General features: G+C 36.2%; 2 protein-coding genes and 2 long non-coding RNA genes across 4 annotated transcripts; 2 read left to right on the top strand and 2 right to left on the bottom strand.

The window, feature by feature from the left end:
* The first annotated feature begins 4793 nt into the window (after positions 1-4793).
* LOC114265273 (uncharacterized) lies at positions 4794-18395 on the top strand. The gene is made up of 4 exons (XR_014336556.1): positions 4794-5114; positions 5241-5391; positions 16721-16921; positions 17965-18395. It is a non-coding gene; the product is annotated as an uncharacterized LOC114265273 (long non-coding RNA).
* A 9244-nt stretch (positions 18396-27639) lies between these two features.
* LOC114265282 (putative disease resistance protein At1g50180) lies at positions 27640-28809 on the bottom strand. The gene has a single exon (XM_028206046.2). It carries the CDS (start codon positions 28807-28809, stop codon positions 27640-27642), a length of 1170 nt encoding a protein of 389 aa, XP_028061847.2.
* A 36979-nt stretch (positions 28810-65788) lies between these two features.
* LOC145795505 (uncharacterized) lies at positions 65789-66793 on the top strand. Its single transcript, XR_014336557.1, has 2 exons — positions 65789-66165; positions 66347-66793. It is a non-coding gene; the product is annotated as an uncharacterized LOC145795505 (long non-coding RNA).
* Positions 66794-69032: 2239 nt separating this feature from the next.
* On the bottom strand, positions 69033-71029 carry LOC145796374 (disease resistance protein Pik-2-like). The gene is made up of 3 exons (XM_082881465.1): positions 70958-71029; positions 70210-70868; positions 69033-69468 (listed from the first exon to the last, which is right to left on the bottom strand). Exons 1-3 carry the CDS (start codon positions 71027-71029, stop codon positions 69033-69035), a joined length of 1167 nt encoding a protein of 388 aa, XP_082737591.1.
* Between the last annotated feature and the right edge of the window lie 1060 nt (positions 71030-72089).

The following is a 72089-nucleotide window of genomic DNA, read 5'->3' on the forward strand; positions in this document are numbered from 1 at the left end:
TAATCTTGAAAATGAACCAACACCTGATGAGGAAGAACCCAATGACAATGCCATGCCACCACATGAACAACCTCATTATTGGATTGATTATTTAGCCTTGGAACAAGAACGGTACAATCAGCGCCTACAATGGGAACAACAAATGGCTAATCAGCTCAATACATTGGGTACTCGGTTCGACGAATTTGGTACTCTGTTTGATGAAATTGCCACCACTCAGAACTCACTAATTCATTAATTTGGTGAGTTTCGTGTAGACTCAGAGAGACGTGCTGAACTGACAAGGAACCGCATTAATCAGATTGACTATCGAGTCACTCAGCTATACCATCAACATTTCCCTCCACCTCCAACACCACCTGACAATGATGCTTAACTTGTTCAAAAATCAAGTAAAATGGTTCACAGATATGGTGATTATATTTTTTCCCTTTTTTTGTTTTGGTTATTTGTTTTCTTATTTTGTGCATCCATTCACATAACGTTCATTATTGTTTCTGGATGTCCATTTAATAGGCCGAAGATGTAATCATCACCTCTGAATGGATACGTTCGTTGCGGTCGGTGACTACTTGACGCGTTGATATGGTCATGCATTAAAGCAATCATCAAAAAATCCATAAAATCATCAACAACCTCATCCTCCTCTGATGAGAGCTCCATTGTATTGTTTTCTCTGTCGGATGCCATATGGTTTTGTCTACATCACAGTAAAAGGATAATTAAATAATATGTTATTCATGCTATAACAGTTAGCATTATTGGTGAAACAGTAAAATTCAGAGGAGAACAAAATTTATTTAACACATGGTGATATTATAATAACAGAACATAGTTTTAATATAACAGAAAACACTTAAAAGTTCAAAAAAAAAAAAAAACATACGAACATAGAAAAGGAAAGAGGATATGATGGAATGAAAAAAAAATAATAAAAACCAAATCAAGAATAATGAAATCATCAAACAGTTCAGCCAAGAAGATTTGCGAACACAAGCAAAACAGAACTTCTCAGTCACTGCAAAACGAGGATCATGGCTAGGCGCAAATGGGTAGGAGTGTGCATAAAAAACCTTCGCCATTCTTTATCCTTGAACAGTGTCAGTGCCCTAACGTACTGCGATGGTGGTATGTCCCCAAGCTCTAGCAATGCATCTTGACATGCATCAAGGGAATAATCATCACCACCTGCACTTACAGCCTCAGTCTCATTTTCTCATGCACGTGAATGTCCTGTTTTGGCTTGTACATAGGATGTGAAAGCTACGCACACATCATCAAACCCACTTGACTGGGACTTTTTGGAACGACCACTGTCAGTTTGGCTGGTTGCAGGGCCTCTCTTGTGACTTTTGCCCTTTGTTGGATCCATATACTCATCCCCGAATAAGTCAACAGGAATGGCCTCAGCAACATTACTCCCACCAGCGTTACTCCCACCAGCATCAGCGTTCCAAAATTTATTTAACATGTCATCTTCTTCTTCTGAGTCAAGGGGTCCTTGTGTGGATGCACGAGACAGGGCCCCTGTGGCACAACAATTTTCAACGATTTCTGCAATTTCTTGAAAATATTCAAACCCTTTTGTCCTAAACTTCTTCACATTTCTGCTAGCCTACAACAAGTACAAAACAAGAATTAAGCACTGTATATATCATGAAATATTTAAAATAAAATTAGAAAATAGTACAGATTAATGGAAAACCTTATCCCAAAATTCATCGGGTGCAACAACAGTGCCTATAATAGGATCCCATCCCAGACCAGTCTGTGCCTGGAGTCACTTAAATGTCTGGTAATCAGCTTTCAATCACTGATATTTTTGGCGCACCTTGACACCTGTATACCGAAATCCATATATGTTGTGCAACTGATTTGCATAATGATTCCAATGCCTATTTGTCCACGAAGTAGTACGACCCGTTGTTTGATTGTTTCTAACCTTATCTCTCAACATATTTATTAATTTCGTTTCAATTCTGAGCGTCCACATTTTGGTGTTCTCATTGTTGTCGGAATTATTTCCATCCATCTATAAACATACAAATTATATTTAAACTGGTTTAAAGGAGAACACAGATAAAGGAAAAAGAACAGATGATTTTATTTCGAGAAAAAAAGTACGTAGCAGATTAATTGAATTTAAATAGCAGAAATATAACCACAAAAAAAAAAACATTCAACAAATAATAAAAAAAAATCAGTTAACATTGTGTTTAAATAGTAGGAAACAAATCAGTAAAAGAAAAATTAAGGAAAAAAAATCAGTAAAAAAGTCTGGTAGGTTCAAATAGTTGAGGGGAAGACCGGTAGGTTCAAACCATTAAGGAAGAAATGGAAAACAGGAAGACAAAACCGGAAGAGGTGGGAGGACCGGGTGGAACACCGGCGGGTCGACCGGCGGGACGACCGGCCGGGTGTCCTAGGCACTCTCGCTTTAGGTTCTGATCGATGAAAGGTTCAAATAGTTCATAATTTAAAATAACAACCGATTTGAAATGGAACATACGCCTCTACAATTTCTCATAAACCATTTAGGAACTGATTTCAACTTCTCCGAAATCATTTATACATAACAGATGAATGATTTACTGACTATTCTTGAAGAACTAAAAAGTTGAAACAGTTCAGGATGAATGATGAAGAATGAAAACATTTATCGACTCGTCTGAAATCATTTTCAGATAACAGATGAATGATGAAGGATTTATTTACCAGATTAGTGGGAGTTGAATAGTTATCGCCGGTGATGGAATGTGTATACTAATTGAATGTGCCACTGTTTGCTCGTCGGATTCGACAATAAATTTGATAAATTTGACCTGAAAAAAAAAATAAAAATAAATTAGGATGAATTTCTCAAATAATTTCCCTATAAGAAAATATGTAAATAAATTTGTGAGTAATTTCACCTCGCAGTCGTCGTTGTTTGGTTGCCCGTAATAAAAATTGTCCGCAACGCACAAATCGTAACTTAGTCGATTTGTGAAATATGATACCAGTATAGAGCGGGTTGGGTGGATTCATTATTTATAAAATGAATCTGACTTCTGAAACCCACATGTGATGAATCTGAAGTAGGATGTTTGATACAGAGAAGCCACCCATGATGAATCTGAAGGACTGGTGTAGATGAGGTTCACGTGAAAGTTGCAGAGACGATGAAGAAGGCAGAAACGTTGAAAGAGAGATATAAGTTGCCAAACAGATTTTCAAAATGTAATTTGAATTAACACGTGGAATCAACTTTTGAACGTCGAATCCAAACATCATGTGCGAGCTCACGTGTTGAAAATTGATTTGAATTAACAACCAAACAGAGCCTTAGTGTCCCAAACTCTAATTATCACATCGTTCAAAAAAAAAAAAAACTCTAATTATCACCGTACAAAGTTTAAAAAAAATATAATAATCTAAATTTATTTATTTATTTTAAAAAAAATAACTCTTTGTATGGTAAATATTAGGGCAAATTACATATACCTCTCTCGAGATTTAGCTAAATTACAGATATTCCTCTGAGGTTTCGGAAATTACAGATACCTCCTGATGTTTATATTTTCATAACAAATTATCCCCTAATTTGTTATGAAAATATAACTTTCAGGAGGTATCTGTAATTTCTCAAACCTTAGGAGGTATCTGTAATTTTGCTAAACCTCAAAGGGGTATATGTAATTTGCCCTAAATATTATTATTTAAAAAATTCAGTGATGAACAAGATATGGGTTGCGTTTGGTAGAGTTTTGTAAATATGATTTGAGAGTATGAGTTGTATTTTGAGTTTGTGAGTTGTGAAATTATGATTTGAGTGTAGAAAATTTGTTTGGTTATGATTTTTGAATAGAGTGTTGAATTGAGTTTTAAATTGTATGTGAAATTGAGTTTTGAAAGTTTGATTTGACATGTGAAGTAAGAAAATTTGTTTGATTATGAGTTTTGGAAAGAATTTTCAAAACTTAATTCAAGTTGTTATAACTCATAACAAAATACATTACTTTTACACTATTAAAAATTCTGATCAACACTCATAACCAAACTCCTTTTAAAATTCAATTAAAAAAATTTATTATTAACAAAAAATAACATTAATCAAATTTTTAATTGAAAATACTACAAAGGAAATAATTTTTTTTCAAAATAAATATTCAAAAAATTTAAATCATAAATATTTAAATAATCTAAAAAATTTAATAAGTAAAAAATTAAAATAAATATTCAAAAAATTTAAATCTTAAAAATTTAAATAATTTAAATATTCAAAAAAATTAAATAATTTAAAATTTTAATATTTTAAATTTAAAAACAATTCTTTATTCAAATTGTAACCAAACACATAAAACAAAATTCAATTAAGAAATTATTTTTAAAACTCATAACTAAACACATAACTCTAAATTTCATACTACTTTCACAACTCTACACTCAAATCGTAACCAAATACATAACAAAAAAATTAAAATATTTTTATAAAATAGAGTTTGAATTTAATTTTATAAAATATTTTAAAATATAAAAAAGTAAAATCAGAATATTTAAAAATATTTAAAAAATTTAAAAATTAAAAAAATTGTAACATATTTAAATATTAAAATATTTAAAATCTTAATAAAATTAAAATATTTTAAAAATATTTAAATATTTAAAAAATTAAAATATTGATTTGAATTGAATTTTAAAAAGCGTTTTAAATTATGTGTTTGATTATAAATTTTGAAAAGTAATAATTATAATTTAAATTAAATTTTAAGAAATAAATATAAAATTATAATTTAGAAACTCAAAACAAATACACATAAAGAGACTTAGCAAACGAGCAAAATTTTTTTAAGCGAATCTCAATCCCCAAACGATGATACCTACGATACGACCCTCCATTTTCATTCGCCTCTAAAACCCTAAACCCAATGACGAAATCAAGGGAATAGTCAGAATGAAGCTTCGTCGAAATCGAAGAAAGTCTTGGGTTTTCCATTGAAGAAGAAGAAATGGCAACGATTGTTCTCGCCAGATTAATTTGGGAACTCCCTCCCTCTCTCTTAGGGATGCAATCGATACAAATTGAAGATTATAGACCAAAATGAAATCAATGATATACTTTAGGGACTATTTATGTAATTTATCTTTCATTTTACTATCACCAAAACAATCTTGAACTGTATGGGTATATAAATATGGATGTTCAACTGAAATTGATTGTTGTGTGGATGTAAAACCCATTTATCTTGTCCAAACTGCAGATAAAAGATATGCTTATTACACTCTCAAGTTCTTTGAAAACAATTCAAGCCGCCTGCCGAAGTGGTGCAATGATGCGGATACCATGAAGCACCCTTTCTGCCAAATTCGAGAGAAGTATCAAATGGATCCATACCCGCATATGAATGAAAGGTGCCCATCTCTTCCCCCAAAATACTCTAGGTGTAAGGGTTGCTAAAACGTCTTCTGATTTGGTTGTCCTGTTTTGAAGTTTTTATACCACTGCTTTGTATAATACTAGGTTTTTGTATTGTTGATTTTTCTGTATATCTTTTCTGATGCAAAGGTTTGAAAGATTCCAAAAAGATCAGTTGATGTAGATTAATGTTGTCTGTAAATTTGCTACCACGATACACATGGAGAGTAATGTAAATTTCATTGTTGTTTATAGCACAATTAAAAAGTTAGAATTTGGAAATTTCATCGTTCTTTAGGCTTTTGGAGTCCATGTCATATGTTGAAGTCGCATCCACATCTGAAATCAAGGTTTCTATTGCCTTAACACTACACTATTGTTCTTTTTGTTGTGCAGAATAAAATAGATAAATAAGTGGAGAGGAAAGAAAGCTATTGAAATTCTGATACCAGATGATGCTTAGACATTTTTTTTTTTGGAGCACTTAGTATGATGTTAGTGGGTTATTATGTTAGGGTTAGCACAACCGGGCATTCAACGTTTCTCCATAAGCTCAAATGCCAAATGTCCCTCTAGAAACCTGAAAGTACATCCACTTGAGCTATGCTCAAATTCAGATGATGCTTGAGAATTTATAGAAGATGACATTTCAAAAGGAAAACTTAGACTTGAGAGTTTATATCAGATAGATAGCAACCTAGTTGGTGCAGAGTCCTTGATACTGCAGCTGGTTTTGATTAATTCAATTCTTGTGGTTAATTTAGGAACTTTGATTTTATTGTTATCACTATATTAACTATTTTTGTATGAGAATGGAACTTGTTGGTATTATCCTTACTGGTGAATGGGACTGGTTGTAATTCCATGTCAATAGCATTAAATCATTTTTTGTTTTTCGCCTCATGATTCATTTGATTAAATTTAGTTTGAGATCGACTCGAAATGTAAACAAACCAAGTTCATTAAGTTTTTAAGTGAAACTTGCACAACTTATTTACTAAGTTCAACTTGACTCTTTACAAGGTTCTATGTGAAAGTGTTAGACATAAGAGCAATCTACATGCATGAGAAAAAAATACACACACAAACATGCACACTTAAAAATGAACAAAACACAACACCAATTCAATTTTTTATACGCTTGTGTTTATACTTTTCTGTGCACTACCATTATTGTTAGAAGAAGAATAAAGAGATCAAATAGAAGAGACATTTAAAAGATGGTCTGAAAATGAAATTTGGTACCAAGACAAAAAAGCAGTGGTACATAAAGAATGAGGTCCATCAATGAGTCATGAAAGTAGACCTCATTCATTATATACAATCTCCATCAAGGTTGGAGATAAATTGGTTTAAAAAATAGCCAAGAAGTTAACCCCAAGGTGTTGGCCTAGTAGTAAGGCCTTAGGTCTTGGAGTTGTGCTCCCTCCAAGGTTCAGGGATCGAAATCTTTTAAGTGCTAACAATTCATTGAGGCCATCAGATTGGGAGAAAACCCTTGCATTAACCTTGATGCACTTGCAAGAAACCTCTTGCTGAGTGCCTGTGCACCCCTGGGATTAGTCAAGCTTTGATCCAGATATTCTGGTGCCAATCCAAAAAAAAAAAAAGAAAAAAAAAAGGCCAAGAAGTTGTCCAATACAAACATGTCCATAACCACCTCACCAAACACAATGTAATAAAATAAAAATGTTACGATTATTATATTGATTAAATTTTTTTCACGGATAATACACATTGATGGTCTTACAAAATGAATGGTTCGAATCATTGAAATGTGCTTGTGATGGACCCCGTGGGCATGAACTTGAGAGAGATTCAACTAAAAGAAAAATCACAATTATTGGCTTGATTGAATAATGTTTGAAGAAAAATGTGATAGTTGCGATCTCATATTCAATCTAATCATTAACCAATCATCTCTTTTATATGGTACTGAATCTAGAAAATGAGTTTAGAAAATTTGTATATCATTTTCCAAAATCAAAACAAGTATAGTAAGTTACCAAATGGGGGGAGTGGTCGGAGGTGGGGCGGAGAGGTTGGCCAGAGGACGGAAGGGTGAGGAAGGTAAGAAGGAATGAAACTTGTTTTGAAAATAAGTAAAACCACATTTTTCTTATTTCCTCAATTTTTGAGAACTGTAGCCAGTTTTTTTTAAAAGTGAACAATTAGCAAACGCTTTTTTTTTTATTTCAATTTTCAAAAAATTTAAAGCTAAAGCAAAATAAATAAAATAAAATAAAAATCTCACCAAACGAACCCTAAGATTTACAATCCCAATTTAAAAACTTGTGTAGTTACCAACTCTCTAGGATCAAAATTTGGAGGTCAAATAACAAGCTCCCGATCTACTAAAAAAAATGAAAAGGAGAAGAAAAAAAAGACAAAAATTTGATATCAATATGAATACAAGAAGTCAAGTGCCAAGAGCACGTGAAAATAAATAAATACATAATATGCATTCTAAATATAGTGGTAATCCAATATGGTTAGAGCTATCTCCTCTCTCGCTATAGATAATTTCCTTGCATAGAGCCAAATATTGTGTCCCCAATCCAAACTTCTGGAATGTGTGCAATTTTTCAATAATTCCCATCTTCTAAGTTTCTGTATAGGCTTGAACTCAATCCGTAAGACATACCAATAAAATAAAGAGATTTAAGGTTGGTTAGATGATTAGTGCCAGAGGGTAACTTCTCTACCAATTTACATTCACAGATAAATAACTCTTCAAGATGAGGTATTGAGCCAGCCTTCACTTTCACCCATCTCAATCTTCTTAATCCAACAAGTCCTAATCTCACACGTCTTTGAAATCCACCAGCCTTGAAACACAATTATTTCCCTTCATATGTCTAACGAAGTTGAAGTTCAACCAAATTGGGCAAACTTTGAAGGAATTCTAGTGGATCAACATCCTTCAACTTACTCTGTGCTACTCTTACCAAGCTGTGCAATGAAGGTATCCAATGCGGTACCTTATGTAAACTTCCTACTAGGTAGAGTGTTTGAAGAAGTTGAGGAGGTGAAGAAAGAGAATCTGGATCAATGATCTCGTCTTCTCCTATTGCACAAACAACTAATGAGCGAAGGTTACTAAGCTTCTTAAGGGATGAGCATAACACCCTCCCATCTTCATTTCTCAAATTTTCAATGCGTAATTTCCTTAGTTGAGTCAACTTCCTTGCCTCTTCTAGTAAAATGGTCCCATTATCATGGTTTGTTTCAATAGAACAAAGTTTCTATAAGGATGACAAACTTCTTATTTCCGCCGGGGCTTTGAATCCACAATGGTGTTGAAAACAAATGGAAGGAACAAGATCTTGTTTGTAGCGATACAACAAGATATGGCGAAGTTGTTGGAGCTTGAGGGTATCATCAGGCCACTTAGTGACATACGTATTTTTAAGGTCCAATGTTTCCCGGTTTTGGAGCTTTCCAATCGACTTCGGAATTACTTTTACATTGGTTCCCCCAAACTTAAATACCCGAGTTGAATTAGTTTCAAAACTTCATTTGGGAATGTCTCCAACAAGGCACCTTTCAAGTCTAGCACTGTTAGCAACTGTAGACCATCATTTGACGATGCAAGCATGGAGAACTTGGACATTGAATTTGTTGCATTGAACATAAGCAAAGAACGAAGTCGAGTGAAACACTTGCTTTGTTGTGTATTTTCCAAATGATTGTGGATTGATAAGCGCCGCACCTTTTTGGGCCACACTCTTCTTTGTTCACCAGCTATTGTCACAATGTTTTGCTCGCCTGACCTGGAAACAATAATTTCATGCCAGAGGTCATTGATGCGATACGTTTTGATCCTTTCATCTGATCTCATCTCTGCCACTTGAACTAAGCTTCTATTGATTAGCTCATTCAGGTAGCCCTCAACACATTTGTACAAATCCTTCTGCCACCCATAATCGAATCAATCTCCAATGGTCAATGAAACAATTGCAAGGCTACGGTAGATCTTATTCCACTCATCCACACTGCTCTTATCCTTTGTTGATAAAAGACCACTAATTGCGACAATTGCAAGCGGCAATCCTTGCGTCTATGCAAGATGGCTTTTGAAAGTCTTTCCAAGTGTGAAGGCCAAGAATTCTCCATAAATGTTTTCCTACAAAACAATGTCCAGGATTCTTCGGGAGGCAAAGCCCGAAGATTATAGACATCACGATAATATTCCGCACTAGCGATAGAAGCTAAATCTACATTTCTGGTTGTCAGCACTACACGACTCCCACAATTGCCAATGGGAAACACACATCTTAAAGATTGCCAAGCATGAATATCCCATACATCATCGAAAACAAGCACATACCTCTTTTGTTGCAGGAAAGCATTAATTATCCCTTTGAAGCTGTTGCTGTCCATGTTGTCCATCCCTTGTGGGACTGGTTGCTTGATTTCTTCAAAAAGTTGTTTGATGATGCCTTTTAGGAGCACCTCAATCTTGAAGGTTTCAGAAACAGTGATCCAAACATGATTATGGAAATGATTCTTCACAACTGCATCATCAAAGACCTTTTTAACGAGTGTTGTTTTGCCCAATCCGCCCATTCCTGATACAGAAAACACCTTGAGTCTGGGGTCTTCATGCACCAACCACCTAATTAGTTGCGATTTGGGCTTGTCAATGCTCACAAGCTCAGATTCATGGAGTAGAAGGGCATCGCCACGATAATCATGGCATGCTATGTTAAGACCAGTGGACCTTGAGCTTGAGCCTTGCTCTAACATACCATATCTTTCATGGTATCTCTGATGTCCCTCCGAAATATCGATGACTTTGGCCTTCATTCTTTGAACTTCTGAAGCAATTTGGTGACAAGCTTTTAAAGTCTTAATATAGCAAGAAACCTTACGAAGAAAACCGCGAAATCCAGCGCCATGACAATGTCCGAGGCGAAGCATGAACAACTCAAGAACATCTCCAATGTCGTATGCAGCTTCTTGGACTTGCTTGACCCATACTTTGAGTTTGGGGTTGTTCTCTTCCATAGCATCGGCAGCTTTGAGGAAAGCTGTCATGCGCCCAAATTCATCTCTGATGTATCGGATCTCTTCTTCAACTCCAGTCAACAAATTGACCTCTTGGTAGAGGAAGGGTGCGAAGTTGGCTAGTAGATGGAACACTGCACTCTCAGCCATTTTTTTCAAAAAAAATGTGTTTTGTTGCAGAGGAGTGGCCTTGGTTGGGTTTGCAGGAGGAGTCGTCTGAACTCTGAACTGAGTTTGTGATTAAAGGTGAGTAGTGAGTTTGAAAATTGGGGATTTGTAATGCTGAAATTCAGTTGGGGGTTTCAGTGATCCAGGTGGGGGGCATTTACAAGTTTTGATGTGTGAAATCTCATTTTTCTTCCTGTTGAATTTGTTTTTGTGGTTCACATGGAGGCGTCTTGCTTGACCAAATAAAAAATAGAAAGAGACGAGTGGGGGGTGTTGTTACCGGCCCCACTTGGTACCAATCAATATTCAAGTAATATCACAACTTAATGGAAATTCAATTGTATGCAATTTTTTGTTACGATTTTTTTGTCTTTGATTATGATTTATTATATTGTTAGTTATGATATATTATGATATTAATTATGTCATTATTTTAATTATGATAAAAGCATTATTTGATTATATATAATGGGATGTTTGATTATAATTATTTTTTTTAATTATGCTATCATTTGAACAAAATATTCAGTAATTGGAAAATGCCGCAGAACCCCAGTGGGGGTTACCCCCACCACCCCCACTGTTTTTTGATTGGTCCATATTTTTTTTTTGGTCTTCCACTTCCAGCCCCCCACGTGGAGGTGGGGTGCTGGGGGTCACCCCATTGGGGGTCCCAGCATTGTTGTTAGTAATTTATGTAAAGAGTTTTCGATGCATTTGGCAGATGTAATAGTTATTGAATTTTTAATTATATTTGAATTGTGAGTTTACTCCTAATTGTTTTATTATTAGTTAATGGTGACATGGTATTGTATTGAATTTAAACTCCCACGTGTGTGGTTCTAGCTAAATATCTCTTGGTTGCCAAAAAGAAAGAAACCAAATTGTATAAAGAAAATATTATATATATTCTTATTTTTTTATCTGACGGAAAATGTCCTTTGTTTTAAATATTTTACATATTTCTTATTGTTCAGTTGAATAAATAAGGAGCAAGTAAAATATGTTTTTAAGAAAACTATTTTTGGTCATAGTCTCCAAAATAATTTGCCACTAAAGATTTGGTGAGTCAATTTTTAGAAAATTCACTTTCAACCTGGCTATTCCAACACATTAAACTTTTCAAAAGTGAAAGGGTGGAACTTTATTGGTTTCTACCCAATGCATAGAGTAATTTTTTTTTGTTTCAATTGTCAATTAAATACCGAAAAATGAAGTTTTTTTTTTTGTGTACAAAATTAATTTACATAAAGAATATTTTTAGGTGTAAAATATTTTAGGATCTAGGTGTAAAATATTTTACATTGAAACAAACGAAACTTAAATGCTTTTTGCATTTATGTTTCAAAAATGGACAATTGGTATATTGTCCACATTTCAAAAACAAATATGTAAAAATCATCTTATTATAATTATTAAATTAATTATATATACACAGGGACTCAATGCATCCTTAGGTCATGTGATAATATTGAGTCACATAAATCTTGAGGTATAATTTAATAAATGAAAATGCATTAAGACTAGTGGGAAAAGGAGACGTGCTTAAAAAGTGTTGCATATTGAGATTCTACTTTAGGCTTTATCAGGGGTTGGGCCGACCTTTGTAAGAACCGATAAGATGAACAATTTAAATCACTACAACACAGTCTATTTGATTGGAAATTATTTTCTATTTATAAAAGGCAAAAAATATTTTTCAGACTAAGGTTTTACTAAGGGAAAATTAACATTAAGTGGTAATTTAAAAAACATATTACAAATTTATGAAAAAAATTTATAATTTTAATTGTTAATATTTATAAAGTTTATCACTTAATTGTAATTATATTTTACAACTTTCACTTATATGAAATTTTCCATTTTACTAACACCACTATACTACCATCGCCACCATTATCTCCACCACTACATTGCCACTGCCATTGCTACCACCGTTGCTATTACCATTTTCGCCACCCCATGACCACACCACCCTTACTACCTTCGCTTCCACCTTCACCCTTATCATTAATACAATCATTCGTACATTTATAAAAACATTTTTTTTAATAAATATTTTTCATGAAACAAAGAGAACGTTAATATTTTACAACTCTTATATGAAGTAATCTCACATTTTTATTTGGTGTAATTTTTTTTCTAGTTAAAAGTTGATGATCAAAAATTAAAAACTAAAAGTATTATTTCCCAATTTTGAAATAAGTAAAAAAATTCAACATCTTAAATTAATTCTACACGCTATAAGTGGAAATTGAGCAAAACACTCTGACAGTAGATTATAGTGAGTAGTGGTGGCTATGGGTAGCGATTGAATGGGAAGGAGGAGGGATGGATATAGTAAAACCACTCTCTAAAAACAAGTTTGATTTTTAATTTTTTTTAAAATTATTTCTTTGAAAAAGAAGATAAATAAATAAACAAAGCAATATGTCATATAAATTTGGGTAAATTACACTTACACTCTTTGAGATTTAGATTTAATACGTATCACCCCCTGACGTTTGGAAAATTACACTAACCCTCTGTCATTGTAATTAATTAGACGGAATGAAGATATTAAACTCATGCATTCTCTATTTTCTTGCTTTACTTTACTTTTTCCTTTTTTTTTTCCCTTTATTTATTTTTTCAATGTAATTTCTTCTGTTTTTCTACTAGGAATTGTTTCCTTTTATATAAGTAGAGGGTTTGTGAAATGAGACTATTAAATTAACTATAGAAGTGTGAATGTAATTTCCAGAACGTCAAGGGGTGGGATGTAATTGGACTAAAGCTTAGGGGTGTCAATGTAATTGACCCTATAATTTTTTTTTTTCATTTTTTTTGAATAAAATAAAAATAAGGGTGATTCTATTTACACACCACCAATCCTCTCAACACACACCATTTCCTTAAAAAACTTTATAATATCTTTATCCTTTTAATCAATTACGTTTTTAACCTTTACACAAATTTCTCAATCCACACAACCCACCCCCACCAATCCTAACCCTTACCCTAGCCCCCGTTGTCACTGCTCCTTACCTGTCACCGTCGCAGCCATTATCAACTTCGGCTGCAACTCCTCTGCCATCCCTGGCTCCGGTGACCCATACCTTGCCATCCCCATCTCCCCTATCCCAACTTTAATCCTAAACCCTAACATCTCCTCATTGCCACTGCTGCTAAGCCGGTGTCGCCCCTCCAAATCCCCTTCAGTCGGCGCCTCCTCTGCAAATCCCCGCTCCACTACTATTCCTTCTTCCGTTGCAGCTCCTCTCTCTCCTTATTTCCACCCATAGCCCCTTTTTTTTTTTTTTTTTCTTCTTCTTCTCTTCAAACCCAAGATCTGGAAACCCAAATCTCTCTCTCTCTCTCGCAACTGCAGATCGAATGATGGAGTGGAGGAGTTGAGTCGCGCTGTGGAGGGGATCTAGATGATGGGTAGCGGCAGAGGGTAGCCAACGAGGCTGGAGAGGGGTGACGGGGTTGAGGGAGATACGAGTTGCAGTGTTAACGGTGAAGGAAAGGGCAACGCAAGTTGTTGATGTGGCAGGGGCACAAATGGATTGGGGATGGAAACAGAAGAGGGGAATGGTGTTGATCGGAGGGTGACAGCGGCAGAAAGAGGTAGGACGGCTGACGACAATGGTTGATGGTGGCGGCGGCGGCGGCGGGGCAATGTTAGGGTTAGGGTTATGGTTAGAGAAGATGAGGATATTTTGAAAATATTTGAAAATTGATGGTGTGTATTGAGTGAAAAATAAAAAATAAAAATTGGTTGTGGTGTGCAATGAGTAATTGGTGTGTACTAAGAGGGTTTGTTGTGTGTAAATAGAATTACCCTAAAAAGAGAAACATAAATAGAAATCTTCAACACTCTCCCATCCATTCTCTCTCTCTCTCTCTCTCTATATATATATATATCTGTATCTGTCTATGAATGAAAATCTCTTTGTTTCACACTTTCTTTGTCTCTCGCCCCTTTGTATTTTTTTGCTTCTTCTCTCTTGGAGTTGAGTGGTACTTCTCTCTAGCAACGGTAGCCAAAGAACTTCCCCGACGACGATCGTAGGTTAGTTTTTCTATCTTTATTTTATTTTTTTGTAAGTCTGCATGAATGGGTATCTGATTTAGTAAACATTGCTAGTTTATGGGAATTATAATTGCAATGGGTGTTGGATAGGAGAGAGATATATATAAGAGAATAATAATGGCTTGTTTTGGTGTCTTCTTATATCTGTTGCTTTAGGTAATTTTTATCTTCTTGGTTGGAATAGCTCGATTTTTCACACACAAACAAACCCTCTTTCTCTCTCTTAAGCGCAAGAATACTGGATATGTACATCCTGAATATCTAAAAATATGAATTCATAGATATGTTAGGGCATCTCAAGCCTTCCATCAATACCCATATCAAATTCAAATTTGAGTAAAAAAACTCCCAAAACCCTCTTCACTCCTTTACTTGAAAAGCTCATATCAAAATGAATTTCCCTCCACTCTTTTACTCAAAATTTTATCAATTTTACTCAAAACAATGGAGGCCTATATTCTTTACTCAAATTTCTATCCAGTCTAAACTTAACAATTGGGCACTTTCACCTAAACTTTCCACTAATCTCTTCTACTTCAACCCATAACTTTCACTCAAACTTGACACTTGGCAATTTTGCTCAAACTTGACATGTGGTTAATTTTTTTGTTTTCTACATAGAGAGAACATAAAATACATTTATTCTTTGTTTTTTATTCTTTGATTCCTATTTTTTTTTTTTTTTTGTAGTTGTAAAAACTATAATAAAATAAATAGCATATTTGGTATACTTAATTCTCAAAACATATAAAAACTAAAAAAAAAAAAAAAGGTTTGGTAAGTCATCAAAAGCAAGGGTGATAAACGAGCTGAACAATTAATTTCCTCATTCAAAAAAGAAAAAGAAAAAAGGAGCTGAACAGTATACTTTCAAGCTTAGTTTAATAACTTTATGAGTTTTAAAATTTGTTCAAACTTGGTTCCTTTAATTTTTGAGTCGATCTCAAACGAGCTTTTGTCGAACCGAACTCGAATAGCTTTGTATTTTTATATAGTTTTAGGTTTATCGAACTGAACTGAATGAGTAACTGCTTGTTCAAGCTTGGTTTGAAAACTTTAAAGAGCTCCAAAATGTGTTCAAAGCTTGTTTACTTATCGAACTGAGCTCAAATGAGCTTTAATGAGCCAACACGAGTCAAACTCGAGCTATTTGGTTCATTTATCACCCCTAACCAAAAGGGGGAGTGGTCGAAGATGGTCGCTGAAACAAAGAGGGTGGCCAGAGGATAGAGGGAGGCAAAAGGGAATGAAACTTAAGTAAAAACACTTTTTTTTTTGTTTACTCGAATTCTGAAATTGTAGCCATTTTTTTTAGAGTGAAAACAATTACCAAGCGTTTTTTTATTTCAAATTTTTTGAAATCTAAAACAAAAATAGTAATAATCGTAAAAATAAAAACCTCACCAAACGAACCCTAAGATTTACAATCCCAATTAAAAAATTTGTGAAGTTACCAACTCAGAGTTAGAAGGTCAAATAACAGGGCTCCCAATCTACTAAGAAAACAAAACTATAATAGAGAAAAAGAAAAAATAAATAAGAAAAATATGATCCCAATATGAATACAACAAATCAAGTACCAAGAGCACATGAAATAGATACATAACAAGCATTCTAATGTGGTGGTGATCCAATATGGTTAGTGCTCTCTCCTCTTTCACTATAGATAATTTTCTTCCACATAGCCACGTTTTGTATTCACAATCTCAACCTATGGTATGCGTGCAATTTTCCAATAATTCCTTCTAAGTCTCTGTTCGGGCTCAAACTCAATCCATTAGACATATCAACCAAATAAAGAGACTTAAGGTTGTTTTGTCATCAAAGACCACTTCGGAAATGTATTGGTACTGGCAGCTCTTGAGATTAACTAACAATCTCTTGGACCAAATCTAGACCAGATAGTTTGATCCTAACCAGCAAGCCATTGAATTTAGACATTGGTCTGGATGGAGTGATATTCAATAACTAATATCATCATTAAATTCTGGCATAATACTTAAAATAGATGAAATGTTTACTGTCTTTATTTGTTCAAATTTTTTATTTGACATTGGACTTCCGTGTAGGGCCTTGACCTTCCTGAAATTCTTGTAGAAGCTGAAAGGCGTGGGTTATCTTTTGATGAATTGTTGACAATGCCTGAGCAGGATGATTGGATATAAAGTGATGGGAAGTCCACATCATTTGTTGTTTTCATCCTGGAAATGTACAAGGAAGCAGGGTTGTTTGATCCAATTGCAAACTCCATTCAAGTTACGGAGTTTATGGTGAGTTTGTTGTGAGTATTCAATTTCATTGATTTAAATAACGAAGTCTCAAATTTGCATCCAATTAATGTTTCACGATCAATACAATTTTTTTTTTTTTTTTTTTTTTTATATTTATAATATTATTTATTGTATTGGCTTATATTAAATCCAGTATTCAGATGGTTTAAACTATGTTATTGTATTTGCACGAGGTTGGAAGATGTCACGACTGCACCCTCACATTTCACCTAAGTTTGCATTGAATGATTATCGACAAATTTTTCCTCAATAAAACTATTATTGTCTGCATGTGCACTGCTTTGTACTTATTTACGTACAAAAAATAAAAGAATGTTAGTTTATTTTAGGGTAAATTACACAAATGGTCCCTAAAGTATACCCTTGATTTCATTTTGGTCCCTAATCTTTAATTTGATTCAATTGCATCCCTATACTCCACATATTAATCCAGTGTAGTCCCTTTCTTAGTTGTTGTGGGAAAAACATACTAAAAATGCTTATGTCAGCCTCATGTCAAGCATTTGAAGGGCATAAAACGACATTTTGACACATCTATTTATACAAATACTATCATTCAAAGAGCCAAACACCCTATGTATTTGACTTTCAGTAATGAAATGAAAGTCTTGGATGCATTTTATTTTGTAAATAATGTTCATTTCACGTGTCTCGTGATTCATTTAGGTGGAAAATGAGAAATTCCTCGTAATGCTCTCCAAATGCCTTATGAGAAGCTGACAAGCATTTTTCATAATTTTTTTAGACGATAGTTAGGATAGGGGACTACATTAAATCAATGTGTAAAGTTTAGGAATGTAATTGATACAAATTAAAAACTATAGACCAAAATGAAATCAATGGTATACTTTAGGAACTATTTATGTGATTTACCCTTTATTTTTACTATCATGAAAATAAACTTGAACTGTATGGATAAATATGGATGTTCAACTTAAATTGATTGTTTTGTGGATGTAAAACCCAGGTCAGGTATTTTACATATTATTTTTCTTTGTTAATTTGTCTTGGCCAAACTACAGATAAAAGATGCTTACACTCTCAAGTTCTTTGAAAACAATTCAAGCCGCATGCCAAAGTGGTGCAATGGCGTGGACACCGTGAAGCTTCCTTACTGCCAAATTTGAGGGAAGTATCGAATGGAACTACCCGAATACAATATGATGGATCCATACCCGCATATGAATGAAAGGTGCTCATCTCTTCCCCCAAAATACTCTAGGCCTAAGGGTTTCTAAAAAGTCTAAAAAGTCTTCTGATTTGTATTGGAGTTTTTATACCACAGCTTTGTATAATACTAGGTGGTTGTATGATTTATTTTTCTGTGAACAATTTTTTTGATGCAAAGACTGGAAAGATTCCAAAAGATTAGTTGATTTAAGTTTGATATTGTTTGTAAATTTGCTACCACAATATGCACAAAGAGTAATGGTAATTTCATTGTTACTACACAGTTTTACTTTTGAAGATCCTAATTCAGAAATATAGATGATTGAATAAGGTTTGATTTTGATGGAATTGCTATTCCTTTTCAAAGATCAATAAATTTTGGAAGGCACCCTACCAAAACTTCAAATCAGATCTAATGTATGCAGTTGTTTGATAAGCCATTAGGATTGATTTCTATGGTTCCGTAAACCGGTTCCACGGTTGATATTGAGGTGTTTCTCCTTCCACTCGTCGTTCTATTGCATCATGTTGCTCAGTCGCTTGGGTAGAATAAACTCTTGTTGTGTCAATCACGTAAAGTCTACAAAGTAGAAAATCAACTAAAGAGCTCTAAACATAGGAAGCTTGCCTTCACGTCTACATCCTTAGCCAAGTCATCATTCCTCCGACTCTAACTACTACATATCTATGAACTTTGAATCATATGGTCAAGAATAAAATTTTTTAACTAATTGCAAATATTATTCTCATTCGTTTGAGGTTTATAAATAAAATATATATATATATATATTTTTGTTGTCTTTTTTTTTTTTTTTTTTTTGTGTGTGTAAAAACTACAATAAATAGCAAATTTAGCACTCGTTTGGCATAATGGTTTGGGGCTAAAATAGTCACAAAAAGACAAAATAAGTTAAAAAGTTAACAAAACAAAATATCACATCTAAATCATAATCATTTTATTTTTTCTATCACAAAAGTCAAAAAAACTAAAAAGTCCATTCCAAACAACGCTTTTTAGCCCCGGATTAAAATAGTCAAAAATCAAAAGGCCAACTCACATCTCAAACGAACCCTTAGTATACATGTTCTCAAGAACATAAAAAATCAAAGAGTAGTGCTACTTTAACCAAAAAGTTAGATTTATTTTTCAAGCCTAATGATGTAGCGCTCTATCAAAATATTAATAAATTACAAATATATTTTTTGAGGTTTGCTTAAAATACATATTGTCCTCTATGATTCTGAAAATTACATCTTGCCCTTTTAAGTTTCTAATTACATAACAAATAACTCATTTTATTAATAAATTATCAAGTTAATTAATTGTTTTTAATGATGTCATAAATATATTTTAGTTAACAATTAAAATAATTTTATTGTTATATAGGAGAATGATTAAAATTTTCATCTTTCTGCTAATTATGTTAAATAAAAAAATTTGATAATGAGGTATATGCAATTTTCAAAATTACAAAGAACAATCTATATTTTAAATAAATCTTAGGAGGTGTATTTGTAATTACCTTAGAATATTTAAGTCAACTCTCTTTTTAATATTTTCTCTAATCATTAATCATTCATTTATTTTACATTATACATCACCGGGTTTAGAAAATGAGTTTATAAAATAGATTTGTATTTCATTTTTCAAAATGAAAACAAGTATAGTAAGTTACCAAAAATGGGGAGTGGTCGAAGGTGATTGCCAAAGCGAAGACAGAAGGGTGAGGGTGGTAGGAAAGAATGAAACTTGTTTTGAAAATAAGTAAAATCACAATTTTCTGATTTCCAGAAATTCAATGAACTATAGCCAGATTTTTTTGAAAGTGAAAACAATTAGTAAACATGCTTTTTATTCTGATTTCAAAAAATCTAAAGCTAAAGAAAAATAAATAAAATAAAAATCTCACTATTCAAAAATTTGTGAAGTTAGCAAACGCGTTTTTTAAAAGTGAAAACAATTAATAAATGTGTTTTTTTATTTCAATTTCAAAAAATCTAAAGCTAAAGAACATTTAAAAAAAAAAAAAACTCACCAAAGGAACAGTAAGATCTACAATCCCGATTAAAAAATTTGGGAAGTTACCAAATCTCAAGGATCAAAATTAGGACGTCAAATAACAGGCTCTCAAACTACTAAAAAAAACAAAAAAACAACAGAGAAAAAAAAAATAGAGAAAAATTTGATCCCAATATAAATACAACAAATCAAGTACCAAGAGCACATGAAAATAAATAAATACATAATAAACATTCTAAATGTGGTGGTGATTCAATATGATTAGAGCTCTCTCCTCCCGCACTATAGATAATTTCCCTTCCAATAGCCAAGTTTTCTGTCCCCAATCCAAACTTTTGGGATGTGTGCAATTTTCCAATTATACCCACGCTCCAAGTCTCTGTTCAGACTTGAAATCAATCCATCAGACATATCATACAAATCAAGTGATTTAAGGTTGGTTAGATGTTCAATGCCAGAGGGTAACTCCTCTACCAACTCGCATTGCCGGATAAATAACTCTTCAAGATGAGGCATCGAGCCAGCCTCCACTTTCACCCATCTCATTCCTTTAAATCCAGTAAGGTATAATCTCACAAGTGTTTGAAATCCACCAGCCTTGAAACACAATTCTTCTCCTTCATATGTCTGAAGCAGATCAAGTTCAACCAAACTGGGCAAATCTTGAAGGGATTCCAGTGGATCAACATCCCTTAACTTACTCCATGCTAAAACTAGTCTTACCAAGCTGTGCAATGAAGGTATCCAATGTGGTACCTTATGTAAACTTCCTGCTAGACAGAGCGTTCGAAGAAGTTGAGGTGGTGAAGAAAGAGAATCTAGATCAATGATCTCGTCTCCTCCTGTTGCACGAACAATCAATGAGCGAAGGTTACTAAGCTTCTCAAGGGACGAGCATAACACCCTCCCATCTTCATTTCTCAGCCTTTCAATTTGTAATTTCCTCAGTTGAGTCAACTTCCCTACCTCTCCTAGCAAAATGGTCCCATTATCATGGTTTGTTTCAATAGAACAAAGTTTCTGTAAGGATGACAAACTTCCTATTTCCGTCGGGGCCTTGAATCCATAATGGTGTTGAAAATGAATGGAAGGACCAGGATATTGTATGTAGCGATACAACAAGATATGGCGAAGTCGTTGGAGCTTCAGGATATCATCAGGCAACTCAGTGACATACGTATCTTTAAGGTCCAACGTTTCCAGGTTTTGGAGCTTTCCAATCGACTTCGGTATTATTTTTACCTTAGTTCCCCTCAAACTTAAATACCTGAGTTGAAGTAGTTTCAAAACTTCATTTGGGAATGTCTCCAACAAGGCACCTCTCAAGTCTAGCACGGTTAGCAGCGATAGACCATCATTTGACGATGCTAGAATGGACAGCTTAGACAGTGAATCTGTTGCATTGAACATAAGCAAAGAACGAACTCGAGTGAAACGCTTGCTTTGTTGTGTAATTTCCAAATGATTGTTGATTGATAAGCGCCGCACCTTTTCAGGCCACGCTTGCCTTTGTTCAGCAGCTATTGTTACAATGTTTTGCTCTTCCGACTTCGAAACAATAATTTCACGCCAAAGGTCATGGACGCGATACGTTTTGACCCTTCTATCTAATCTCATCTCTGCCACTTGAACTAAGCTTCTATTGATCAGCTCATTGAGGTAGCCCTCGGCAACTTCTTCTATCGTCATTCCTGCTTTCAATTCTACAAATCCTTCTGCCACCCATAACCGAATCAATCTCCAATGGTCAATGAAACAATGCTCTGGAAAAACACTTAGATAGAGAAAGCAGAACTTCAGATAATAAGGTAAATCAATGTAACTGAGGGACAATATTTTGTTCATGCTTAGGAGTTTGTCATTTCCTTGTAGTTCTGCACCAAGGCTGCGGTAAATCTTATCCCACTCATCCACACTGCTCCTATCCTTTGTTGATAAAAGACCACTAATTGCCACAATTGCAAGCGGCAATCCCTGGCATCTATTCAAGATGGCTTTTGAAAGTCCTTCCAAATGAGAAGGGCAAGAATTCTCCATAAATGTTTTCCTGCAAAACAATGTCCAAGACTCTTTGGGAGGCAAGGGCTGGAGATTATAGACATTGCCATTATGTTTGTGAGTTTGGTAACGAGGAAGAGAACAGAGAGAATGTAAGGTTGGTAACGAGGGAGAGAAAAAGAGAGGGACTGAAAGTTGGTGTTATTATATTATATTTCAGTGTAATTACAAGAGAGCAAGCTCCCTCTCTTTATAGAGAGGAGAGGGAGACAATTAGCATCGGATGCCTGGTAATTTACATTGAGAGAAGCTAAAGCTAAAGTGAAGTTCTCTTCTTTACAGCTACACATTGTGGCCTTTACAGATGCAAGGTTACAGCTATACATGGTAGTGGGGGGTATATTATATGTATATTATATGTTAACAGCCCCCCGCAAACTCAAGGAGGGTAGGCATCGACCAAGTTGAGTTTGGAAACAAGATCACGAAAGCGCCCAGGAGAATGAGCCTTGGTGAAGATATCAGCAGGTTGATCGGCAGAAGCAATTGGGAGAAGATGAACAGTACCACGTGTAACATGTTGTCGAATGAAATGGCAATCAATCTCAATATGCTTGGTGCGATCATGGAAAACATCATTGTGAGCAATCTGAATAGCACTCTGATTGTCACAATAAAGAGCGGTAGCGCCAGAAGAGGAAATACCCATATCAGTGAGGAGCCAGCGAAGCCAGAGAAGTTCCTGAGTAGTATCGGCAAGAGCTCGGTATTCAGCTTCGGTGCTAGAACGGGCAGTGAGGGATTGTTTTTTGCTACGCCAAGTAAGAAGAGAATCCCCTAAGAAGAAACAGAAGCCCGTGGTGAAGCGTCGATCCGTAGGATCCCCAGCCCAATCAGCATCAGAGAAGGCACGCAGTTCCAGAGATGAGGAAGCAGAGTAGTGAAGGCCATGGAACAGGGTGCCTTTGATGTACCGAAGGATGTGAAGGAGAGCAGTATAGTGGGGAGTGCGAGGAGCCGACATGTACTGACTAACAATGTGAACAGCATAGGCAATGTCAGGACGAGTTACTGTGAGATAGACAAGACTGCCGACGAGCTGACGATAGAGAGTAGCATCAGGGAGGAGAGCCCCGTCGAGAGGAGTGAGACGAATCTGAGGATCAACTGGAGTAGATGTAGTTTTGCAATCAGTAAGACCAGCACGAGCCAGAAGATCGGATGCATATTTGGCCTGAGATAAGTAAGAGCCAGTAGGATCATGAGAGACTTCAAGGCCTAAAAAGTAGTTGAGAGTACCAAGGTCCTTCATCTCAAACTGACGGTGGAGAAAGCGTTTGAGGTGGAGAATACCAGCTGCATCATTACCAGTGATAATCATATCATCCACATACAAAAGGAGAAGAGTGGTACCATGAGGAGTAGTCCGGATAAAAAGAGCAGAGTCATAGGAGCTGGAGGTGAACCCAAAGTCATGAATGGTAGAACTGAACTTAGCAAACCAGGCACGGGGTGCTTGCTTGAGGCCATAGAGGGCACGCTGTAGTTTGCAAACCTTATGAGGGGGAAAAGTAGACCCAGGAGGAGGTTGCATGTAGACCTCCTCAAGAAGATTACCATTGAGGAAGGCATTTTTGACATCCATTTGAAAAAGCTCCCAGTGGCGAGCAGCAGCAACAGCCAGTAAACTGCGAACAGAGGTAAGCCGAGCAACAGGAGCGAAGGTTTCCTCATAATCAATCCCATATTCCTGGTTGAAACCCTTGGCAACAAGACGAGCTTTGTAGCGTTCAATCGAGCCATCAGAATGAGTCTTGATTTTGTAAACCCATTTGCAGCCAATCGCAGTTTTGCCAGGAGGAAGGTCAACAAGATCCCAAGTATGAGTTTTGTCCAAAGCCTGAAGTTCATCAGTCATAGCTTGCTGCCAAAGAGGATTAGTACAAGCCTCACGATAGGAGGTAGGTTCATAAGTAGAAAAGGCAGCAGACCTAACAATATAATCACGAAGGTGGATAGGAGGTTGAGTTACCCGGTGTGGTCGACCCGTAGGAGGATCGGTGGGAGGAAGAACCAGTGGAGAAGGAGGTGGTGCAGGGAGAGGTGGACCTTCAGGGAGAGCAGTCTGGTGGGGAGCAGGAGTGAGCAAGGGCGTCTCAATGACGGAGGGACCTGTATCAAAATCATCAGAGAAGAGATCGATGGAAGGATTAGTAAACAGTACATTAGTGGAAAGTGCAGGTAAGTGAAATGAGGATAGGGAGGAAAACATTTGGTGCTCCCAAAAAACTACATGGCGGGAGATACGAAGACGTTTAGAGAGAGGGTCCCAACAGCGAAAGCCTTTATGTTCAATTCCATACCCAAGAAAGCAACAAAGACGAGAACGCGGTTCAAGCTTGGTGCGTTCATGAGATTGAAGGAGAACAAAGCAGGCAGAGCCAAAAACCCGAAGATTAGCATAGGGAGGGGGAGTGCCATGCAGACGTTCAAATGGAGTTTGATTATGGATGACAGGGGAAGGAGCACAATTGATAGTGTAGACAGCAGTGAGGGCAGCTTCCCCCCAAAAGTTTTCAGGGCAGGAAGAAGAAAGAAGGAGAGCGCGAGTAGTGTCAAGAATATGCCTATGTTTCCGTTCAGCACGGCCATTTTGCTGGGACGTGCCAGCACAGGAACGATGAGGCAGTGTACCATGACTCTGAAGAAAAGAAAGGAAATCTGAATCCCGATATTCCATAGCATTGTCGGAGCGAAAAAGTTTGATGGTTTTAGAAAATTGGGTGTGGATCATTTGGGCAAATCGATAATAAAGAGTTTTGAGGTCAGACCGAGTTTTCATGAGAAAAATCCAGGTAAACCGTGAAAAATCATCAATGAAAACAACAAAATAACGAGATCCCCCCATAGTAGTGGTAGGGGAAGGGCCCCAAATATCCGAATGTATAAGATCAAAAGGTGCACAGGAAACAGAAGTACTTTTATTGAATGATAAAGCAGGTTGTTTGGCAAGTTGACAGGGTATACAATCGAAAGTATCTGGAATTACATGACCCAATTGTCCACTAGAAACCAAAGACTTTAAGCGAGTAATAGAAATATGTCCTAAGCGACAATGCCAAAGCTGAAAAGGAGATAATGAGGAAGCAGAGGCAGGAGCAGCAATCTGAGGAGAGGCAGGAACATGAAGGTGAATGAGCTCATAGAGACGTCCATGCTTACGGCCGATCCCAATAGTCTGCCTCGTCTGAGGGTCCTGCACCAAACAATGAGTAGCAGAAAATGTGACAGTTAGACCAAGGTCACATAATTGACCAATAGAGATAAGGTTTAAAGTGAGAGCAGGGATATGATAAACTTGAGGTAAAGTTAAGGAAGATGTGGAAACAGTACCAAGATGACGGACAGTCATGAGAGAACCATCAGCAGTTTGAATTGAGGGAATATGAGGAGAGGAAGAGATAGAAAAAAATATAGTTGAACTGGAGGTCATATGATTACAACAGGCAGAATCAAAATACCAAGAAGAGTTACCTGGAATTACAGACAAAGCAGTAGGAGGAGGTGTACCAGAAGGGGAGAGAAGGTGTTTGAACATGGCCTCGACATCTGTTGGAGAAAAGAGAGGGGTAGACGGAGCCGGAGACTCAGAAAAACCCTCAGCGGCAGCAGCAGCAGTGGCGGTGTGAGGAAACTGATTCCCAGGATGAGATTGGTTCCTGGAACGATGAAAGCTCCCCCGAGAAGAACCACCGCGAGAAGAGTGGTTATTGGAGGATGAGCGGGATGGATGGCGAAGACAATCCTGTTGCAGATGACCAGGACTAAGTTTGTTGCAATATCGGCAGGTTCTGACTGGGCAATTGACCAGGAGATGTGTGGAAGGAAGGCCCCGTTTCTGACAGTAGAGATAGGCAGTGGTCCGCTGGGGGAATGATGGTTGGTACGGGGGAGTGGCAAGAACAGAGTCCACATGATGAGGTTGGAGAGTACCAAGACGAGTCTCTTCTGATAGCAACTCAGAAATAGCTTGTTCCAGAGTGGGCAAGGGATGTCGATGAAGAAGAGAGGCACGTACAGGCTCAAAAGATGAAGTGAGAGCCATAAGAAAGTGCACCAACCTTTGCTGATTACGATAAGCAGTAAATAAAACAGCATCTTCTTGGTGAGGCCAAGTTGGTTCAGAAAGAGCAAGCTGGTCCCAAACAGAGTACATTTGAGAGAGGAAGTCATTGATGGACTGACTAGATTCTTGGCGCATCCGATGAAGTTGGCTCTGAAGTTGATATTGATGAGCAAGACCAGTAGTCTGGTAGCGTTCTTTCAAAAAATCCCAGATATCTTTGGCAGGAGTGGTGACAGAGTCAAGCTGAAAGCGGCCAAACTGAAGACTGATAGAGGTAACAGACGTATTACGAAACCAGGTAATGATTTGGTAATTCTTACTGTCCCATTCCTCAAGGCGATCTTCATATGTAGGAGTAGCAGGGGAAATAGTGGTTTCAGCAGTGTCTTTGACCGGTTGGGTGATGTCCCCGGTGATAATTCGCCAGAGCTTCTTTCCTTTGAGGAAGGAAGACATGGCTTGGGCCCATAGAACATAGTTGGAACCATCCAAAATAACGGAAATAGGATGGGAGGCATCAGGACGATCCATAATAATAGTGGAGGAGGGCTAAATGGATAGGGAGAGACCTGTAGGAGCAAAATTAGGTAAAACAGAGTGTACCAGTGAGTCCGGAAGGTCGAAAATAGCTAGGAAAGGTGGGCTGTGCAAGGATGATGTCAGCAGGGTGGAAAATGAGGTCAGCGGCGCACGTTAGCAGGAAGGGCGTGCGGCGCACGGTAGCAGAGGGGACTGGCAGCGTATGTTAGCAGAATGGCGCACGCGGGTGCACAATAGCGGAACGGCGCACGCGCGGCTCACGGTAGTCGAACGGCGCACGCTGGTGCACGGTAGCAGGTGCGGCGCACGACAGGGCAGGATGGAAGGCGCGTGGCAGCGCGTGTGAGAGTGGCAACGGAAGCAGAGACGCGCCGAGAGAAGAAGCGGCGCGTGAGAGCGCGTGAAGGCTTGTTTGGTGATGGGCTTGGTGCCGTTGGGATCGTAGGGAAATTCCGAGCTGTTTGGTATAGTCCACTGTGTACGGAACTAAGACCTAAAATTGAGGGATGCCAGAATTGTGTTTCTAAGCTCTGATACCATGTGAGTTTGGTAACGAGGAAGAGAACAGAGAGAATGTAAGGTTGGTAACGAGGGAGAGAAAAAGAGAGGGACTGAAAGTTGGTGTTATTATATTATATTTCAGTGTAATTACAAGAGAGCAAGCTCCCTCTCTTTATAGAGAGGAGAGGAAGACAATTAGCATCGGATGCCTGGTAATTTACATTGAGAGAAGCTAAAGCTAAAGTGAAGTTCTCTTCTTTACAGCTACACATTGTGGCCTTTACAGATGCAAGGTTACAGCTATACATGGTAGTGGGGGGTATATTATATGTATATTATATGTTAACAATGTTCTTTACTAGAGAAAGAGGCTAATTCTGCATTTCTGGTTGTCAGCACTACTCGACTGCCACAATTGCCAATAGGAAACACATATCTGAAAGATTGCCACGCATGAAAATCCCATACATCATCGAAAACAAGCACATACCTCTTTTGTTGCAGGAAAGCATTAATTATCCCTTTCAAGCTGTTGATATCCATGTTGTCCAACCCTTGTGGGACTGGTTGCTTGATTTCTTCAAAAAGTTGTTTGATGATGCCTTTTAGGAGCACCTCAATCTTGAAGGATTCAGAAACAGTGATCCAAACACGGCTCTGGAAATGATTCTTCACATCTGCATCATCAAAGACCTTTTTAACTAGTGTCGTTTTGCCCAATCCGCCCATTCCTGAAACAGAATACACCTTGAGTCTGGGGTCTTCATGCACCAACCACCTAATTAGTTGCGATTTGGGCTTGTCGATGCCCACAAGCTCAGATTCATGGAGTAGAAGGGCATCGCCGCGATAATCATGGCATGCTGTGTTAAGACCAGTGGACCTTGAGCTTGAGCCTTGCTCTAACATACCATACCTGTCATGGTACCTCTGATGTCCCTTGGAAATATCGTCCACTCTGGACTTTATTCTTTGAACTTCAGAAGCAATTTGGTGACGAGCTTTTAATGTCCTAATAAAGGAAGAAACCTTACGAAGAAAACCGCGAAATCCAGCGCCATGACGGTGTCCGAGGCGAAGCATGTACAACTCGAGAACATCTCCAATGTCGTACGCAGCTTCTCGGACTTGTTTGACCCATACTTTGAGTTCGGGGTTGTTCTCTTCCATAGCATCGGCAACTCTGAGGAAAGCTGTCATGCGCTCGAATTCATCTCTGATGTATTCGATCTCTTCTCGAACTCCGATCAACAAATTGGCCTCTTGTTGGAGAAAGGGTGCAAGGTTGGCTAGTAGATGGAACACCGCACTCTCCGCCATTTTGCTCTGTTGATGAGAAAATAATGGAGCTCTGAATTCTGAACTGAGTTTGGAATAGTAGGTGAGTTGTGAGTTTGAAAATTGAGGATTTTTAATGCTCAAATTCAACTGGGTTTCATTGATCCTTGATTGCCTTTCCGCTGTGAGTTTGAAAATTGAGGATTTGTAATGCTCAAATTCAATGGGGTTCATTTATCCTTGATTGCCTTTCCCCTGCGGATTAGGATCCTCTCCAGCCATGGTTTCCTCCAGCAGTGTCCTGCAGTTTGTACCAGATGAAAACACATGGAGAAGAGTTTGATCCAATGGACTGAAATGGACCACGTAGTGCAGATGGTGAGAACAAATTGAAACGGTACCGTTTTCAAAAAAATAGCATCGTTTTAGCTAACGGTGGCAATGGCAAACGGAGTGCAATTTTTTTTTCTTTTTTCTTTTTCTTTTACCTGGATAAACAAAAATGGCGTTCCATCTCTCTTTCAATTTCAGTCCAAAAAAGTCAAAAAAAAAAAAAAAAAAAAAGGGACCAAGAATACCCTAGAATAAGATCGGTACATTATCAACTTGGAAAGCAGCCGGCGGGCGTAGAGCAGCAGCAGCACCGACAACCGCCGGTGTACATAGACCAGCAGTAGCACCGACGGAAAGATCCCTTCAAACATCAACAGCAACACCGGCAAAAAGAACCCTTTACACCGACGGAAGGGACACTCCATTTGGTACATTATCAACACTCTCTCTCCATATCCTTGGAATAGATGCTGTGTTGATTTGCTTGGAGGTGTTGTGTTTATTTGCATTATCAACTCTCACTCTCTATATGTATATATTATCAGTAATTTTAGGCATGATGAAAAGTTTTTATGAAAATGATTATAAAAGATTTGTGACATTTGTATTACACTTAGAATAAAGGATCACACACTAATCAAGGTAGAGAAAAATTAGGGATGATGAAAATTTTTTCATGAAAATGATCATGAAAAATTTATGATCTTTGAATTACTTTGATTGGTGTATGGTGTTTTATTCTAAGTGTAATCTAAGAATCACAAAGCTTTCATGATTATTTTCATGAAAGGTTTTTCATGATACCTAACATTACTAATCAAGGTAATCTAAGGATCACAAATTTTTCATGATCATTTTCATGAAAAAATTTTCATGATTCCTACCATTTCTCATATATTATTGTTTACTTTGAAACAAAATTAACTCCTTTCTTTATGTATATATTTTTTGGTTCTTGAATCAAGTTTAGTGATTATTTTTATTTTTTGTTTTTGATTGCCATATCAAAGTAATGCTTTTTTATCCAATTATATTATAAAAATATTTTATTGCTTTTGGTGCTCTGTTGTTTTTATTTTTATTTTTTCATATTGCATTTGGTGCTCTGTTTTCTTTATTACATTTGTTGCTCTGTTTTTATTTTATTTGTTTTTTTAATTGTTCTTTATGAAAGTGCTTTTTATTCAATGATAATAACATGTTAGTGTTATATATAATTTTTGTTGAACCTAATTTGTAAATTGACTTTTTTAAAATGGTATAATAAAAAATTTAGTTTATTGGTTTTGTTGCCTAATTTCATCCGTGTCATTCATGTTTAAGAGATTTTTGCCTGAAACAAAATAAAAATCATTTTATTCTTGGTAAGAACTAGGCAGTGACACCAATTCAATTTGCGTCCGTAGCAAGCAGCTGCTGTTGCATCAATGTTGAAGGGCATGTTTCTCAAAATACATTAAAAATAATAATAATAAAATAAAATCTAACACACACATATTCATACATACATATATATAGATAGATAGAAACAATTGGTGCCCGAAAGTCATGATACAAAATAAATCTTTTGTTCATTCATCAAAATAAATTCACCATTGTCATTACAATATTGAATGGTGCACTACCATTACATTCTGTTAATCTCCATTACAGTGCTTTCAAAACAAATACTAAGTTCACATTATGTCATTCAAAGGTTTATATTTTAGCCCACAAAGCTATTAGATTCGTAAACAAGGAAGCAACCAAAGCAAACACCAGCCACTCTGCACAATACTTCTCTACTACTTCTAACCTTACAATTTTGATCCTTGCTTGCAATCCACTTGTGCATCTAGTATGCTCCCCCCCCCCCCCCCCAGTTGTTGAAACTTCGACCTTCACTAACACATTGCAAAATAAGTATATTTTGCACCGTAAAGGATCAAAATCTATGTGAAAGTCCTACAACAAAGTTAATATTTAAAGGCCAAACATTCACAGCCATCAACAACCAATAAATTTGGCTAAGGCTGATATTTGGGATTTATTTGACTTGATTAAAACCAGGGTGGCTATTTGGTTGATATCATCATCAAAAGCGTGGCAGTACACGGTTAGTGATTTTATTTATAATCTTAACCAAATTCGCGTTTGTATTAGGGCGGGTTGAGAAATCTTGTTGGCAGGATGGGTGTTTTCTGGGCTGGGCAAAGGTGATTGTGTTGTTAGGTGCTGCGGTTTTGTCTGTTTGGATCAGTGCATTTTTTTTTGTTTTGTTGTTCTTTGTTGGTACCTTACCAACTTGGCCTTGAGCCTTCAGATGATTGTGTAGTCCTCTCGGTGCCAATCTAGTTGGGATTAGGATGGGTTACTATGATGTGTGGCTCATTGGCTTTCTTTATTGATGTATTCTACTATGTTTTCATTCTAGTTTCATCAATAAAGTGTTTTTTTTTTTGCTGATCAAAAAAAAAAAAAAAAAACCAATAAATTAGGCAACAAATCCTATAAATTAATTTTTTTTCTTATACTAACTTAAGAATGCAAATTCACAATTTAGGTTAAAAAAATTTATAATAACACTAACATGTTTATTATCTTTCAATAAAATGGACATTGATGCATGAATAAAAAACATAAAAATAAAAAATAAAATAAAAAACCAGAGCCCCAAATGTAATAAAAAATATAAAAAAAAATCGGAGCCCCAATTGCAATAACATTTTTTACAATGCAATTGGATAAAAAAAAGCATTAGTCTGATACAGTAATAAAAAACAATTAAAAAAAAAACACTAAATTTGATACAAGAACAAAAAACAATATATATATATAGAGAGAGAGAGCAAGAGAAGAGTCAATTTTGTTTAAGAATAAACAAAAAAAAAAAAAAAACACAAATAGATGGAGTTGATTTGTTTCTGAATTTAAAGCAAAGTCCTAAATTTCTTGAAGTCAAAACACAAGACTTTAAGCAAATCAACACTTCTCTTCCTGGATATATGGTAAAAATAAGAGAACATGGCTGATTCATGGTCCCTTTTTTTGTGTTTTTCTTTGACTGAAATTGAAGGAGCAGAGAGAGAGAATATGGGTGCTGTTTCCGTTGTTAAAGGCACCGTTAGTCAAAACGGTGCTGTTTTTTCGAAAACGGTACTGTTCCCCTTTGTTCTCACCGTCTGCACTATGTGGCTCATTGCAGTCCATTGGATCAACTCTTCTTCACGTGTCTTCATCTGGTACAAAGTGTATGACAGTGCTGGAGGAAACCATGGTTGGAGAGGATCTTGATCCGTTCGGGATCAGCTGTAGTTGTCTCGCTTGACCGAAGTAAAAGAAAGAGACAAGAGGGATGTCCCTACTTGTACATACTTTAAACTCCCACTTGTGTTTTAAGCTCCCACTTGCACTTGTGTGGTAGTGGGTAAATTTCTCATCATTGTCAAAAAGAAAACAAATTGAATCAGGACAATATATAAGAGGTTTTGGTTAATATGTCTTAAGATGATTTGTTAAGAAAACATTAAATGAATATATTTATATTAATTTGTATAGAAAATAGTAAAATATTAAAAGTTGTCTTAATTATAGAAAATAGTACAAAATTAATTTGCGTTTATAATTATTTGTATATATGTGAATTATAATTTTTAAATATTTTTTTTTTTTGCACAAAGAAAAAGAAATATAACAAATGAAGCATATCTTCAATCAATTATTTTATGTTTATTTTTGTTCAAAATTTAAAAATAATGTATGGACAAAATTTATAACTAAATTAAGGAAAAATTTATTTCTAACAACATTTTTTTACTTCTACATAAATACTTAAAAAGACAAAGCTAAAAGAGGTAGTCAATATAAATATTATACATTAAGTAAAAAAATGTGGTTAGCAATTATGCTTGCATAAATTTACTATAATTTTAATTTCGAATTTAAAAAAAAAAAAACTATTTTAAAAGCATTTTATTTAGTTAGTACCAAATGAAATTTTCTTTGCAAAAAAGAAAGTTATAAAATTTTGTTGCAAATTTTCAAATGTCTATTGTTAAACATTCTATTTTACTTACTTGTTTGTTTGCTTGCTTATTTTGGAGTTTTGATCTTTGATTTTTACTCCACATTCATCATATTGTTTTATTTATTTTTCTTCTTCTTACTTGATTTTCGCATGACACTTCTTTCATAATGTATCTCTGAGTATATTAATGAAAATATCATACACTTAAAATGTATAAAATTACAATATATAGGGAGAAAAAAAAGTAAGTAATTGCTCAAAACTAAAACTATTTAAAGAAAAAACAAAAAAATAAAAACAAAAATGAAATTGTTGGAAATAGAAAATGATTTATTTATTAATTAATTAATTTTAAAAATAAACTTTTAAAGAAAACAAAGAAAATTATATATATATATATATATATAAGTATATAAACCAAACATAAAATATAATACAAAAAAATAAATAAATTATAGGATTTTCAAGAAGTGAGACCCACAGACAAATGTTGTAAATCATGTCTATTCATATACTTTTTGTGTATGTTTTTTTTTTTATATTTTTAATCTCGAGAATGGCATTGAAATAGTTTGCACTTCTTATATTAGGTCCATCTAATAGCTTTAGCAAGCAGAGATGTAATAAATTTTATAACACCAAACACAAATAATTGTGAGACAAAGTATCTAAAAAAATGAAAGTAATGTTTAATGATGACATAGCAGCACATCTGACAGTTTAATTGGAAGTATAACCAGATAAATCACCATATAAAAGGAAAACAATCTTTATTTTTCATCACAACAATTATATAATTCAATATATGAATTTTAATGTCTGTCACTCTTCCACACGTCCAATTGTCTATCAATATTAGAATGAATGCATGAACCAAAAAAAGGGAATATTTGAAAGGACAAAGAGATGTGGTTTGAGACTTTTCAATTACTGAATTATATTAATTAATAGTTATTAGGCTTCAACGGTCGGACTTCTAGTATTTGTTAGCCATTAAAGTTGATATCTTTGGTTTAATCTATATTCATTTAATAATTTGAGAGTTGACACATGTCAAGTCTTTACACAAATACTTGACACATTTTTTGAGCGTTATTAATGAAATGTAGAGTGTAATTTTTTTTTTCTTCTCTTTTTTGCAATTGCAATATGTTATTTTTAATAAGAATTTATATTTGTTTTAGATATTTTTTTTAATATACAAATTATTTTTTACAATGTAATTTTTGTTTCTTTGTTTTTTTTCCGCAATTGCAACCTGTTATTTTTAATAAAAAATTATATTTATTTTAGATATTTTTTTAATATAGAAATTATTTTTTTTAGATTTTAATAAACTGCACAGTGTTTTTTTTTTCCTTTCTTTTTCCGTAATCGTAACCTGTTATTTTTTAATAAAAATTTATATTTATTTTAGATATTTTTTTAATATAGAAATTAATTTTTTAGATTTTAATAAAATGCGCAGTGTAATTTTTTTTTCTTTTTTTTTTTTTTTACAATTGCAACTTGTTATTTTTTTAATAAGAATTTATATTTATTTTAGATATTTTTTCAATATACAAATTATTTTTTACAGTGTAATTTTTTTTCTCTTTTTTTTTTTCCGCAATTGCAACATGTTATCTTTTAATAAGAATTTATAATTGTTTTAGATATTTTTTTAATATACAAATTATTTTTTTTTAGATTTTTTTATAAAAATAATTTAATAATCCCATCACGAACCATAGTGTATAGAAGAAGTTGAAAATGGTGCGGTAATAGGTATGAAAGAAGTCAAAAAGGCTTGTGGGTTTGGAGAAGTTAATAAATCGTGAGTTTTTTTTTTTTTTTTTTAAATCAAAAAATTAAAAGGTTAAGATTGAGATATTGTCATGATCCAAACCTGATACCCAAAGGTTCAGCATTGCAACAAGCAATAATTGAAGTCATAACAAATTAATAGTGCAGCGGAGTAAAATAAAAGGATACCAAAATCTTTATTCAAGTTTAACAAAAATGTATATATTGGAGCTTCTATTCAACTGCAATACCAGAGTTGTACTATGACTACAAAGTGCCTTGAGCTTATCCCATGCACTGGTCTTGACACGTTACCTTAAAATTAATACATCACTCTTTCTTTCTGCTATCAAAGATCTTCTTGACTTTTTCTATTTTCTTCCCCTTTCTTAGTTTGTTTTTCCTTCTTCCATTGATAGCACCACTCCTTTTATACCAAGTTTAATACTTGCTCAACACTTTTTAGGTGACACGTAGCCTCTCTATTTTGTAGCCATCATCATGCTTTAGACTTGAAGCTTATCCCTCAAATGGATAAGTTTAGATTAGCTGCTTATTTATACTTGGGCCCAAATATTAAACTAATTATATATCCATTTTTTTCGATAATATATACTCCCTAATTTAATTACGCTTTATCTCATTGTAGACACCCCATTTTTGACCGTCCTCAAAGACTTGGACATCACCGCTTGAACACTCGGTGATCATCCATGTCCGTGTTTGTTTTGAGTTCCCGGAGGTCTTAGCTGCGCGTCTTGCCTTAGGATCTCTCGACTTGCTTGTTCTGTGCTTGGTTTTGCACCAAGGACTTGTGTGTTTTTGTACCTGAGGGTAGAGAGTAGCTTGTTAGCTACCCCTGACCCCCACTGGCCTTGGCTTGAGGCCACCGGCCGTGTCTTCTTGCTACCGGCCATTGGTGAAATACACCATTGGCCGGTCGGCATTTGGTGTGGTCGGCCGACCATCTATTTGGCCGATGGACTCATTTTCTGGCCGGTACCACCTTTTTGCCTTTTTCAGGCATGTTGCATGCCAGTTGTGCCAGCTGGAATGCACAAACCCTGTCCCCGTGCACATATCTGGCTGTTTTGTCCCTTTTACACCCTTTTAGTCTAGCTTCTTAAGGAAGCTTAGACCTTTGTCTTAGCTTCCCCAAGAAGCTTGGACACCTGCCCTAGCTTCCTGAGGAAGCCTTGGCCCCTTTGCCTTGGCTTCTTTAGGAAGACTTGACCATTTTTTAATAGCTTCCCTTGGAAGCTTAGTCTTTCCTTTGTCTATATAAGAAGCCTCCCCTCTCCTTTGTTTTGGTTCAACAAAATCAGACCTAGAACATACATATATCTGATATACACCTTCTCTCTCTATATCTCCCTCTCTCTCTTCATTTTGTGTGTGTTTAAGGGCCTAAGAGTGTGTTTTGTTCTTAGTTTTGCACTAAAACACACATCATTACACCATACTTCGACTTGGGAGGTCTTGAGGGTTTGTTCTTAAAGTTTTGGGTTGGTTTTGGACAGAAGAAGGTGGCTGACCTTGCTGTTCTTGAGGTGTTCTTCAAGGGTAACATTCTTACTTTATTTTTCCCAATCTTGCACTAGCTTTTAGCCTATCTTGCATACTGATTTAAGCTTTGTGTATAACTGAAAAAAAACTTATATTTGCATGCTTATGATACCTCATTAAGGTCACTTTGGCGTTGGGGGTCGATCTCCCCCTCTTAGGCCTTGTTTGGCCCCTTTTTTGTGCTCTCTTTGTTGAGCTTTGAATACTATTGTGTTTTGGCCTTCTCACCACTGAAATCCAGTGGATTTTCAGTGGTGATGAAGGGGTTTTGAGGTCTTGCATAGGGGAGGGACACCCCTCTCCCCTTGGTCTTTTATTTGTGCATGTTTTTTGCTCATAAGGGTAGCATATGTGCTTGATTGTTTTTGACCCATTTCCAGAGGTTTTTGGATGTTGTTTGGTCATATGTTGCCTCTGTTTTTCGGTCAGATTAAAGGTCCCTTGCATGCATAATATACTTGCTTTGTATTCCCTTATTTTGTCTAGAGGAGCATCATGCATTTAGCCCACCATGCTCTCATGTTTTGGCCTAACTTTGTGAAGTTCTTAGCCATGTCTTACCATGCTTGAGGTCTGTTGGGTGCTAATTTGATCATATTTTTCATGTTTGGTATAGCCCCTTTGTATTTTGGCTTGTGAGCCTTGAGTGTGTGAGTCATTCACATGCTTTAGTGGGGTTGTTTCAATGATTTGGAGTCATTTCACATGCCATTTCAGCCCCTAATCCATGCTTGTATGCTTATATTCATTATCACTTTCTTGCCTTGAAGGGTTGTTCTTTTGTGCCTTAAAAAAGGTCATAGTGCATGCCTTGTGCTTAAGTCATTTGGGGTTGCCATATCAGTGGGTTTTGGGGCATATTTTCATGCATTAAAACTCTGTTTTTGGTTGCATGATTCATGCCATGAGAGGTTGGGGTGGTTGTAGTAGAATACTCCTTTTTGTGGCCTTGAATGCTTCCTTTTTCACATCCATTCCCTAGCATGTTTTGGTGCCATCTTTTGCATGCTTTTCAGAGTTTAACATGAGTGTTTAATGTCCAAGTATATTGTCTTTATGTGTGCTTGGAGTTGTCCCCTTCCATGCTTAAGTGATGAACCTGGGTATGTGCATGCTTGCATACATGATTTGTGCCCTCTTGCACCACTTTTGGTCACTGTTTTGGGGTGGGTTGAAGTTTTCCCCTTTGGTTTAAGTCCACTAGGGATGGCAATTTGAAACCGGCCCGACGGGGACTCGAACCCCCGTCCCCGATAAGAGTGGTTTTTCCCTGAAAAATACTCCCGACGGGCCGGGGATGGTATTTAAAATTGAATCCCCGATCAAATTCGGGCCGGGGACGGGGATCACTTTCACAGCCCCGGACCCGGTCCGTCCCCGGCCCCGTTCCCCGCCCTGTTTCCCGTCCCGTTTCTCCCCGAAAATCTATTATATATCTATTATAATTTATATTATCTCTGATAATAAAGCCCCCCCTCTCTCTAATCTATTATATACCTATTATCTACTGTATATCCCTGAACTGTCTTCTCTCTGATCCGTTTCTTTTCTCTCATTCTCTCTCTCTTCTCTCTTCTCTCACTCACTCTCTTCTCTCCACTGACGCTACGCCTGCGCAGTCGGCTCCTCCTCTGCGAAGATCCATCGGCTCGGCTCCTCCTCTGAGAAGATCCATCGCCACCGTCAGATCTGAGAAGATGAAGATCTGAGAAGAACCATCGGCTTGGCTCCTCCCTTCCACCAGATCTGTCTATTTTTTTTTAATTTTTTTTTTGTTGATAGTGAACCCCTGTTCCATTTCCACACCCATCATCAAAACCCCTCTTCTATTCTGTCTCTTGGTTGCATCATTCATCGCATTTTTGGTTCATATTTATTTGTTTCTTTCTATCACTGTTAATTTTCTCATTTTTTGTAATTTTCTATTTGGGTTTCCGAGAAAATGTAGGAAAGGAATCTAATGTGAAAAGTGTCTATATTCTCTATAATTTTATCTTGTTGAACTCCATTTTCTTCATCTTTTTTTTTATCTTTTTTTTTTATTCACTGTTAATTTTATTTTTTTTTCCATTTTCTTGTTGAACTCTATATTCACTGTTAATTTTATCTTTTTTTTTTTTTTTATCTTGTTGAACTCCATTGAAAGGAATCGATGATGTTGTTGATGATGATAAGCTAAACAGAGACGGTGATTTTCCGGAGTCGGGGAAACCCGATCCCCGTTGGGGGCGGGGCTGGTGAGGGTGAAAGGTTCCCCGCCGGGGAACGGGGCCGGGGCCGGTGAAGTTTGTAGTTTCGGGGATTGGGGATGGGGAAGGTGATCCCCGGCCCCGGCCCCACCCCGCCCCGTTGCCATTCCTAAAGTCCACCATTGCATGATCATGTTACATTATTTTGGTTTCGTGTTTGCATTGTATCATGTTTGCACACTTGCATATTGTTTAGCTAATTGCATTTCATGTCATAACGTTGTATGATAGTTTGTATCACATTGCATGTTTGCATGCTTGGTTTGCATTACATTTGGCATGTTTGCATACTCAAGCCATCTTATATACCTGAGCCATATTTGTATACATGCATTGCATTGTTTGGTTTGGGGTGTCAAACCAAACATGAGAATTGAGGTGCGTTCGTACTCAAAGTGACGTAACGCGCCTCGATCCTCGGTCGTCGACGCCCTTGACCTTAACATGATAGGACATTGGCACTCATTTGTTTTTGTTTGCATGTATTCACATTGATTTGCAACTTGGCCTCTTAGGCCATCATGCATCGAAATGCGCAATTGATGGCCTGAGGGTCGAGGGCCACACTTCCTTGAGTCCATTACATGATTGGGAGAGTGGCCATGCACACATTTGCTTGAAAATTCCATGCCATACACTGCTTGCCCTCTGCTGCTGTCAGCTGCAGGTTTCAGCAGGAAGAATTGGCCAGCCGGCAACGTTGGGTGCCGACCGGCAAAACATGTTTGGCCGAGAGCGTAAGATTTGGCCGATAATCCCATTCCCATGGCCGGTGGCATTTTGTTCTGGCCGGTGACACTCCAGAGCACTCAGGGAGTGATTCAAAGTAGTTCTAAAAATTTATGTGATCCTTAGAGGGGCAAGGCAGTGTAAACAGAGGCAAGAGTGCTGTGGCAGCGAGTTTCCAGGCAAGACGAGTCGAGCATGCATCATTCACGCATCCCGAGGCGGGACTGTGGCCACCTTCTTTCTATATTTAATATTTTTAATTGATTAGAAATTCTGTAATAATTAATTTAATATTATTTATTCGGATTGTAATATTTAGTCGGACCCTCCGAGTGAGGGCAATTGTGTAATAAGTGTGCGTGAGTGTGTGTATGTCTCCCAACCCCACGTCTTTCTTCCATTTTATGTACTAGCTTTCGATGGTTAGTCTAGGGCATGTTTCGATTAGCATACAGCATGATAGCACGTTCGCATCCATTCATTCGTTTTGCATGCACCGAGCTCGACGCATCATCCTAACTGCATTTGTACTCTAATTCCAAATTGAAAATGTGTTAGTTGTAGCATTTCACATGTCATTGTAGATTAGCCGAGCCCATCTTAGTTGCATTTTGCATGTGTTGCATTAGCCATCTTAACATGAACTAGGATCATGTATATGATTACTAACTAGTTTCTGTTTTGGCTCGGAGTACTCGGTAAGTTCTCATGCTTTAGCATCCTTGCATGTGTGTGAGTGTTGCCATGACAGCATGCTTACTATGAGACTATTTGCTTATATGATATAACTGCTTGAGTGCCTGTGGATGGAGGTTGAATTACCTAAATTGGAATAATGCACTAAAACTGTGAGTTTTAAGCCCACTAGATAGTGGTAAAACCATCTTTTCTAAAGCCCACTTGAGGGTGGCAAAATCTGGATTTTAGCCTACTTGCGAGTAGCAAACCATTTTCAAAACAAACATGAAATGTTTTGTTCCAATTTAGGCGATTTGGTCTATACTTGTTTGCTGTGCGCATAACGTAGTAATTCTAGGCTAATAACGGGAATAGGAACACATAATGCTTTCAAAATAAGATATCACGGTTAGTAGAGGCCGATCTTTGATCGGGCGAGAGGGGGTGCTCATAGCTGACCTTCCCCAATCGTACCCAAGTTCCCGAGCCGATGCAACTTTGGTGATGACGGACATGTGGCCTTTGGCACCGAGTCAGGGTTTCCTAAATTTTCCAAAATAAAATATTTAGGTGGCGACTCTGTATCTGGCAAAGTAGTCCATGTTTGGCACTTTTTTTCTAAAAATCTGTTTTTCTCAAAACTATTTGTCGAATTTGGACTCTTTGGTTCAGATTAAGAACTGTGACAATTAGAGAGTCCGAACTGTAGTGAGCCCAATATGAACAGAACGGGACTCATCCTCCCGGGGCGTTCGGGGACGTCTACAGTTTCTGGCGACTCTGCTGGGGAGTTAGAGAGCTTGACTTGAACTCGTGATATCCTGTTTGGATTTCACTTATGTGTTTCTTTGCATTGCATGTACATTGGTGCGCCTAGGACACCGTGTTTGCCATCTGCCATTCCTGAACGGTTTGCTGGAGGCTTGCCTTGTCAAGGCATGGCCATAAGGCTGACCGATTACGGGCTCTGCCAGTATGGGAACACAAACCCCGTTTTTCACCGGGGCACCGTTTTTGACCATTCGAGCTAGTGCATATTCGGAATCCATAGTGACCATTCCAAACTAGGACAGGTTGTTTACCCGATATTAGGTTGTTTGAAACCGCTATGTGCGTAGTGAAACCCTAGCTCCTGACAAAATAGGACAGGGAAACCCTACCCCAACATAGGGGTGTTTTGGCTCTCATTTGCTTGCTATGTGCTTTTTGGAGTTGGCCTTTACAGGAATGCATATATCAGTTTGCAAGTCTGGGTATCAGACCTGCAGGCATCAGTGTTTTGAGAATCAGTTATATCTGCGGGTATCAGATTCAGATTTGGGGCAGTGATTTTGGGGAACAGTGATCAGTAGTAGAATACAGTTATTCAGTTATGCCTATGCCTGTTCTGATGAAATTGGGCTGAGATGCTGCTTGTTTTCTCTTTTGCTAGGTAGTCCTGGAACCATAGCTTTAGAAGGCTCCAATATCCCCCGAGGTTCATTGGATTTGTACTGATAGACTTTGTTAGGTCAGAGACTTAGTTCAAGGGTAATCAGGGCCAGAGAAGGCTAGTCAGGCACAGACCACCAGTACAACAGCTACCAGATCAGTGATCTTTGAGCAGTCGGGCTGAGAATTCCGAGCCTACTGCTGACACAGATATATCGGTTGGTCAGTTAGATTAGAACAATATGTCGAGTCTGGAAGAGATGGTGCGCCAACTCCAAGAGAGCATGAAAACTATACAGCAGGATGCTGCTCATCAAGTAGAATTTGCCAAACAGCAGGCTGAGATCATGGCTCAATAGGCAGACTTAATTGCCCGGCTGCAGCAGCAAACAGGAGCATCTGTTTCACACCAGGCTCCTCCCCCACTGAGAGTTCCCATACTCGGGGAGGCGACTCACGTCTAGGATGATATGAACATTCTAGTCGAGCCACCTCCCCCCCTAGTTCTACCCCAGCTATCCAAAACACCCACCAACCTACCGGACTCCCCCTTTGAGTTTGAAACGGACCCCACAGCACTAAAGGCGAGCAAACTGGAAAAGCTGTTCAAGAAGGCTCAAGGCATGAAATCCATTCCGGACATAGAGGATGGTTATACCGACTCAGTAGTGACATTACTAGATCGGTTCAAAATGCCACATATCGATCGATTCGATGGCTCTGAAGACCTAATGGTGCACCTCCAACTATTTTCTGATATCCTGAGACCAATGGGTTTGACCATAGCCTAGAAGCTGTCACTATTTGGCCGGACCATGTCTGGGATAGCCGCAATCTGGTATGCGAAATTAGAGAACTCTGTGAAACAGCTGGGGTCTTCACCGTTCAATATTCTTATAACACACAAATCGAGGTCACAACTCGTGATCTTGAAGTCACCCGCCAAGAGTCAAAGGAGGGTTTTTCAGAGTTTATGACGAGATGGAGAGCAAAGGCCTCGATGATGACTACAAGGCCTTCCGACAAAGGCCAGATAAGGATGGTTGTGCACAACCTCCAACCCAGGCTGATGCAAAAGCTGATCATCCTACCTCTTCCCACCTTCGCGGACATGCACGAGATTGGGGTGCAAATCGAGGACGCTATGAAACAGGGCCTTATTGATCAGGAGAAGGAGCAGCCTAGGAGGGTGTTTACCCGTACTTCGAATGTGACCACCAGCGGTGACGCAGCTGCTAGGACTTCAGACGTGGGCATGGTCACCACCACCACACCAAGAGCAGCCACCCCCTTTGTTGGTGCATCCACTTCAAACCCCCGAACTTCGGACTATCTATCCCGAGGCAAGAGGGTTTTCACCTCACTTTTTATGCCTTTGTCTAAAGCTCTAGGGGCTTCACTCAGGAAAGGACATCTGAAACCGTTAGAACAACGGCCTCTACTCGATCCTCTCCCTGCAAAGCATGACCCGACTAAGTACTGTGCTTTTCATCAACAAACCGGTCATGACACCGACAGTTGCATCCGTCTCCGTCACGAGATACAAAATTTGATTGACAACAGGGTCATCCCCACACCAGGTCCTGCAAAATCTATCGGCACTTGATCAGTGAACTTGTGGGGGATAATGTGATGTGATCGAGGGATGAACCACCTGCGGGCGGCGCTCAGTTTACACCGGATATGGCGTATGGCACGCACTGTTTTGAGCATTTTGTGAATGCTAGTTTTTGTGCTTTCTAACTTGGGTATTGGGTCAGTCTTGTCGTTTTGTATTGAGTCAGTCTTTTCATACTAAGTCAGTCGGGTCTGTCTTGTTGTATCGAGTCAGTCCTGTTTTGTTAAAGTCGGGTGATTTCGGGGGTGTTACCTCGGACATCACTTGCTTGTTTAGTGTTTGTCTTTTTTGCTTTCTTTTGAGTCTGTTTCTGCCTTGGAGCCAATTACGCCAACAGATCTGAATGGAACAGCAGTGATTTTCACACTCTTGTGTTTGCTTCTGCCGTGTGCCAGTTGTGTCAGAAATTCTAAATAAGATGGCAGTATTTGACTAGAAGCTGTGTCTTTTCTGTGTCTTGAATTCATTGCATCGACCTAAGTTTTCCAAAAATTTTTTCGAAACATTGTGATAAAAACGAAGAGGAAGGAATTCCTCGGGTTTTGCAAAATTTGATCAATTGAGAGAAAGAGAGGCATGCTAAGCCCTTAATGATCGAGATCATGCTTGTTAATGTGAGTACTAAGAAGGATCCTGACTTGATCCAGATTGGTTCCGCACTGTCTTCAGCGCGAGCGATTTGTTGCTTTCTTAAAAGATTTCAAAAAAAAAAATGTTTTGCGCGATCCTGCGAAGACCTGTGTGGAATCGCTCTTGAGATTGTGCAGCCTAGGATCGCTCTTAGCCTCAAGACTCGACCCCTCATTGTTAAACCTTGGACTTAAATTCAGAATGTTCAATGGTCAACTACAACGTGAGGCCTGTGTGGCTAGATTCAAAGCAGCCCTCGAACAAGAGGCAAGAAAGTCAGATCAAGAAGACCAGATGTCATCAAAAAAAAGCTTGCAAGGCTAGATCAGAAGCACCTCTGGCACTAGGGGCAAAGAATTTCAAATGTGCTCGAAGAGCCGAAGATGGATCATTCCACAAATCAAAGAAGGTCGGCAAGAATGCCAAATCCCAGAAGGGAGGAAAGAAGACAGTTTCTGCTGAAGAATAACTGAGTTCCCATCCGCAACACTAGGGGCAAATTCAGCCCCCCATTGGATGGACTCCTGCATCGTCAGCGAACAACAGCCATTCTCCTGGATTCAGATGACTTCAGGATCTCAAAACCATTTGACATGGACAAAGCTACACTTTTACCCTTGAGAGGCTCGCTGGGCCGAAATCCCGGAAGGGCGACCCAGGCAAAAGTTAGAGCAAAGAAAAGAACAAGAAAAAAAGAAAAAAGAGAAAAAATGCAAAGATAAAAAAAATGAAAATGAAAAGAGAAGAAATGAAAAAAGAAAAGAAAAACATAGCTCGCATGGTTGAAAACCCGGAAGGGCGGCCTTGGCAAAAGTTAGAGCGCAAAATGAGAGGTTAAATACACGAGTGTACCTTAATCCCGAACTACATAAGGCTTGATTCCCATGTTTGGGATACGTAGGCAACTTCATTCTGATGTCCAACCGTAAAACACTTCAAATTCGACTATGTCCATGTAATGGTTTCGATCATTTTACTTTCTCTGTGTCCGAGAATTTGGTTGTGTTCGTCACTCTGAGGACTGATTACAATGCGCTGCGGTGCCATTCAAACAAAGGGCAACTTTCCATTGCCAATGCGCTGCGGTGCTATTCAAACAAGGGGCAACTTTCCGTTGCCATGCAGCTCTCCTCAAACAAGGGGCAATTTTCCTTAGGATCTGAGGTTGTGCATCTCAAGAGTAAGTTCCGTACTCGTTGAGCAGTGGCTGTTTGCAAAAATAATTTTTGAGAATTCTTACTGAGGTTGACTGATCTCTCAAAAATTATTCCATCTTTTCCAAAACTGGACCATTTCTTGGACCCAAAAAGGGAAAATTTTCAGTGCTCATAACCTAACTTGCATGATTTTCAAATAAAAAATCGAACAAGTATGTTAATCTAACTCTTATATTGGTCAAAATTGTTTTAGTAGAAAGCAAAAACAAAAAAATGGTCAAAATGATGAAATAGGAGCACAGTTGAGTCAGGTGTTCTGTCTTTCTCTCGTTGTCAACATACTTGCCAGAAAGGGCACTCTACTTGCCGAAAGGGCACCGTATTCGCCAGAAAAAGGCACCATTGAAGCTGACCATAAAAGGGCTGAAAGCCCTCACAATTCTCCAAGTAACGAGTATCAAGCCAAGTGCGAAGCACGAACTGGAATGGGACAAGATATTCCACTCCCTTATCTGGACAGATCTGATCACGTCCAAACTCCCCAGCAGAGCATCGTCAACCGACGTTAGCTGCAGATTTGCTACACGCCCAATTGTAGCGCAACCCCTCTGTGGAAGAAACTCACTGTTGTGAACAAGAAGAAAAATCTAGCGGAATGTTAGGGGCAAGAGCCCATAACTTTCTGTTTATCCATCAACCACCTAGGGGAGAGACAAAAAATGAGAGATTGAAGAATAGAGAGATGTGCGCTGAGAGAAAAAAGCGAGAAAAGGGTTTTGAGAGAAAAAAAAAAAAAAAAAGAGCCTGAATGCCAGAGTGATGTGAGAATCACAAATGAGAAAGGGTGTGAAACAATACCTGGAGAAACTGGCTCCTCGTGTACTAAGAGGTCTCTCATCTTTGTAACGCGTCTGTGTGTCGTGTCTTTTGTTTTGTCTCAATTCTTGCTTTGAGTCGTTTCGAGTGTTACTCGATGTGTTTAGGTTGTTTACCTTTGTTTTTCCTTTGTCGAGCCGTTTTGGCTGTGGCCAGTCGTCGACTCAATACCCGGTCGAGAACTCATTCTCAATTTCAAAAATGAATCGTTTTGTGCTCAGAGTGCTGTGTCATTCTCCACATTTGTGCAAAACAAGATTTCTTCTTTAATAAAAACCGCAGGGTTCAACCCAGGTCATGTGAGAACAGTAAAACCAGGACCTATCTGAAGCTATATGGGTTCCAGACTGCAAAGTAAAAGAAAAGAGGGAAAATCGGAGCATCTGAGTTTGTTTCAAATTCCATGATTGTATTCCGGATGCACCTCCTCAGGCCTTGTTAATGCTACCGAAGTATGAGTGCGCCTCTACCTCAAGTGTAAGCCTGCTTCAAGTCAGAATGGCAGTCCAAATAGCACCCGAGGGTTTCACATGCAGATGTTTTCTCTCGCCAATATAGACAGGGTGTCCCCTTTTGAGCTGAGTGGGTTGCCAAGTCTTCCGAGAGGTAAATCAGAGGCACCAGAGTACATATTTGATGCTCCTTTATTGCATAGAATGTGAACTTTCATATACACTTCTGTTGCATGCGTGCCGCGCATCATTATGATTCATGCATAGAATATGCTTGCAGTCGATTCCGCATAGAATATGCTTTGCTTTCAATGTTGCATAGAATATGCCTGTCTTATGCACGGAATATGTCTTCAATATTGCATCAAATATGCTTTCCATGATTGCATAGAAAATGCATCTTATTGCACTTCTTTTGTGCACCTCACTTGCACTGTCTTGTGTACCTGTATTGCATTATTTTGCACATCTCTAACATGCTCTGTCACGCACGTTCTACTTGCATTGTTATGCACGTTTCAATCGCATTGTTACGCACACTCTAGTTGCATTGTTATGCACACTTCACTTGCATTGTTATGCATGGTTCTAGTTGCATTGTTATGCATGGTTCTAGTTGCATTGTTATGCACACTTCACTTGCGTTGTTCCGCGCATTCCACTCGCATTGTTATGCACCATTTTAATTACATTGTTTTGCACTCTTCTTTGTTCCGAAACACCGGGATACGTCCCTATGTTTCTTCTCCTTTTCGAAACACCCGGGATACGTCCCTATGTTTCTCCTTCTTTCTCTGAAACACCGAGATACGTCCCAATGTTTCTCCTTCATTCCAAAACACTGGGACACGTCCCTATGTTTCTTCTCCTTTTCAAAACACCCGAGATACGTCCCTATGTTTCTCCTTCTTTCTCCGAAACACCGGGATACGTCCCAATGTTTCTCCTTCATTCCGAAACACCGGGATACGTCCCTATGTTTCTCTACCTCTCTGAAACACCAGGATACGTCCCTATGTTTCTCCCTCTTTGGTTAAGAGCATTTGGAATACGTTCCGGTGCTTGAACCACTCTGAAACACCGGGATACGTCCCTATGTTTCTCCCTCGTTTCGAAACACCGGGATACGTCCCTATGTTTCTCCCTCTTTGGTTAAGAGCATTTATCTCATTGTAGACACCCCATTTTTGACCGTCCTCAAAGACTTGGACGTCACCGCTTGAACACTCGGTGATCATCCATGTCCGTGTTTGTTTTGAGTTCCCGGAGGTCTTGGCTGTGCGCGTCTTGCCTCAAGATCTCTCGACTTGCTTGTTTTGTGCCTGGTTTTGCACCAAGGACTTGTGTGTTTTTGTACCTGAGGGTAGAGAGTAGCTTGTTAGCTACCCCTGACCCCCACCAGCTTTAGCTTGAGGCCACCGGCCGTGTCTTCTTGCTACCGGCCATTGGTGAAATACACCATTGGCTGGTCGGCATTTGGTGTGGTCGACCGACCATCTATTTGGCCGATGGACTCCTTTTCTGCCGGTACCACCTTTTTGCCTTTTTCAGGCATGTTGCATGCCAGCTGTGCCAGCTGGAATGCACAAACCCTGTCATCGTGCACATATGTGGCTGTTTTGTCCCTTTTGCACCCTTTTGGTCTAGCTTCTTGAGGAAGCTTAGACCTTTGTCTTAGCTTCCTCAAGAAGCTTGGACACCTGTCCCAGCTTCCTGAGGAAGCCTTGGCCCCTTTGCCTTGGCTTCTTTAGGAAGACTTGACCATTTTTTAATAGCTTCCCTTGGAAGCTTAGTCTTTTCTTTGTCTATATAAGAAGCCTCCCCTCTCATTTGTTTTGGTTCAGCAAAATCAGACCTAGAACATACATATATCTGATATACACCTTCTCTCTCTATATCTCCCTCTCTCTCTTCATTTTGTGTGTGTTTAAGAGCCTAAGAGTGTGTTTTGTTCTTAGTTTTGCACTAAAACACACACCATTACACCATACTTCGACTTGGGAGGTCTTGAGGGTTTGTTCTTGAAGTTTTGGGTCGGTTTTGGACAGAAGAAGGTGGCTGACTTTGCTGTTCTTGAGGTGTTCTTCAAGGGTAACTATAGCGATCCCGGTTCTTTCTCCTTTGGTTGTAGTATCCGGACTTAGTTCCGTGGATTCCGGTTGTTGTTTTGAACTTGTTTCTGTCCTTCAATTCTTTAAATTTGAGTTATAGAATGTTTTGGACTTGTTCGTTCCAGGTTGGGTGTGATTGGGAGCAGGTGGTTGCTGCCCAGGTTTTTAGTCCTTCGCTCGAGCGAGATGTTTGTCGCTCGAGCGAGAGTGAAGTTTTGTGTCTGGTGGGTCGAGCCAGGGTGGCTTCGCTCGATCGAGCGTTGCGTCTGGAACTAGGACCTGAACACTGGAATTCTTGGCTCGAGCGAGCTTGTCTTCGCTCGAGCGAGTCTATCGTATTTCAGTAGGCAGCAGCGGGGGAAAAGATCATTTTTTTCTCCCTCTTTCATTCTTGAAACCCTAGCAGCCGAGAGTCTCTCTCTAAACTTATTATCTCTCTAGATTTCATCTACTTCTAGTATGAATCCATCCTAGGTCCTTTGTTAAACAGATAGAGGGCGGCTTGGGCTTCGTTCTAATCTGAAAAATTATGGATTTGGAGCACTTTGATTTCGGGTCATCATCTCCTTTTGAGTTCTCCTTTGAGGTAGGGATTCTCCTTGTTCTTTTTCAATACTACGTCTATAGATAGACATGTGGTAATTTTTGTATTGCATGAAAACCATTTTATGTTGGATTTTTGTATAAATTCATGAGGTTGAACTTTGGGTTAGTTGTTGGATTTAGATCTATTATCATTAGATGTGTTTTGGGGCTAATTGGGTGTTAATTAGCATGTTGTGGTTGTAAGGAGAGGAAACCCTAATATTTATTTGGTTTAATAACTCAATAGAGGGGTTTTGATCATTGGGTAAATACTTGGGTATTTTGGGTTTTGAATGAAGCCATTGTTGTTTGTTGTAGATGATTGAACATTTTTATCAATATTGGGAGAAGGGGAGGGAAATCCTATTTTAGTGATTATGATTTAACTTGTATAATTAAATTGGAATGGCTTGGAGATGAATGTAGTAGATTAAAATGAGCTTTGGCTTTATTGTCCTTGGATTTGATTTTGTGAAAAACAAAAGGAATAAAACCGGTTTTGAAAAATAAAGAGAGTTGGTTTTGTGAAATGGGAAAGGTACCTTGAAATGAGTATGAATGTTGGATTGTTGTATCTTATACTACTATGTTAGTATTAGTGATAAGTTGATGATCTCATGATATTTGAGTCTGTTAATAGATGTACAATATACATGCATCTAGAGGTTTGTCCTTGGTCATCGGTGGAGGATGACATGGTTGTGTTGAATTGTTGTGGATACATTACACCTATGTGTTTATCTACTTTAACTCGTTGTTAGATTCTTGTTGGTTATGTATATGCATTATACATGTTGGATATGCCTTGTTGCATGTTTGTTGTTGGCGTTATATGCCGCGCTTGTAATCAAAGGTACCGTTACCTTCCAGCTAGCGCCTAGAGAACTGTATGCGCTGATAATAGAAGGCACCATACCCTTCCAGCTAGCGCCTAGTAAACTGGTATTTTGGCTTACTACGCACATAACTAGTAGAGTGAAGTTGGTTGTAGTTATTTCAGTATATCTTTGGCTTACTAAGCGCATAGCTAGTTGAGCAGGGTGGAATTGTTGTTGTTTAGTTGTAACTGAAAATATCATAGATTTGATTGGTTCCAGTTCGGAGAACCGAGTTACTCCATTGATTGATTGTATACATGTGGGTGGGTTGTAAATTTATATTTTTACAAGGATATGCATGTATAGGTATGATAGTAGTGGAAATGAACCAAAATGTCTTTTTGTCTTTTGGAAAGTGTGAAGGAGAATGAATGTTTTAATGATAAACATGTTTTGAAAAGGTACATCTGTGTATGTATAGGAAGTGGAAGAGAGTATCGGGCTTAGTGAGATTATTTTCCTAAGTAATTGTTAATGTTATGAAAGAATGGGAATGGGGATTAATGAAAGGAATAAGGAAAGATGAATAGCCTATAGCGTTGAATGAAACGGTTGTTTTCAAGAAAAGTTTATATATATATATATTTTGTATAAACTGTCATATTACTATTCTAGTACGAGAATGAGTGTGCATGATCATAGCTATCTGTAAGTTGTTATTGTTGAGGATCATGTTGAGATCCCTACTGGACTTTATGTTCATCCCACGTTGTTGAATTTTTTTCAGGTGTTTAGCAGGTTGTGCTACAGAATTTGGATCTTCTTATTTGTTGGCCACGGGGCCTCTTTGTTGTTGGCAGAACACCATATGTGTAAAAGGGTTACACTCCTTCATTTGTTTATTTAAAGGTTGTAAGCCCAAGGGCAATTTATTGAGTATGTTCATGTAACATTTACTTTGCATACGAATGAGAGTATTTACATTCATTTCTATGGATTGAATGTATGAGTTTGTTTCCGCATGTTATTTCTGAAATTGAATTAAGTTAATGAATTTGGTAATGACTTCGAGTAATAAAAAGTGGGGCGTGACAGTAACATTCTTACTTTATTTTTCCCAATCTTGCACTAGCTTTTAGCCTATCTTGCATACTGATTTAAGCTTTGTGTATAACTGAAAAAAGTCTTATATTTGCATGCTTATGACACCTCATTAAGGTCATTTTGGCGTTGGGGGTCGATCTCCCCCTCTTAGGCCTTGTTTCACCCTTTTTCGTGCTCTCTTTGTTGAGCTTTGAATACTATTGTGTTTTGGCCTTCTCACCACTGAAATCCAGTGGATTTTCAGTGGTGATGAAGGGGTTTTGAGGTCTTGCATAGGGAGGGACACCCCTCTCCCCTTGGTCTCTCATTTGTGCATGTTTTTGGCTCATAAGGGTAGCATATGTGCTTGATTGTTTTTTATCCCTTTTCAGAGGTTTTTGGATGTTGTTTGGTCATATGTTGCCTCTGTTTTTCAGTCGGATTAAAGGTGCCTTGCATGCATAATATACTTGCTTTGTATTCCCTTATTTTGCCTAGAGGAGCATCATGCATTTAGCCCACCATGCTCTCATGTTTTAGCCTAACTTTGTGAAGTTCTTAGCCATGTCTTACCATGCTTGAGATCTGTTGGGTGCTAATTTTATCATATTTTCCATGGTTGGTATAGCCCCTTTGTATTTTGGCTTGTGAGCCTTGAGTGTGTAAGTCATTCGCATGCTTTAGTTGGGTTGTTTCAATGATTTGGAGTTATTTCACATGCCATTTCAGCCCCTAATCCATGCTTGTATGCTTACATTCATCATCACTTTCTTGCCTTGAAGGGTTGTTCTTTTGTGCCTTAAAAAGGGTCATAGTGCATGCCTTGTGCTTAAGTCATTTGGGGTTGCCATATCAGTGGGTTTTGGGGCATAGTTTGATGCATTAAAACTCTGTTTTTGGTTGCATGATTCATGCCATGAGAGGTTGGGGTGGTTGTAGTAGAATACTCCTTTTTATGGCCTTGAATACTTCCTTTTTCACATCCATTCCCTAGCATGTTTTGGTGCCATCTTTTGCATGCTTCTCAGAGTTTAACATGAGTGTTTAATGTCCAAGTATATTGTCTTTATGTGTGCTTGGAGTTGTCCCCTTCTATGCTTAAGTGATGAACCTTGGTATGTGCATGCTTGCATACATGATTTGTGCCCTCTTGCACCACTTTTGGTCACTATTTTGGGGTGGGCTGAAGTTTCCCCCTTTGGTTTAAGTCCACCATTGCATGATCATGTTACATTATTTTGGTTTCGTGTTTACATTGTATCATGTTTGCACACTAGCATGTTGTTTAGCTAATTGCATTTCATGTCATAGCATTGTATGATAGTTTGTATCACATTGCATGTTTGCATGCTTGGTTTGCATCACATTTGGCATGTTTGCATACTCAAGCCATCTTATATACCTGAGTCATATTTGTATACATGCATTGCATTGTTTGGTTTGGGGTGTCAAACCAAACATGAGAATTGAGGTGCGTTCGTACTCAAAGTGTCGTAACGCGCCTCGATCCTCGGTCGTCGACGCCCTTGACCTCAACATGATAGGGCATTGGCACTCATTTGTTTTTGTTTGCATGTATTCACATTGATTTGCAACTTGGCCTCTTTGGCCATCATGCATCGAAATACGCAATTGATGGCCCGAGGGTCGAGGGCCACACTTCCTTGAGTCCATTACATGATTAGGAGAGTGGCCATGCACACATTTGCTTGAAAATTTCGTGCCATACACTACTTGCCCTATGCTGCTGTCAGCTGCAGGTTTCAGTAAGAAGAATTGGCCGGCCGGCAATGTTGGGTGCCGATCGGCAAAACATGTTTGGTCGAGAGCATAAGATTTGGCTGATAATCCCATTCCCATGGCCGGTGGCATTTTGTTCTGGCCGGTAACACTCCAGAGCACTCAGGGAGTGATTCAAAGCAGTTCTGGAAATTTATGTGATCCTTAGAGGGGCAAGGCAGTGTAAACAGAGGCAACAGTGCTATGGCAGCGAGTTTCCGGGCAAGACGAGTCGAGCATGCATCATTCATGCATCCCGAAGAGAGGCTGTGGCCACCTTCTTTCTATATTTAATATTTTTAATTGATTAGAAATTCTATAATAATTAATTTAATATTATTTATTCAGACTGTAATATTTATTCGGACCCTCTGAGTGAGGGTAATTGTGTAATAAGTGTGCGTAAGTGTGTGTATGTCTCCCAACCCCACGTCTTTCTTCCCTTTTATTTACTAGCTTTCGATGGTTAGTCTAGGGCATGTTTCGATTAGCATACAGCATGACAGCACGTTCGCATCTATTCATTCGTTTTGCATGCACCGAGCTTGACGCATCATCCTAACTGCATTTGTACTCCAATTCCAAATTGAATATGTGTTAGTTGTAGCATTTCACATGTCATTGTAGATTAGCCGAGCCCATCTTAGTTGCATTTTGCATGTGTTGCATTAGCCATCTTAACATGAACTAGGATCATGCATATGATTACTAACTAGTTTCTGTTTTGACTCGGAGTACTCGGTAAGTTCTCATGCTTTAGCATCCTTGCATGTGTGTGAGTGTTGCCATGACAGCATGTTTACCATGAGGCTATTTGCTTATATGATATAACTGCTTGAGTGCCTGTGGATGGAGGTTGAATTACCTAAATTGGAATAATGCACTAAAACGGTGAGTTTTAAGCCCACTAGATAGTGGTGAAACCATCTTTTCTAAAGCCCACTTGAGGGTGGCAAAATCTGGATTTTAGCCTACTTGCGAGTAGCAAACCATTTTCAAAACAAACATGAAATGTTTTGTTCCAATTTAGGCGATTTGGTCTATACTTGTTTGATGTGCGCATAACGTAGTAATTCTAGGCTAATAACCGGAATAGAAACACATAATGCTTTCAGAACAAGATATCACGGTTAGTAGAGGCCGATCTTTGATCGGGCGAGAGGGGGTGCTCATAGCTGACATTCCCCAATCGTACCCAAGTTCCCGAGCCGAGGCAACTTTGGTGATGACGGACATGTGGCCTTTGGCACCGAGTCAGGGTTTTCTAAATTTCTCAAAATAAAATATTTAGGTGGCGACTCTGTATCTGGCAAAGCAGTCCATATTTGGTACTTCTTTTCTAAAAATCTGTTTTTCTCAAAACGATTTGTCAGATTTGGACTCTTTAGTTCAGATTAAGAATCGTGACAATTCGAGAGTTCGAACTGTAGTGAGCCCAATATGAACAGAACGGGACTCTTTCTCCCGTGGCGTTCGGGGACGTCTACACTCATACACCTATAACATTCAATATTTTATTTTACTATTATGGAATATTTAATGAAACATTTAGGGTTTTTCTCATTTATAATTAAATAATACTAATATAAAATTTAATAGACAACTTAAATTTTCAGGTTGTTACAATCTTCCTTCCTTTTAAAAATTTCGTCCTCGAAATTTGTCATATGTGTAAGCTATCCGTTGCGTACTCTGATAAATATATATATATATATATATATATATATCAAGAATAAATTTGATGATTAATCTGATATAAAACATTGCTAAATCAATACCTCAAAAAAAAATAAAAATACCAAGAACAACTCACTGTTTATTTGTCAAAAACTGTTTTGGGCCAAAATGAGAAACAATGGTGACTTTAAAAACCTTTCATTGGTTTTGTTTACAAAAAAAAAAAAAAAAAAATGAAAACACAGTTAAACAAGCGACTAGAAATGAAATGACAGAGTCATATACAAGAGTTGAAGAAATTTGAAATAAGCTTCCATTTCTTTTATCCGTGAACTTTCCATTGATGAGAAATAGTTTCAAAATTAGTATTTTTATAATTTTTTTTTTTTTTTTGTAAATTTTGAAAGATTATAAATTTGAACCCACTTCTAAAAAAGTCAAAATGAATTTTTTTTTTTGTAATTGTTTTTGTTTTTTTTTTTTCCTTCAAATTATTTAGCATATGCATGAACGATATATACAATTATATATAAAGTAACAAATAGCTCATCTTAATTACAAAATTTTAATGAAATACCATAATTATATATACTACGATTGTTGCTACACAAATATTTAATTTAAATACAACTTGTAATCTAACTCAACGTTTCCCCCATCCTATTTGTGCATGTCTTATGCTCCAATGGTTTGATAAAAATAATTTTAAAAACCTAAGCTCTAATACCACTTTACCAAAATCTTTATTTAAGTATAACAAAAATGTATACATTGGAGCTTCTATTCGATTGCAATACTAGAGCTGTACTATGACTGTAAAGTGCCTTGAGCCTACACCATGCAAACGTAGCCTCTCTGTTTTGTAGCCATCATCATGCTTTAGACTTGAAGCTTATCCCTCAAATGGATAAGTTTAGATTAGTTGTTTATTTATACTTGAGCCCAAATCTTAAACTAATTATATATCCCCTTTTTTTCCCGATAATATATACTCCCTAATTTAATTACACTTTATCTCATACACCTATAACATTCAATATTTTATTTTACTATTACGAAATATTTAACGAAACATTTAGGGTTTTTCTCATTTATAATTAAATAATACTAATATAAAATTTAATGGACAACTTAAATTTTCAGATTATTATAGATATTGAAACTCTTACAAGGCTTGTGAGTTAGAAACACTATTTTCCTTATATAATATTTAGATTGTATAATTGAATTTAAAATTTAAAATTTAAAAATTAAAATGAATTTAAAAAAATCATAAGCCGAGAGATTTTGAAAAACAAATCAAAAAAATAAATAAATAACTTGAATTGAGGACATAACTGCCCATACCACTACTAAAGGGATATTTAGGAAAAATTTAGACATGAACATCAACACTGACCTTCCCATATAATATTATCGATATTATTTTTTATTGAAATTTTTTATTTATAGACATAAGTAGATTTATATACGTTTATTAATGTGCAATGTTATACCTAATTCATTTTTTTTACTATTTACTCACTCCTAAATACAAGGTAATAGAAAAATGCTTGGGAGCAATAATTAGTGCTCCCACTAATTAGGTGGCAGTGGGTCCCGCCATTAATGATGTGATGTTTTGGTCTTGAAGTTGTATTTTTTTTTTTTACTTTTTTAATGCATTAGTGCTATTAGTGGTGATGTTTTTAGTGGGATGAATCATTGTTGCAAGGTAATAAGATCTACACTAATAAATACACATGAAATTAAAGTCTCATTTGGAAGCATATTATTTTAGTAACCTTTTGGCTTTTTATGAAAAGATGTACAGAAAAGTAGAGAGAGTAATGTGACAACTTATAGTGACTTTTTGATTAAAATTGAAACTTTCCAAACGAAGCCTAAGTATAGAAATGAATAAAAATAAAAAGAAGATAAAAAATGAATTATATATAATATTTTTCTTTATTGTCTCAAAATAATGCAATTACTACACTCTCTAGTTTTCACTAGCTAAAGTACGAAAAAAGTACACTGTTTATTTTACTTAATTACTTTAGCTATTGTATTCTCTAATCACAAATTTTAGCTAATAATTCAAACTAACTTAATTAATTTTCAAAACAAAAAATACTAATTGCTAATATTTTACTAATGTAAATTTGCAATAATAATAAATTTGTCCATACAAGCATACAAAACTTGTAGAATGAGGAGAAAAAAAATACAAAATGCAAAATAAGTTATTCCGTAATTCATCAAAACAGAATTGAAAAAATATATAAAATTGCTACATACACATATACATATATAAAATATATAAAATTCAAATCCAAGACTTATATAGAAAAATCCAAGACATAAATATAGAAAATCCAAGACATATACATACATATTTGTTTGGAGAGCCTATGGGGCTCTTTAATTGTAGCTAGCAAAAAGGTAGGATGGTAAAGTAGCTAGCCCAATAGCCAGCTTATTGAAGCTCAAAGTTAGAGTTACATTAGCAAAAATACCTAACAAGCCTTTTTTAGCCACCCCTTGGAGATGCTATAGTTTAATCATTCCGTAAGGTTGTGACTATGGGGGTGATTATGACGATTTTGTATATAGTTGGGCCCAAAATGTGAATTCTCCAAGAAGTTATTGGGTGGTACAAGAGCATGGTTAGTTGGTTCTTTTTAGGATTGTGATTTGTTGATAATTTGATGAATTGACACATTATTCAACCACCCCACTAATTAGGGTGCTTACAAATCCAACCGATTTATTAAAATCAAACAATTCGATTTACTTCATTTACTCTTTAGTAGTTTCAGTATAAGCGGACGGATATGAATATAGATTTTTAAAATTTACCTTTGTTCGAACGGATGGTGGATAAGAGGTCACTTGACCCATCTGAATCTGCCAACCCTCCTTAAAAAAATAATGTTATGTTTTAATACTTTGCATGTTAAAAAATAGATATTTTATTTAGTAATAATATTAGCTATTTATGAAATATGAAAATTTGACCTTTATTTTAATTATAAAAAATGAACAATAAAAAATTTTAGACTCAAATAAGGCTCAAAACAGTAAAAAATTACTCTAAAAAAGTTCCAAGAAAAACATAAAATAGTAAAGTCCATACTACCAAATCATTCTACATTCACCCGCCAATCTGCACGGTTCGTTCAATCTGCATCTGCTAACCGAATAAACAAGAATGTGAATTACATTTTTTTAATCTACCTAAATTCAAATGAATAGTAGATGAAAGGCAATCTAATCTGCAAACATCCCTATCACTGACAAAGGGTCTAGCTAATAAAAATGGCATTGGTAGAACACGTGTAGCTGCCCTAGGCCAACTAACAATTTTTTAAATGTCTTACTTAAATATTTGTTGAAAGTGTAAATGATATATACAAGGCCGGCCTTGAGTTTATGAAGGCATAAGGCGAAACAAAAACGGAGGTTTATATTTATAAAGAAAAAAAAAATCACTCTATTTCGTATCATTATTGTCGATTGATAGCAAAATAGATATCAAAATGTATTCATACAAAAAAAAAAAGTTACCAAAATTAAGAAAACTTTATTCAATTAAAATGTATTGGATATACATTGAATTAATTGTTGTTTACTGAATGTGTTGTTTATGAGTGTGATTGCATTGTTGTTTATTGACTATGTTGTGTATGAATGTGATTGAGATTGAATTAAGAGTAATGATAGAGAGCACTAGAGTTGGAGCTCTAATGCTAACTCTAAGAATGTAGCAATACATAAAACAAAAACAAAAAACAAAAAACAAAAAATGCAACATCACAAGGCAAAACATCAAATCATAAAGTGGGGCCCACCTCTAGAACTCCCTCCAAAGCTCCTCATTTAGAGGTCTCAAACATTTTTGTTTCACAAAAATCTAATAAAGAAAGAAAATAAAAATAAAAATAAAAAACTATTTTGAGCCACTAACATTTTGTATGTGTATTTAGTATTTCTCATTCAAGAGCCACCAACATTTTATATATATTTTAATTTCAATTGGGTCAAACCACACTTATAAACAAATATGGGCTCAACAGAATATTTTTGAGTCTTTTAGATTGGTCCTAAAACAACAAAAATATTTTGGGCTTATTTATATTTATAATATACTATAATACTTTTCTAAATTTGGAGACCCTATTTTGGACTAATTTTTTGAGGCCTAAGGCACAGGCTTCACTGGCCTTAGCTCAGGACCGGTTCTGGATATATAGGTCGAGACGTGTCCCGCATGTTTTAGCCGGCAAAAAAAAATTATTTTGGCTAGTCTCAATATGAGGTGTTGTCATGTTCTTATCTTGGTGGATTTTAGAGCATATACAAAGTTTTTAGCCGGCCAAAAAAATAAATAAATTTGGATAGTCTCAATATGAGGTGTCATCATGTTCTTATCTTGGTGGATTCTAGAGCATATAATATATAAAGTTATTTTAGGAAGTATTGAATAAGTTGATTTTTTTTTTTATTTATTACAAAAAACGTATAAAAATAAAAAAAGTGATGTGGTCTAAATAAATTAAAAAATTAACAAATTGATTTATAAGTCACTTTCCATTAGTTTTGAACTATTTTTATTTAAAATTTTAAAATTAATAATTAAATATAATATATTTATATCTATAAATATAAATATGAATGTATATTTTCTTAATTATTATATATATGTTCTTATTTTTTTTATTAAAACTTCTTATTTATGTCGACGTAAGTAAGTGAATTTTACATATTTTTGTTAATGTGTAATGTTATACATTATTATTTTTTACCTTATTTTCTTATTCTTACACACTAATGAGATCCATGCTGATAGATGCACATGTGACTGCCTTACTTGTGTATAGTGGTGAGAAAATTAGATAAAAAAATGAATTATATGTAGCATTTTTAGGGCAAATTACATTGACAATCTTGGAGGTTTGTGTTTAATACAATTTTCCTTTCACATTTGAGAAATTATACTAACCTCCTTATTAGACTTTATCTTTTAACATTTGTAATAGAAAATATAAAATTACCTTATTATGCTTTGATGTTCAAACAAAAATACTGTTGGAACAATATTCTGTTTAAAATAAATAACTTGAAATAAATCAAACAAAAATAAATAAATTACTTATAGAATTTATTACCGATACAACTTTTAGATCAAGTCGAGTGTATGACACTCTGTCTTTAAAACAGATTCGCCCCACTTAGGTGCTTACGGATAAATGGCATCTATCTCTCAAGATATAATAATCTACACAAATTGTAGTAGTACTCCAAACAATTTGTACGATGAACAAAACCTGTGTTCTATACTCTCTGAATTTTTCTCTAAAACTAGTATGAAGAATAATAATGCAAGAGAGCAAAATGAAGGCAATAAAATGAATTTTTCCGAATCAAACAAATGCTGGAAAGGGACTGCTTTTATAGGCAAATGGTAACCATTTAGATTTGTCCGAACAGGTGCAAAAAACTTGAACAGATCAGTTTGAATTTTAAATAGATCTGGTGGCAGTTTCAATAGATAACTGCTCGGCAGTTTAAATCTGTCTGGGTAGTTTTAAAATTGCTGGAAATGGACTGAACAAGGGACTGCTTGGACTGAAAAAATTAGCGCAAAATATAAATTAATTTTCCCGCAAGAAATTGAAAAAATTAAAATAAATTTTGTCCAAAAAATTAAAGCTAGAACCGACTAGATCGGTTCGCTACGGTGGCGCGCGTGTGTGTGGTGGTTTGACTCAAAATTCACTTTGTCCATAACTCTTATTTTCTACAAACATGGGGTGCTCCTTGGGGCCCAACCCAAGTATTGCCACTTAGAGTTTATATACATACACAAGCTCTTTTAAAGTTTCAATGTAGGACAAGCTTTACAAGGAAACTCATATTTTATTCTTTAATTTGTCCATTCCACGAACCAGAAAATGACGTCAACTTCCCATTTACTTATAAATGGTTTTGACGAACCGTGTTTACCATATGACTTGTCATGCGATAAGGAACACGTCAGCTCTTCGAACCCACTCCAAAAGACATATGGGTCCTATGCAAATTTAGGCTCAAAATTAGCCCAAAATAAGCCTATAAAACCATATTTTTCCAACAATTACCTTATTGTCCACGTCTTACCATGGTCATCTTCGTCAATCTCAAAACACCACATCTCTTTCTCTTTACAAGTAACGCTTCTTCCTTTCTCTCTCTTACTCTCACCATGTTTTCATTTTCACCAATGCCTCCATCTCCGCTTTCCCTTCCTCTACCCCATGTACATCATTCCATTCTTTGACGATATAACCCTTTCTTCATAATTGTGAGCCACCGCTCACTGTGCCTCCGTATTATTATTTTTTCTGCTTTCAACGTTCCTTTGTAACCAACAACATCATCCACTCCCAAGCATGGGCGGACCCAAGATTCGTCGATGGGTGGGCTAATGTTGAGATAAAATTATATAATATATTTTAAGTATAATCACATAAGAAAAAAAAAGAATTTAATAATATAATCTAGATTAATATCTAAATTTATTGATTATAAACAATAATTCTTGAGTGTGCAAGGCATATGGTATGCCATTTACTTACGTATTTTTGTGATGTAAGTTACACATTTTTGTGAGAACTTACGATACATTTTTATGGGTTAACTTACGTGAATTTATATTAAATTATGCGATTTTATATGGTGACTTATATAGGTTTATGAGAATTTACGATAAGTTGTGTTTTTCAAATTTTTATGAATTAAATTATGCGAATTTGTGTTTAAATTATATGATTTTACAAGATAATTTTCATATTTTTATGAAAATTTACATACACTTCCTTCCCCAATAAAAATGGCATAGGTGCAACGCAAGGAACTGCTCTTAGACTTCCGAATACCTCACTTAAATATTTGCTCATAGTGTGAATGCTATATAGGTCCAAGATGTGTTCCACATGTTTTAGCCGACAAAAAATATTTTGGGTCTCAATCCATGGAGTCATCAAGGTCTTATCCTGGTTGATTTTGGCATAATCTAAAAAAGTTAAAAAGTTAAAAAATCACTATTTTATTTAAGTCATATCATCTTATTTAAATCACATTACCTCTCTAACACATCACTTCAAACCCAACCCATACCCAACTTATATTTCATAAAAAGTCAAAAAATACACTTATTTAGATCATCCCAAACCACAGTTATATAATATTTGTTTGTTAAAATGTCTAATTAACTCATTTTTTTTAGAATAATACTTGGAACTCCCAAAATTTGTAACCCCCACAACCTCCAATTGATTTGTGACCAATCATTATTCTTTTTTATATTTTTTTCCTCTCTCTCTCCTCCCTCTCTCTCACAAAATGTGTGGGGGTTTCTAGAGGTCTCTATCACCACTGTTTATTTATTTATTTATTTCTTGAGTAATATTAGAGACATTAAGAGATTTATTAATATTTTTATTAAATGTCTTATATGAGTGTGAGTCTCATACCTATAAGAAACATTTAGTAAAAATATTAATAAATTTCTTGAGATGCCTAACATTTTTCTTATTTGTTTCTACCCAATGCATAGTAGAGGTGTTCATAGTCTGTTTGTCACTAAATTTGAAACCAACTCAATTGTAATCGTTTTTGAGTTTTTGGACTTAGAACTAAACCAATCATGTACTAAAACCAATCTAACCCAACCCAAACCAACTTGGATTGATTCGAGTTGAAACCACGATTCCACTATATTAAAAACAAGCAAATCACTCAATAATAAATAATTAAAATAAATAAGTTTTTAACATTTAAACATGCCACAAACTAAGAGTAAAATATTATTTAATACAACTAATACAAATTAAATCAACTACAAAATCTGACCCAAGCTTCTAATACTTTTTTCGTTTAACTGATAATTTTGTATATAAAAATTATAAGTGTAATCAAAATTCATTGTAACATAACAATAAGACAAAAACATGTCAATATAAATAAAAATTTAAAAAATATATACATATATACAAATTGGTTTGATTTAGGCGGCAAAAAAATATATATTATGACTTCTCTCAATCCATGAAGTCATCACAGTCTTATCTTGGATTTAGAAAAAAGCTTGGGACTCCCAATTTAGAGATCCTCTCGTAACCTCCAAATATGTGTGATTGGCCCATGTGTGTTTTTGTTTTATTTGTTTATTTATTCTCTCTCTCACACATAGAATGATGTGGGGGTTGTGGGAGTAAAATTTTTGTGGAGGTCTCATTGCTCCTGGATTTAATAGCATCTCTAATACACTAGACATCATCAATATACCATGGTGGATTTAATAGCATCCCTAATACACTAAACGTCTTCAATGTACCTTTTATATAATGAATAAAGATTAAGAGTTTTAATTTTGAAACTCTAAAGAAAACTTTAGTAATGTAACAAGGAATGAGGCTCATGCGTGATGTGATGTGTGTCTATATTTTTGTTTTATTTTTTTATTTTCTTTTCTTACCACATCACTAAAGCTCTTTTTAAAACTCTAAAATTAGAGCGTTCTATCATTATTGTTGTAAATCAAAACACAAAACATGCAGCGGAATAAAATGTTTAGATCATACCTTTTCTAAACTAAAACCTCGTGGATAAATCACGTGCTTCCAGAATCTAATCAGTCAATCCCAGCAGTGGGGTGATATTACAATGGTGAATATCACCCACACAAACCACAGTGCAAATGGCTTTGATCGTTATTTTGGGAGAGAGTCAGTATATGAGTAGAAACAGATCATACGTTGTTTCTCTCTTCATTACCCCATAACCATATATTAGATATATAATCTATTTATCTCATTTATCCATTTGTTAAATGAGATAATATCTGATATCTATATCATCTATCCATATCATGATATGATAGATATATATCTTGAGTGGTTATCCAAATAGGTTTGAATTCAAATTCAAAACTCATTTGGATGAGGTTCAAAAGGTTCTAAGGGTCATGCCATATGGGCGCCCAATTTCTAACAATTGTTATATAATACCTGTTACTAGTTAAAATGTCTAATTAACTCATTTTCATTTTCTTATTTGTTTCTACCCAATGCATACTGTACAGAGTTTTTGTTTCAGTTTGAAGTATTAACCAAACACTAGAAAATAAAAAGATTATTTTAGTGCAATGTAGGTATATAAATACATTAAAGCAAATGAAACCTATATGTTTTTTTCATCTATTTTTTAAAAAATGGACAAAATATGATAAAATTATATTGGGGGTATTTTTTTATTTTCATAAATCATACTTCTACTATCTTATTACACTTATTAAAAAATTTAATTTTTTTTTTAAAAAAATTAATAATCTACACGGAGGAACTTTAGTGTCCCAAACTCTAATTATCATTAAACAAAGTTCAAAAAAAATATAATAATCTAAATCTATTTATTTATTTATTTTTTTAAAAATAACTCTTTGTGTCATAGATATTATTATTTTAAAAATTCAATAAATGTGTCATGTTATTTACACAAGATATGATTTTTTTATAAATTTAAAAAAATTAACAAAAAATATTAATTATAATAAGATAATACTTTGAAAAACTTAACTGTTAAATTTTGAAGTTCAAATGGAGAAAGGGTATTGCTACATCCCCCTAAAAAAACCCCCCCTAATCCCCCTAATTTCCATATCAAGTTAAAAAAAAAAAAAAAGGAAAAAGTTGCCCAAATTGGAAATTAGGGGGATTAGGGGGGGTATTTTTAGGGCTCCAAATCATTTTCCATGGAGAAATTACAAATGAGTTAGAATTGAAGGGTTTTAGTAATTTATCATTATGCTGTGTTTGGTTGAAAAATTTTAAAAGTGATTTGAAGAAAAAAATAAAAAAAAATGTATAAATATAAATAAATTTTATTGAAAAAGTGGTGATAGAGAGCTCCAAAAGTAGAGCACTAAGAGCTCTACTTATGTGGCAATGAGAAAAAAATAAAAAAATAAAAAGAGCAATGATACATTCCTATAATTTTGAAGCTTTAATGATGTGACAAAGAATAAAATAAAACAAAACCAAGGACAAAACATTACGTCATAGTAGGATTCACTCCCATTAAAGCTGATTAGAGCTCATTTATTAGAATTCCCAATCATTTTTCAAATAAAAAATAAAGGATCAAAACATCATATTAATAGATAGACCCCACTTATTAAAACTCCTTTGGAGCGCTTAATTTGGAACTCTCCAACATTTTTATTACTCCCTCCGTCCCAAAATATTAGTCCCTTATTCCATTTTTTATTGTCCCAAAATATTAGTCCCTCTTCAAAAATCAAGTACAAAAATAATATAAATTTTCTATTTTTCCCTTCTTTTAAATTAATAAACAATATAAAAAGTACAATTATGACATTGATATTCCCAAAAAATTACTATCAAAAGGGTAATTTTGAAAAATCAACTTTTTTCAAATGTAATAATTATAATACCAAAAAAAGTTAGATTCCCCAAAAAGACCATTATTTTGGGACGGAGGGAGTATTCAAATTTCACTTATATTTTCTTTTTTGTCTTTTTAAATTTTACTTCAACCAAAAGCAGCGTTAAGAAGTGAGCGCAAAATGTCGTCACTCTAATGACCTTTTAATACAAAAATATTTTGGATTCACATTTCAAGCGATAGTTAACTGCCCAACTGTTTTGCGCCGTGGTGTGATTCACACAGATGCTAGTAAAAAGTAGGGGTGGGCGCGGGTCGGTTGCGGCCACGGAACCTCCAATCCGCCATCCGTCCGCCAGATTGGCGGATTGAAGAAAATCAATCCGCATCCGTCCGCCAATCCGGCGGATGTGGATTGAGCGGATTGGCGGTTTGGCGGATGGATGCGAATCGGTTTGGCGGTTTAAAATTATATAAATTTTCAACATAATTCAACTTGTGCACTTCCTCAAACAAAAAAAAAGAAAAAAAAAAAAAAGAAAGTAGTACAGTCAATGACTTAAAAAAGTATTACAATCACTGTATGCCTTATCCAAAGAAAAAAAGTTTGAAACTTTAGAATATCACGATCACTGCATGCCTCATCCATATATTACAATCACAGCATGATTCATCCCCATAAAGTATTACAATCTGTGATTCTTAAAATATAATAACAATTCAAACCATCAAAACGATGAACAGAGCAGTAGTAGAGATTGAATGTCTCTGTATTGTTACATCTACATATGTTTTTGAAAACAAAAACCAACCAGCATATATCATATTTTCTATTTATTACTTTTAGAGTTACATTTAAAAACTAAAAAATATATATGAATAATACGTTTATTTTTTTCAATTCAAAAAATATATTCTAGTTGAAAATTTTTTTTCAACAGAATATTTAAACTCTTTTTCAATTGAAAACACAAACATAATATTTAAACAAATTGAAAATACAAAGTCTTATAAATTACTAGGGGTGCTCGCGATTTGGCGGTTTGGCGGTTCGGTTGCGGCCAAAAAATCTCAAATCCGCCATCCGTCCGCCAAATTGGCGGATTTGAGAAAATCAATCCGCAACCGTCCGCTCGTCATCACGCATCCGTCCAAAATGCGGCGGATCGGTTCGGTTCGGTCGGTTTTGGCGGATCGGTATATCCGCTGCTCACCCCTAATAAAAAGGTCTTTCCATGGCATCTTTCAAAACATCAAACCCTAAACACTCATTCATCTCCTTTCATCGTGTAACCTATCCCACATTCCTCTCTCTCTATCTCTAGTTTGTTAACCCAATCTCAATCCCCAAACGAAGATACCTATGACCCTCCATTTTCTTTCACCTCCAAAACCCTAAACCCCAATGACGAAATCAAGGGAATAGTCAGAATGAAGCTTCATCGAAATCGAAGAAAGTCTTGGGTTTTCCATTGAAGAAGAAGAAGAAGTGGCAACGATTGTTCTCGCCCGATTAATTTGGGCTCTCTCTCTCTCTCTCTCTCTCTCAGGGATGCAATCGATACAAATTGAAGATTATAGACCAAAATGAAATCAATGGTATACTTTAGGGACTATTTATGTAATTTATCTTTCATTTTACTATCACCAAAATAATCTTGAACTGTATGGGTAAGTAAATATGGATGTTCAACTGAAATTGATTGTTGTGTGGATGTAAAACCCAGGTCAGGAATTTTACATATTATTGCTTTGTTAATTTATCTTGTCCAAACTGCAGATAAAAGATATGCTTATAACACTCTCAAGTTCTTTGAAAACAATTCAAACCGCCTGCCAAAGTGGTGCAATGGCGCGGACACCGTGAAGCTCCCTTTCTGCCAAATTTGAGGGAAGTATCGGATCGAACTACAAGGATACAATACAATGGATCCATACCTGCATATGAATGAAAGGTGCCCATCTCTTCCCCCAAAATACTCCAGGCCTAAGAGTTGCTAAAACATCTTCTGATTTGGTTGTCCTGTTTTGGAGTTTTTATGCCACTGCTTTGTATAATACTAGGTTTGTGTATTATTGATTTTTCTGTATATCTTTTCTGATGTGAAGGTTTGAAAGATTCCAACATGATCAGTCGATGTAGGTTAATGTTGTCTGTAAATTTGCTACCACAATACACATGGGGAGTAATGTTAATTTCATTGCTGTTTATAGCACAATTTGGAAATTTCATTGTTCTTGAGGCTTTTGGAGTCCATGTCATATGTTGAAGTCACAGCCACATCCGAAATCAAGGTTTCTATTGCCTTAACACTATACTATTGTTCTTTTTGTTGTGCAGAATAAAATTGATAAATAAGAGGAGAGAAAAGAAAGCTATTGAAATTCTGATTTTATGTTATTTACATCTAGATAATCAGCTACAAGATGATGCTTAGACTTCTTTTTTTTGGAGCACTATGTTTGATGTTAGTGGGTTATTAAGTTAGAGTTAGCTCAACCGGGCATTCAACGCTTCTCCATAAGCTCGAATGCCAAACCTCCCTCTAGAACCTGGAAGTACATCCACTTGAGCTGTGCTCAAATTCAGATGATGCTTGAGAATTTATAGAAGATGACATTTCAAAAGGAAAATTTAGACTAAAGAATTTATATCAGATAGATAGCAACCTAGTTGGTGCAAAGTCCTTGATACTGTAGCTGGTTTTGATTAATTCAATTCTTGTGGTTAATTTAGGAACTTTGATTTTATTGTTATCAGTATATTAACTATTTTAGTATGAGAATGGAACTTGTTGGTATTAGCCTTACTGGTGAATGGGACTGGTTGAAATTCTGTTTCAAAAGCATTAAATCTTTTTTTGTTTTTCGCCTCATGATTCATTTGATTAAATTTAGTTTGAGATCGACTCGAAATATAAACAAGCCAAGTTCATTAAGTTTTCAAGTCAAACTTGCACAACTTATTTACTAAGTTCAACTTGACTCGTTTACAAGGTTCTATGTAAAAGTGTTAGACATAAGAGCAATGCTACGTGCACGAGAAAAAAAATACACACACAAATATGCACACTTAAAAATGAACAAAACACAACACAAATTCATTTTTTTCATACGCTTTTGTTTATACTTTTCTGTGCACTACCATTATTGTTAGAAGAAGAATAAAGAGATCAAATAGAAGAGACATTTAAAAGATGGTCTGATAATGAAATTTGATACCAAGATAAAAAAGCAGTCGTACATAAAGAATGAGGTCCATCAATGAGTCATGAAAATAGACCTCATTCATTATATACAATCTCCATCAAGATTGGAGAAAAATTGATTTAAAAAATAGCCAAGAAGTTAATTTGGCCTGGTGGCAAGGCCTTAGGTCTTGGGGTTGTGCTCCCTCCAAGGTTCAAGGATCGAAATCTCTTAAATGCTAACAATTCCTTAGGGTCATTAGAGTGGGAGAAAACCCTTGCATTGACTGTGATACACTTGCAAGAAACTCCTTGCCAAGGGTCTATGCACCCCTGGTGATTAGTAGTAGGGCTTTGATCTGGATATCTCAGTGCCAATAAAAAAAAAAAAAAAAAGTTGTCCAATACAAACATGTCTAGAACCACCTCACCAAACGTAATGTAATAAAATAAAAATGTTACGATTATTATATTGATTAAATTTTTTTCACGGATAATATACATTGATGGTCTTACAGAATTGTTCGAATCATTGAAATGGACTCATGATGGGCCCCTTGGGCATGAACTTGAGAGAAATTCAACTAAAAAAAAAATCACAATTATTGGCTTGATTGAATAAGGTTTGAAGAAAAAATGTGGCAGCTGCCATCTCATATTCCCTCCAATCATTAACCAATCATCTATTTTATATGGTACTAAATATAGAAAACGAGTTTAGAAAACTTGTATATCATTTTCCAAAATCAAAACAAGTATTGTAAGTTACCAAATGGGGGGAGTTGTCGGAGGTGGTTGTAGGAGCGGAGACGTTGGCTAGAGGACGGAAGGGTGAGAGAGGTAAGAAGGAATGAAACTTGTTTTGAAAATAAGTAAAACCACATTTTTCTTATTTCCTCAATTTTTGAGAACTGTAGCCAGTTTTTTTAAAAGTGAACAATTAGCAAACAGTTTTTTTATTTCAATTTTCAAAAAATATAAAGCTAAAGCAAAATAAATAAAATAATATAAAAATCTCACCAAACTAACCCTAAGATTTACAATCCCAATTTAAAAACTTGTGAAGTTACCAACTCTCCAGGATCAAAATTAGGAGGTCAAATAACAAGCTCCCGATCTACTGAAAAAAATGAAAAGGAGAAGAAAAAAAAGACAAAAATTTGATATCAATATGAATACAAGAAGTCAAGTACTAAGAGCATGTGAAAATAAATAAATACATAATACGCATTCTAAATATAGTGGTTTCCAATATGGTTAGAGCTATCTCCTCTCTCGCTATATATAAGTTCCTTGCATAGAGCCAGATATTGTGTCCCCAATCCAAACTTCTAGAATGTGTGCAATTTTCCAATAATTCCCACCTTCTAAGTTTATGTCCAGGCTTAAACTCAATCCATAAGACATATCAACAAAATAAAGAGATTTAAGGCTGGTTAGATGTTCAATGCCATAGGGTAACTCCTCTACCAATTTACATTCACAGATAAATAACTCTTCAAGATGAGGCATCGAGCCAGCCTCCACTTTCACCCATCTCAATCTTTTTAATCCAGCAAGTCCTAATCTCACAAGTCTTTGAAATCCACCAGCCTTGAAACACAATCCTTTCCCTTTGTATGTCCGACGAAGTTGAAGTTCAACCAAATTGGGCAAACCTTGAAGGGATTCTAGTGGATTAACATCCTTCAACTTACTCCATGCTAAAATTACTCTTACCAATTGTGCAATGAAGGTATCCAATGCGGTACCTTATGTAAACTTCCTACTAGGTAGAGCGTTCAAAGAAGTTGAGGAGTTGAAGAAAGAGAATCTAGATCAATGATCTCGTCTTCTCCTGCTGCACGAACAACTAATGAGCGAAGGTTACTAAGCTTCTCAAGGGACGAGCATAACACCCTCCCATCTTCATTTCTCTGTTTTTCAGTGCGTAATTTCCTCAGTTGAGTTAACTTCCCTACCTCTCCTAGTAAAATGGTTCCATTATCATGGTTTGTTTCAATAGAACAAAGTTTCTGTAAGGATGACAAACTTCCTATTTCCGTCGGGGCTTTGAATCCACAATGGTGTTGAAAACAAATGGAAGGAACAAGATCTTGTTTGTAGCGATACAACAAGATCTTGTTTGTAGCGATACAACAAGATATGGCGAAGTTGTTGGAGCTTGAGGATGTCATCAGGCAACTCAGTGACATACGTATCTTTACGCTGTGTTTGGTTGGAGGATTTGAGGAGGGATTTGGAAAGGGAAAGGGAAAGGGAAAAGTTAGGTGAAATGTGAATAAAATATACTTACATTTCACCTAGTTTCACACACCTTTTCCCTTTTCCTTTCCAAATCCCTCCCCAAATCTTCCAACCAAACACAGCATTAAGGTCCAATGTTTCCAAGTTTTGGAGCTTTCCAATCGACTTTGGAATTACTTTTACATTGGTTCCCCTCAAACTTACATACCTGAGTTGAATTAGTTTCAAAACTTCATTTGGGAATGTCTCCAACAAGGCACCTTTCAAGTTTAGCACAGTTAGCAACTGTAGACCATCATTTGATGATGCAAGCATGGGGAACTTGGACATTGAATCTGTTGCATTGAACATAAGCAAAGAACGAAGTTGAGCGAAACACTTGCTTTGTTGTGTATTTTCCAAATGATTGTGGATTGATAAGTGCCGCACCTTTTCAGGCCACACTCTTCTTTGTTCACCAGCTATTGTCACAATGTTTTGCTCTCCTGACTTGGAAACAATAATTTCATGCCAGAGGTCATGGATGCGATACGTTTTGATCCTTCCATCTGATCTCATCTCTACCACTTGAACTAAGCTTCTATTGATTAGCTCATTGAGGTAGCCCTCAGCAACTTCTTCTACCGTCATTCCTGCTTTCATTTCTACAAATCCTTCTGCCAACCATAATCGAATCAATCTCCAATGGTCAATGAAACAGTCCTCCGGACAAACACTTAGATAGAGAAAGCAAAACTTCAGATAATAGGGTAAATCAAGGTAACTGAGGGACAATATTTTCTTCATGCATAGGAGTCTGTCATTTCCTTCTAGTTTTGCACCAAAGCTGTGGTAGATCTTATTCCACTCATCCACACTGCTCTTATCCTTTGTTGATAAAAAAAGACCACTAAATGCCACAATTGCAAGTGGCAATCCCTCGCATCTATTCAAGATGGCATGAACAACTCAAGAACATCTCCAATGTCGTACGCAGCTTCTCGTACTTGCTTGACCCATACTTTGAGTTCGGGGTTGTTCTTTTCCATAGCATCGGCAACTTTGAGGCAAGCTGTCATGCACTCAAATTCATCTCTGATGTATTGGATCTCATCTCAAACTCCAGTCAACAAATTAGCCTCTTGTTGGAGGAAGGGTGTGAAGTTGGCTAGTAGATGGAACACTGCACTCTCAGTCGTTTTTTTTTTTAAATGTGTTTTGTTGCAGAGGAGTAGCCTTTGGTTGGTTGGGTTTGAAGGGAGGAGGAAGATGAGAAAATAATAATGGTGGTCTGAACTGTGAACTGAGTTTGTGATTAAAGGTGAGTAGTGAGTTTGAAAATTGGGGATTTGTAAAGCTGAAATTCAATTGGGGGTTTCAGTGATCCAGGTGGGGGGCATTTACTCGTTTTGATGTGTGAAATCTCATTTTTCTTCCTTCTGTTGAATTTGTTTTGGCGGTTCACATGGAGCCGTCTTGCTTGACCAAATAAAAAAGAGAAAGAGACAAGAGTGGGGGGGTGTTGTTACTGGCCCCACTTGGTACGAATCAAAATTCAAGTAATATCACAACTTAATGGGAAATTCAATTGAATGCAAATTTTTATTACAATTTTTATGGCTTTGATTATAATTTATTATGTTATTAGTTATGATATATTATGATATTAATTATGTTATTATTTTAATTATAATTAAAAACTTATTTAATTATACATAATGTGATATTTGATTATAATTATTTTTTTAATTATTCTATCAATTGAACAGAATATTTGGTAATTTGTTTAAGGAGTTTTCGATACATTAGGCACATGTAATAGTTATTGAATTTTTAATTATATTTGAATAGTGAGTTGACTCCTAATTGTTTTATTATTAGTTAATGGTGACATAGTATTGTACTGAATTTAAACTCCCACGTGTGTGGTACTAGATAAATATCTCTTGGTTGCCAAAAAGAAAGAAAACTAATTGTATAAAGAAAATATTATATATATTCTTATTTTTTTATTTGACGGAAAATGTCTTTTGCTTTAAATAATTGGCATATTTCCTAGTTTGGGAAGATTGAAAAAAGACAAAAAGTCAAAAAGTCACTATCCTATTT

Source organism: Camellia sinensis, chromosome 7 (genome assembly GCF_055761805.1).
Source record: "Camellia sinensis isolate YWXY chromosome 7, ASM5576180v1, whole genome shotgun sequence".
In the NCBI taxonomy this organism is placed as follows: domain Eukaryota; kingdom Viridiplantae; phylum Streptophyta; class Magnoliopsida; order Ericales; family Theaceae; genus Camellia; species Camellia sinensis.

Bases quoted from the DNA above. Each gene is read 5' to 3' on its own strand.
- LOC114265282 (XM_028206046.2), bottom strand. From the start codon at position 28,809: ATGAACCCCATTGAATTTGAGCATTACAAATCCTCAATTTTCAAACTC.
- LOC145796374 (XM_082881465.1), bottom strand. From the start codon at position 71,029: ATGGAAAAGAACAACCCCGAACTCAAAGTATGGGTCAAGCAAGTACGA. The intron at 70,869-70,957 runs GTTCTTGAGTTG...TTATCAACAAAG, and splicing joins CTGCGTACGACATTGGAGAT to GATAAGAGCAGTGTGGATGA. The intron at 69,469-70,209 runs GTATGTAAGTTT...ACAATTGGTAAG, and splicing joins TTGAAACTAATTCAACTCAG to AGTAATTTTAGCATGGAGTA.